The 72,089-nt window shown below is 34.4% G+C and overlaps 5 protein-coding genes across 5 annotated transcripts; 4 read left to right on the top strand and 1 right to left on the bottom strand.

Moving 5' to 3' along the window:
• Positions 1 to 979: 979 nt before the first annotated feature.
• Positions 980 to 3,517, top strand: LOC116136292 (disease resistance RPP13-like protein 4). Its single transcript, XM_031422011.1, has one exon. The coding sequence runs from the start codon at positions 980 to 982 to the stop codon at positions 3,515 to 3,517; it is 2,538 nt and encodes an 845-aa protein (XP_031277871.1).
• A 13,021-nt stretch (positions 3,518 to 16,538) lies between these two features.
• Positions 16,539 to 17,020, top strand: LOC116136291 (probable LRR receptor-like serine/threonine-protein kinase At1g07650). Its single transcript, XM_031422009.1, has 2 exons — positions 16,539 to 16,682; positions 16,772 to 17,020. The coding sequence occupies exons 1-2, from the start codon at positions 16,539 to 16,541 to the stop codon at positions 17,018 to 17,020; spliced, it is 393 nt and encodes a 130-aa protein (XP_031277869.1).
• Positions 17,021 to 34,785: 17,765 nt separating this feature from the next.
• Positions 34,786 to 35,930, top strand: LOC116136290 (receptor-like protein 46). Its single transcript, XM_031422008.1, has 5 exons — positions 34,786 to 34,915; positions 34,998 to 35,148; positions 35,258 to 35,329; positions 35,675 to 35,746; positions 35,855 to 35,930. Exons 1-5 carry the CDS (start codon positions 34,786 to 34,788, stop codon positions 35,928 to 35,930), a joined length of 501 nt encoding a protein of 166 aa, XP_031277868.1.
• A 3,879-nt stretch (positions 35,931 to 39,809) lies between these two features.
• On the top strand, positions 39,810 to 41,839 carry LOC116136258 (probable LRR receptor-like serine/threonine-protein kinase At1g53440). The gene is made up of 8 exons (XM_031421980.1): positions 39,810 to 39,926; positions 39,992 to 40,190; positions 40,295 to 40,417; positions 40,506 to 40,621; positions 40,709 to 40,910; positions 41,028 to 41,268; positions 41,349 to 41,499; positions 41,595 to 41,839. The coding sequence occupies exons 2-8, from the start codon at positions 40,028 to 40,030 to the stop codon at positions 41,799 to 41,801; spliced, it is 1,203 nt and encodes a 400-aa protein (XP_031277840.1). The 5' UTR covers positions 39,810 to 39,926; positions 39,992 to 40,027; the 3' UTR covers positions 41,802 to 41,839.
• Positions 41,840 to 47,879: 6,040 nt separating this feature from the next.
• On the bottom strand, positions 47,880 to 50,205 carry LOC116136281 (probable nucleoredoxin 1). Its single transcript, XM_031421997.1, has 4 exons — positions 50,086 to 50,205; positions 49,343 to 49,822; positions 48,751 to 49,230; positions 47,880 to 48,557 (listed from the first exon to the last, which is right to left on the bottom strand). The coding sequence occupies exons 1-4, from the start codon at positions 50,188 to 50,190 to the stop codon at positions 47,895 to 47,897; spliced, it is 1,728 nt and encodes a 575-aa protein (XP_031277857.1). The 5' UTR covers positions 50,191 to 50,205; the 3' UTR covers positions 47,880 to 47,894.
• Between the last annotated feature and the right edge of the window lie 21,884 nt (positions 50,206 to 72,089).

Raw genomic sequence — 72,089 nt, 5'->3', positions numbered from 1 at the left:
TATAGAAATCTGTGAGCAAATATAATCTGGAGTTTCTAAATTTCATGACATTATCACCTGAAATTTTTCTAAGATATTGGAAGAGTAATCATGTGTTGTCAAGTAAAACTCAAATCAAGAAATGATTCAATTCCACTTTAATATGTAGAGTTTCTCTTGATTTCTTGTGGTAATGAAACGATGCATCATATTTATGTATATTTGTTGTCAAAGATGTTGAAACTGCATGTTGCAAAAAATATAGTAAGTGTATTAATCGCTATGTTTTTAACATTTCTATTATCTCTTTGCAAGAAATAAGCTGGTTCGTAAAAGTTTTCGATTTTGGGAAGCTCTCTTGCGTACTCTCCATCAAGTTCTTGCAAACTTCAGGTATGTTGTGAATGCCCTTTTAAATATAGCTAAGCTCCTTGTTTGTGTGACCTGAAAAACTTTTCAAACTTGAGTAATTTAAGCCATTTATCCATCTACATGTAGCACAAATCACATTTGTGGTTGATAGACACTACAGAAATAACATAAATAAACAAAACTTATCAATCATTATCTTAGGCAAACATCCTGATCTTTTAAATCTGAACCAAGATTTTTTATGCGAAGAACTGTTAAATGACAACTATGTAGTTATCTAGGAAACTAGGATAAGAAATTTAATTGAGATTCTGCGTTTGAGTAGTTTTTCTATGCGAGAAAAATTAGTCTAGATTTTAAAATTTTCAAGATTTCTGCAGTCAAATAAAGAAAATAAAATGATTCAGTTGCACTCTATCATGGAGAGTTTCTCTTGATTTCCTATGGTAATCGAATACATATTTCTAGCCAACAAAGTTCAGTGCGCATATCCATTCATAATTTTTTTTTTTTTTTTTTTTTTTTAAATAAAAATATGTAAAAGGATTTCTCTCAGTAAGGTCATCATAGTTAATTTACTGTCACGATTTTGATCATGAATATACAGATAAGATTCAAAAGGGAAGCGATGGCGACAATTAGCATGATTCAAGGCCTGGCAGACAAACTGTTCACTACTTTAATTAATCAAGCTCAAATTGCACTTGATTTTAAAGATCAGTTTGAAATAATGAGGACAAAGCTTGAGCTTATGACGGCCTTCCTCTCCTCCACTGACAATCTCAAGACTCAACATAAGGAAATGGTCCAGACGATTTTGCCTAATATCAGAAATCTTATTTATGAAGCTGACGATATACTCACAGATTGCCTACTTACATATGAGTATCGGAAACACGGGTCAGTTTGCTCGAGTTTATGGCCTCATCAACTCGCATTTCAGTATCGAACAGGCAAAAAATTGAACCATATTAATTCACGGTTTCAAGAGATGGAGAAAACAATGGGCTCGTTTTTGAGACCGGAATTGACAACAAACAGGGGAAATAATGCGCATCAAATGGTAAAGTATTCCTCACAGTATTATGACCCTTCTGAGATCATCGGTTTGGAGGATGACATTGAAAAGATAAAAGGGTGGATGTTAAGAAGTAATAAGGAATTTCACCATGTTGGAATTGTGGGGATGGGGGGTTTGGGAAAAACCACCATTGCCCAGAAAATTTTCAATGATAGAGAAGTGGTTGCTTACTTTGAGAAGATGATTTGGGTGCCAGTTTCTCAGAGTTTCAGCGAAGAACGGATTACGACGATCATGATGAAACAGTTAGGTATGGAAGGAACTGGATTAGATGAAAGTAGTAAGTTGCCCCAAATTCGCCGTATACTTCGTCAGAAGAAGTGTCTTGTTGTTATGGACGATGTCTGGAGAAAGGATCTTGATTGGTGGAAGAATTTTTGTGGTGAAAGCAGTTTCTCTATCATCACATCAAGAAATGAAGATGTCGTAAAGCGTATGGGGGTTGACAACTCGCGGATTCATCGGCCAAGAACTTTGAATGAGAAGGAAAGTTGGTTATTGTTCTGCAAGTTTGCATTTTCCAGGAGCAGGGGACAATGCTCCAATGATCAATTAGAAAGAGTGGGCAGGGACATCTTGGAGAGATGTGGCGGGCTTCCACTGGCAATAAAGACAATAGCAGCCTTACTTGCGCCAAAAGTTGATTCCTTGAAAGAGTGGAAAAAGATTTATCAAGATTTTCATGGATTGACAACCACAGGACAAAATAGTTCTGTTATGGCTTCTCTGCAAATGAGCTATGATGAACTGCCCACTCATCTAAAGCCGTGTCTACTGTGTTTCTCTATTTATCCTGAAGACTTTAAGGTACATGGTGAACAAATAGTGCATTGGTGGGTTGCGGAGGGTATTGTCCAGGGCAAGAACCCATGGACTGCAACCGAATTGGGATATGAATATCTTTCCGAGCTAGCGAATAGATGCCTGCTTGATGTTGTGAATCGAAGAAATTATGATGGGAGAGTCTACAGTTGCAAGGTGCACGATCTGACCCGAGACATGGTAATTAAGATTGCAAACGATGAGGCATTTTGTAGCTTTGATGGACAAGGCAAACAGAAACAGGCAGAAGATTCTCGATGGTTAGGTTTCACCACTGACATGAATCCAAAATTGTTGAAAAACTGTTCAAAGTTGAGGGCATTGTTACTGATGTCAAACCATCATGTTTCCTATGACATGAATTTGAAGTTGCTCAAGTCGCTACGGGTGTTGGATTTCTCTAACAATAAGCTGGATACAATTGAAGTAGAGCGTCTCTGGAGTTGGATCTGTTCCCTTAAACGCCTTGCACATCTGAACTTAAGTGGAGTTCAAAGCCTTAAGGAAGTACCGTATTCAGTTCAAAAGCTTCGTAATCTCCAAATTTTGGTTTTGAGGAAATGCAAGAATTTAGCCAAACTAGATCCATCGGTTACAAATTTGAAGAAATTGATTGTCTTGGATCTAAGTTTCTGTAATCTGAAGTGCCTACCTAATGGACTAGAGAAGCTAGTTCATCTCCAGGAACTGTCAGGATTTCGGGTTGAGAGTCGAGCTAACTCAAGAAGAAGTCAGCTTCGTGAGCTACGGTCCCTGACAGAGCTAAGAGTTCTACGATTGAGTATAAATTTCTTGAGTGAAATGGCAAACGATGAATGGAATGTCTTCTCAAACCTGACAAATCTTAAGGTTTTAGCTATTGATGCAGAAAATTGTAAGAACAAAAGTATACAAAAAATGCTGGATCATCTTTCAGCTCCTCCAAGCCTTGAGCATCTTTTTCTGGAGCATTATCGTCATGAAATTTTGCCGAAATGGATAAATCCCAAGCAACTTCCAAATCTGCAATATCTTTGTCTTGAGGACGGAGACATCAACCACTTACCAATGAGTGTCAATGATGAAACTGAAGATAGTAGCATCTCCAAATGGACCCTGGAGGGTCTCCGTTTAATGTTCCTGCCAAATTTAGTCCTGGACTGGCAGAACTTGGGGAAGGATATGCCTTTTCTACATCATGCAGAGGTGAGCCATTGTTTTAATTTGGAAAACTTTCCCTTTGACCCTGACAAGCTAGCTGTCTGGACGAAGAATCAAGATTGAGAAATCCATAATGGTAAGAAAGATGGAAGCAAATAACTTTTTGTGTTCAAAATAAAAATAGTGCATGTATTGGTGTTAGTTGGTTGAGTTGTGTGGGATTGTGCATGGTTTCAATGTTATTAGATCTGCTTGAGATATGTTCTGTGTTAATATGCTTTGCTTGTTGGATAAATGTGCTGTATATATATATATATTAAGTTGTACAATTTGTATAGACTAGCCGTGCTCTTGTGCCATAAAACTCTCTACAAGATTGGATTTGGTTGTTGATTGAGTTTGTTTATGACTTGAAAATTATTGTAAGGGTGTATCTATTGGAGTTGTATTCTCTCATGGATTAAACATCTTATGTCATGTGTTAATTAAAAATTTTAATAGCTCAATTTGTGAGTGGTTTTTTTCCTTTTTTATGATCTAAGGTGTCTGGACTAGCTTATACACACCTCAGTATAAATAACTAGATTTACTATTTACTATTTCTCCACGTAAATGACTAGAATTTAGGGACAAATTGAGAATTGTCATGTTTTAAAAGCCCTAAATCTGTCTCTCCTACCTCTTTCATCTAATTGAAAGATATGCGTTTATTATTATTTTCAATATAAGATTTTTTTTTTTCCCACTTTGTTTTCTAATCTGTTTTTGAATTTGGTGTAAATGCTTCTCATTATTTCTTAATAAAGATTTTTAAAAAATAATAATGGAAAAACTAAAATGAGAAATAAAAAATAAATCATCTTGTGATAGTTAGTAGTTTTATTCTGAGGAAAGGGAGATAAAAACTGTAAATTTTAAATCTTAACTACTGAATTTTTCAATCGCCATATGCTATTAGATTATTTTAGAGTCAAGTCCTTACGTTGTAACTCTTGTTTGATCAGCCAATACTGTAAAACCAACGTCATTACTCATGAACAAATGTAATTTGATCAAACCACATTTATCGTCGCATCTTTGTAATAATGTAATATTTTTTATATTGCAGTTTAATTTACTGATTAGTCATCGTTATTTATTATATATTATTATTTATTTTTACAGCTGCTCACAGAACACTTAAATCCTTTAACACTTAAGTGATGATGTCATACAATAAATTGATTTAAAAAATCTGCTCAAATAGAGTCTAGATTTGGGAGAATCCCAATGAGGAAGCTCTTGAAGTCTAAACCCTTTTGATTATTTATACGATTATAGCTTATTGGTGAGGACCAAAAAGGAAAAGAGAAAAGCCCCCGCCTAGAAAGCATAGAAGCCTCCCTTCTTTGATAATTACAGTACATATAATTTTTTAATTACCCATGTCGCGAACAAAGCACAATTTAATAAATTAGTTTTTTAGATGTAAAACTCCTAATTCGTGACACATGGCCATCTCAGGGCTAAATGTGGCTCCGCCATTGGTTAACATTTTATATACATGCATTTCTTCATTGTAATAGTTCCCCGTATAGCCTATTACATTCATTTTAATTCTTAAAACAATAATACTATACTTACAAAGAACTCTTACAAAGATTTTCATGCAAAGTAAGATGATAAAAAATGAATAGAAAAATGAAACAAAAAGTCAAACTCATTATACTCACTCACTTTATAGGAAAATCTTCGTAAAATTTATTCGTAAGTGTAACATTATATAAATATTAAGATTTTGTTTAAAAGACAAAAATAACCTTAAAATCATATAGGCTAACCAAATTGTCCTCAATAAAAATTCTGAAAAACAAAAAAGTTAAATGCTAGACTAACATGGTTTAGACTAAACCTTCCCGAAAGCTAAACCAATAAATTAAGAGACAAAAGTACTGGTAAGAAAATTAGTAAATTTGTTTTGGTAAAATGTGTATATTTTCAAAAGTGATTTAGTAAAAAAGTCTTCAACTTTTGCAAGAACAATCCAAGCTTCTCAACCTGTTTGTGGGGAAACGAACTTCTCTTGTCGTATTAATCTATTTTGAATAATTTCCGATTCAGAGTATTATATATATATTTATTTTTATTTCAGGATGGTTAGTAACCTGACGAATAACGGTTTTGAGTTTCCAAAATCAGCCAAGTTTGAAAAAAAAAATATCCGGTAAGTAGTCTAATTCTTGCGTTATACCTAATATATTACTCTTTGTAAGTTCTAGAAAATTTTGAGTTTTTGAGACTTAATTTTGTTGGAAATTAGCTCCTTTGTGAGCTTTTGTAAAAGTTTCACATGGTTTGTAAAACCATATAGAGGCTCACCTTAGTCCTATATATAGGACCCCCCTCCATCCTTCATTAAAATAACCCAAAAATTCTTCTCTGTCTCTTTTATTTGGGAGATTGAAAAATCTTGCCCAAATTGTAGGAGTATCTTTTCTTAAAGATCTCTAATCTATGGGTATTTGCAAATTTTCCCAAAATTGTAATTTTTTGGAGTTTCCTCTTTTTGAAATTAGTGGAAGAGATCAAAGGCGCTCTTTGATGAAGGTAACATTTATACCGAACCTTATTAAATTTCTGATGTTCTTTATTTCTGCATTAGTACTTGTATTTCTTAGTATTCTACTTTATTATATTCCAATAGCATTAGTATGTGGGGTTTGTATATGATGCTATTCATTTATACGGAATAAGTAGTATAGGTGAATAGATCCACTTTGAATAGGGAAAATATACCTGATTTACCCAACAATTGGTATTAGAACCAAAGCTTCAACCTACACATTTGTTTGTATTCCATTTTATTTGCTATTGGAATATAGTAGTTGAAGTAATGACATAATTTGAGTTAAGTACGCTAGTTGTTACTATAACGACATCGCCTGCTTCTTCGTCCATGCCGAGTGCACTAACTAGGACGATGGTGACTAATGTAAAATTCGAGGTGGAGAAGTTTGATGGCAGCAATAACTTTGGAATGTGGCAATGTGAGGTGCCAGACTGAACAAACTGCATTTGAGAGAAGAGAAATTTTATTCAGCTTAAAAGGATTCATTTACAAGCAGAACAGTATATATATATATATATATATATATATAAATATATATATATATATATAGATCTAGAGAGAGACGAGAGGAGAGGGGAGAGAGAGAGAGAGACACACACACACACACACACACACAAGTAACCATAGTTAGTCAACCACAGTTAATTAACCAAAACAACTAACTAACAATTTAACCAATTAACTAAACCACTTAACTAACTAACTGACATATTAATTAGCTAACTAAACTAATTAATTGATTATACTAATAATCCAATATCCCCCCTCAAGTTGGTGGGTGATTAAGGTCAAGCACCCCAACTCGGACAATAAATGATGATGAAGAGTTGAGGGAACAACTTCAGTGTACAAATCAGTTGGCTGAACCTTAGTAGGGACATGAACAGGTTGCACTAGGCCATCCTTAAGCTTGTTACGAACTATATGACAGTTTAGTTCGTTCATGGAAGATAGGGTTGGAAGCAATGTGTAAGGCAGACTTGTTGTCACAACCGAGACGAAAAGGTAGCTGAGGGGAAAAACCAAGGTCCTGAAGAAGTTGAGTAAGCCAAATCAGCTCACAAACAGTAGATGCCATAGCTCGGTACTCAGCTTCAGAAGGGGACTTAGAGACTGTAGCTTGACATTTTGATTTCCAAGATATCAAAGAATGCCCCAAGAAGATGCAAAAGCCAATGACTAATTTACGGCTCATCAAGCAAGATGCCCAACCAAAATCACAAAAAGCTTGGAGATGAAAGGAACCATGAGCAGGAAATAATAACCCTAAGCCTGGAGAACCTTTAACATATCTGACAATGCGTAAGGCATCATTGAGATGAGAGTGTTTAAGCCTATGCATAAACTGGCTAAGCAAGTGGACAGCAAAGGTAATATCTGGACGTGTGAGACATAAGTAGAGTAATTTGCCAACCAATTTCTGATAAATTGTAAGATCATCTAAGGGAAGATCTTGCTGATGTGAAGCTGGTGCTATTGGGAAAGCTTTATCAAAGTCCACAATAGTGAATTTGAATTGTGGATCAATAAGGATAGAAGCTGGTTTGGCAGCAGCTAATCCAAAATCCACAAGTAACTCCAAAGCATACTTTTGTTGGCAAAGACAAATTCCCTTGGAAGAACGAACAAGTTCAAAGCCTAAAAAATACCTGAGAGAACCTAGATCTTTACGCTTAAAGTTAGAATGTAGGAGAGCTTTAGTTTTTGCAATCAACACACTATCACTGCCAATGATGACCAAGTTATCAACATACACAAGAAGGAGTACAATCTGACTGTGATGTTGCTTATAGAAGAATGAATGATCTGCTAGAGATTGATGGAAACCACCATATAGCAAAGCATTGGTGAGCTTAGTGTTCCAGACCCTGGAAGCCTGTTTCAAGCCATACAACGACTTATGGAGTTTGCACACTAAGGACTTATCATGATGATTAGAGAAGCCTTGTGGCACCTGCATGTAAATGTCCTCTTGGAGGTCTCCTTGTAGGAATGCGTTGTCAACATCTAAATGAAATAATGGCCAATTTTTCATAGAAGCAACGGCCAAAACCAGCCTTACAGTCACCATCTTCACCGCTAGAGAAAATGTCTCTTTATAGTCAATTCCAACCTGCTGTGTGAAACCTTTGGCCACCAACCTAGCCTTATATCTCTCTAAAGTGCCATCAGCATGATATTTGAGTTTATAAACCCATTTGCACCTTATTGGAGTCTTTCCCAAAGGCAGATGAACAAGGGACCAAGTACCATTTCTCTCCAAGGCCTAAAGTTCTTGTTGCATGGCTACAACCCAGTTAGGATCCTTGGAAGCTTGAGTAAAAGAGGTAGGCTAAAAAAGAGCTAAAATACTCGACAAACAGGTTTGATATGCTGGTGACAGATTGGCATATGTGAGATAGTTGTGAATAGGGTACTTTAAGTGGCTAATCTGATTAGAGTTGGGTAAGGTAGGGCACACAAAGTTAGTGGTCCAAATGAGATGCCTAGTAGGTCTGCTAGATCTCTAAAATTGAGTGTGAGATAATGGAAGTGTAGGAGATATATTCTAAATAGAGGAAGGCGCAGGAGGTGCAGGGGAAGCTGAGGAGGTAGGTAGAGTTGAATCTATTTCAGGAATATGGGGAGTAGAGTATGAAGAAGGCTCTTCTTCCATAAAGGTGGCAGCATAAATGTTAGCAGGAAAGGCAGGTTTAGGCAGTTGCTGTAATGAGAAAGGAAAAATATGTTCATAAAATAAAGCATATCTATTAATACAAATGGTTTGAGAAGCCAAATCATATAGAATATAACCTTTTTTTGTGGATGAATACCCGAGGAAAACACAAGGTACTGGTCTGGGAGCAAACCTGTCCTGAATAGGCAGATTGGAAGCAAAGGCTAGACAGCCAAAGACTCTCAAATGATCCAAATTTGGCTTATGGCCATAAAACTTCTCAAAAGGAGATAATCCATGTAAAACTTTGGTAGGTAACTGATTGATTATATACACAGCAACTTTGACAGCATATCCCCACAAGTAATCAGGGATTTGTGATTGGAATTTGAAGGCCCTAGCCATGTCAAGAACGTGTCTGTGCTTGCATTCTACCACTCCATTTTGCCGTGGAGTGTAGACACAAGTGCTTTGGTGTATAATCCCTAAGCTAGATAGCAAATCACAACACTGATTATTGAAAAATTCTTTGCCATTGTTAGTTCTAACATACTGAGGAGTATGATGATATTGGTTCTGAACCATTTGTAAAAAAATCTTCAAAGTCTGGAATACATCAGACTTGAACTGCAGTAAAAAAAACCCATGTTGTCCTAGTGAAATGATCTACCACAGTGAGAAAGAATCGTGCATTACCTTGAGTGGCAACCTTATAAGGGCCCCAAACATCCAAATGCAGTAGTTCAAATGCATGAGATGTGGTTGTGTTACTGGTAGGAAAGGTAATCTGGTATGTTTGGCTAAAGGACAAGTTTCACAATAGAACTTGTGATGATTATTAAAAGTATGATGTAAGTCCTGCAAAATTGATAAAGGAGCATGTCCTAATCTCTTATGCCAAAGAACAACATCCTTACTTTGAGACTATGTGTTTGTTGAAGAACTAGTACCTACATTGAGAGATTTGCAAGTTGTTTCTTTATTACAATCAAAAACTTTGATTCCCAAATGTTTACTCAAAGCTGAAACAAAACCAAGAACAAATGAGCTGATTTTCGAGATTGGCATGAAGTGATATAGCCCCTGGTATTGCTTACCAATCCCCTTCAGTTTGCTACTCCAAAGATCCTGGATCACACAAAAATCTGGATAAAAAGTCACAGAACACTGACCATCAGAGGCTAACTTAGAAATTGATAGTAGATTGTACTTAAAATCTGGTATGTATAGAACATTATCCAATGACAAATTTTCTTGTAGGCTGACAGGACCAACATGTTGAATTGATGTTTTTGTTGCATTTGGGAGACTAACATAACCAAGTATAGATGGTTTATTACCAATAGATGATGCAAAATTTCAAACATTATGAGTCATATAGTCAGTGGCTCCCGAGTCAAGAATCCAATCATCAATAATACCACAATTTGAATATAGGGAAACAATCTTACCTGCCAGGTTAGGTAATGGTGTTCCCAAGTTCTCCTTGCCCAGCAACAGAATCAATTGAGCATACTACTCTGGAGTCAAAACATTGCCTAAGCTAACTCCTTCTTTGCTGATTCAATATGTGAAGCTGACTCTTGACTTGAGTGAACTTGATTGACTTTACCTTTTGATCCTGACTTGTTCTTGGTAAACTAAAAGTCTGCCAGATATCCATGCAATTTGTAACAATTATCCTTCTTGTGTCCTGTTATGTAACAGTAATCACCTTCAACATAAGGCTTCTTCCCTTTATATTTTGAACTCTGAGTCTGATTCTCTGATTCCCTTGTGAGTAAAGTACCATAATAACTTCAGTGTTCTGATTAAATCCAGTTAAGACCTTTTGGCTTTCATCTTGACTTACTATTGAGTAAGCCTGTTTGATAGAAAGTAGGGGAACCATTAACAGGATTTGACTTCGGACCAATGCATATGAGTCATTAAGTCCTATAAGGAACTATAGAAATTTTTGTTGGTTAAGATGTGCCAAATAGGCTTTAGCTGATTCACTATCAGGTGGTGGCAAACTCACCAATGAGCTGAGTTCATCCTATAGAGTTTCCAGTTTTTTGTAATATACTGCAACCGAGTGAGTTCCTTGCACCATGATAACTATCTATCTGTGGATACCAAAGACTCTTGTGCCATTGACCTTGTGGTATTGTTGTTGAAGATCTTGCCAGACTTGTCGCGCACTGCTAGAGTATACAATACTGTTAAATATTTCTTTTGAAATAGTGTTGAAAATCCAAGCTAATACCAAGGAATTACAACGTTCCCACTGTGCATGCAAGCTTGATTGAAAGTTGCCTTCTCACAAGATTCATCAACAAACCCTAATTTGTTTTTTGCTCTTAAAGAAATAGTCATTGCACGGCACCAAATTCCATAATTTTCCATTCCCGTAAGTTGCTCTGACACAAGAATTGAACCAAGTGTATCTGATGGATGTATGTAGAGTGGTGAACTCGAGTCAGTAACGTTTGACATTCTGAGATGAATTAATTTCAACTTTGTGCAGCTGAAGAACAGCTAGATGAAATTACTCTGTTGATTTTGACATTTAGAGAGATGAAGAAGAAACGAGAAACAAAGTTGACTCTAACTTAAATCTTCAATTGAAGCTACTCATTTTGCAGTTGAAAAAACACTGCTCTAATACCATGAACAAATTGCATTTGAGAGAAGAGAAATTTTTATTCAGCTTAAAGGGATTCATTTACAAGTAGAACAGTTTATATATATATACAAGTAACCATAGTTAGTCAATCACAGTTAATTAACCGTAATAACTAACTAACTATTTAACCAATTAACTAAACCACTTAACTAAATAACTGATAGATTAATTAGCTAACTAAACTAATTAACTGATTATACTACTAATCCAATATAGACATTCTTTTCCAACAGGAGTTGAATATTGCTCTTGAAGAAAAGAAACCACAATAGATGAATGACAAACAATGGGTGAGAATCAACCATTTTGCATGAGGGGTAATCTGCAAGGATGTGTGTTTTCCCCGACCCAAAGGGGATCCGGCCCGCCCCACCCCAAATGGGGCGAGAAATAAGGGACAAGATCGAGGATGGTCCTCATAAAATTCCTCGACGTTGGGGACGAGCCGGGGAAGGGGATTGGGCAATCCCTAACTTGTCTCGCCTCGACGATCCCGCCCCATGTAGCCCAGCCACGCCCTACCCCATTGTTCATTTATTAAGAATTTTATGTTTTTTTTTTCCTTACTAGATTGTACATAAAGTCAGGGTCCCATGATTCTTAGTTTTAAGTACTGTATCTTAATTTATAATATTTATTTTTATAATACTTTTTAATATTTATATTAAATTTAGGGGATCTTAGAGTGTGGAGGAGAATTGTGAGAGTTGGTCTCGTGTCGAACCAAAACCGTAGCGGCAACGTTTTTATTATAAAGTCTTAAATAGTTTTAATTTCAAGCTTTTATTATTTGCATTTAGTTTGTTTAGTTTAATTAATCAATTTGCCAATTTCATTATTGTTACTCAAATTTACACTAGGTTGCTAGCAATTGCTCCCTGTGGATTCGACTCTGCTTCCTGCTAACTACGATAATTAGGATTAATTTTGCGATCGTGATGACCGGTTCGACAATTTCCCAACAGGAAGTGGTTCTCAACTTTGAAGAACTAAATGGTGGAGCTGTTTTCATGGGCAACAACAACTCATGTAAAACATTCAAGATAGGTATAGTCCACTTGAAGAATCACAATGGATCAATCAAAGTCTTGACAGATGTTCGGTATGTACCGAGTTTGAAGAAGAATCTTATCTCAGTGGGAGCTTTGGAATCTAAAGCTTCTTTGTAACTATACGAGATGGAATTCTAAAAGTAACTTCAAGCATACTCATGGCAATCAAGGGCATCCGAAGGAATAATTTGTACTACTAGTAAGGTAGTACGATTGTTGGACCAGCAATAGTTGTTTATGAGGAAGACAGAGATTTTGATGTCACTAGGTTGTGGCATATGCGTTTGGGACTCTGGTGAAGCAAGGCTTATGGAAAGGTACAAAGACCTGCACTTTTGATTTTTGTAAGCACTGTGTTCTAGGAAAGCAGACAAGAGTGATGTTTGGCATTGGTATCCATAATACTTGAATCTATTTTGGACTGCATTCACTTTGATGTGTGGGGAATTATCAAGAAAGCTTCCTTGAAGGGTATGCACTATTTTTTTTTTTACTTTTGTTGAAGACTTTTCTGGAAGAGTTCGGGTGTACGTTATGAAAACTAAGGATGAAGTGTTGGGAATTTTCCTTAAATGGAAAAAGATGAGATAATGTGAATGATATTAGAGTGATCCATTTTTCAAACTATGTCGAGATGAACGTATTGTTTGACACTTTATAGTTAGAGATACACCACAATAGAATGGGGTGGCTGAATGCATGAATCAAATTTTGCTGGAGAAAGTTCGATGTATGTTTTCCAATGTTGGGTGATAAGAGCTTGAAAATACATGTTTAGTTAGTGATTCAATTAGATTATTTGTGGGAAAATTAGTTTAAATTGCAAAATTTGAGTTAATTATTTCATAAATACCTTTTATGGGATCATTGGTGTATTTTGAGTATTTTTCAGGTCATAAATGATATTCGAATGAAGCACAATGTTGGTGACTTAATTGGTGATGGCTAGGAACAAACGGATCAAGAATCGGAGTTGAAACGAGAAAGTTATGGTGCTTTGAATATGAGATTCGAATCTTGGAATTTCTTCAAAGATGAACATGCTTCAATGTTTTGATCATAACTTGAGCTGTAGGAATCAGAATTGGATGATTCTTGTGGCGTTGGAAAGCTTATTCAGAGATATAAAATTTTTGTTCTGACGACTTTGAAAAATTCTGAATATTTCGGACTCGTTGGATGGAAAGCACGACCACTGTAGTGACCATTTCTGTTACTGCAACAATGGAGTGTGGGCTTGCATAGGCTGTTAAAGCCTGGTCCGAATTTGACTTTTTAAGGGCATTAAACTTTTTCCTATTTAACCAAAAAGCCCTAGCACTATAAATAAAGGTCTTTAGTTAGTTTTAGAGGAGATTGGAAGGTAAGAGAAACTAGAGAAAGAAGAAGAGCTGCAATAGGGAAGATCAAAGCATCCATTCTTGGAGTTTTGGATCATCAATTAGAGAAGTTTTCTTTTACTCTTTTCTTTATCTCATGTTTATTATTCAATACAAGGGTTGTTTTCAGTACTCAAAGTATGAATTAAATTTATTTTTAAGGGCTAAGATGTAGCCCAATTTTATGAATATGAATTGAATTATTTGTTGTTAATTTTTATTAAGTTTTGGTCTAAGTTTTATTATTGCGCTTAATGCTTTCAATTCTTAAGGGCCCAAGAGTTGAATAATTTTATGGGTTAGGGTGAGATCAAGAGATGAAACATAATTAGTCTAAGGTAATAAAACCATAGATTAAGTGAACGTTAGAGATAGGTTACTACGATCTGTAAGGCTCTGGTAAATTCCATAAAACTTAATGATCTCTTAGCTTCTAAATCCACTTTAGAGCTATTTTAGGTTGTTGATTAAGGGTTAATCTGGTAATTGTTTGAGAGAAAATTATTGGAATATTAGGGAATTTGACTTTTAGAATAAGTTTAATTAGGTTACCAATAATTGTCAATGCATATGATTAAATTGGTGTAAAATCTATGCCCTAGGTTTAGTCATATTGATTTTTTACCAAAGTATTAATAAAATTCTGCTTTTGTTTAGTTTTTAGTTTGTTTTATTTTTCATTAAATCATTCTTAAAATTTGATTAATCAAATAGAAATAAGATAGGTTAGTTTGGTACTTGGTAGTAGTAGTTCTCTCGGGATTCGACACTCATTACTTGAGCTTTATTACTTGCGTGATTTCGTACACTTGCGAATAGCCTGTCATTGGGTTGGGCAAGCAATTTTAGGTTGAGGTGATGATGTATGCATGTAATCTTATTAACCGTTTGCCTTCAGCTACGATTGAGGCAAAACGCCTAGGTATGGTCTGGGAACCCTACCAATGATTATGGTTCCTTAAATGTATTTGATTCCACTACATATTATCATGTAAAGGAATCTAAGTTGGATCTGAGAGCCAAGAAAACCATTTTTATAGGGATCAGCTCTGGTATGGATATTGCATCTGGTGTCTAGAGATGAAAATTTTAATTTTTAGCAAAGATGTTACCTTTGATGAATCTACCATGCTAAAGAAGGTAACACATGAAGATTCCCAAGAAAAGAGGAGCAACACGTAGCAGGTGGTACTTCGCAACAAGTGAAGCATGAGATAACTTCAGTTAACATAGTTGGTGATCCTCCAATGGCAGAATTGGATGCACATGAAGAGGTGGTTCCAACCCAAGCTTCTCTACAACAACAAGAATCAATTTCAATTAGAAGGCCAAGACGAGAGATTCGTAAACCTGTCAATTTGATGATATGGTGGCCTTTACACTTCCAATTACACATGATGATGTTCCTTTCACTTACAGAGATGCAGTTAGAAGTTCAAAAATCTTGAAATGGAAGACAGCCATGGATGAAGAAATTAAGTCTTAGATCATATCAAATAATGGTGGAGGATACCAAACCTCGTAAAATTTCTGGTGTTCTTTATTTCTACATTAGTACTTGTATCTCTTAGTATTCTATGTTATTATATTCCAATAGCATTAGTATGTGTCAAGTTTGTATACGGTACTATTTATTTATACGGAATAGGTAGTATAGGTGAACAGTATCCACTTTGAATAGGGAAATTATATCCGGTTTACCTAGCAAATTTGTATACCTATTATCTGACTCATCTCACTAATTTTCTTCAGAGTACTAAGAAATTGCAACATTAATGGTCAAATCCCGTCATATATTGGAAAATAGTTTAAAGCTTTAGACGAATTGTATGTCAATTTCCTTCTCTCTCTCTCTCTCTCTCTCTCTCTCTCTCTCTCTTTTCTAATAATATCAAAAGCTTTTGTTTTGAATTTCCTATGTTGTTTCTATTGGTCTAATATATGTTGAGCCATCACCTATAAGCTTAAGCTTTTAGGTGGGATGGCAACTTAACATGGTCTTAGAGCCAAAGGTCTCAAGTTCGAATCCCCACATACAAATTGGATAAAGAAAAATGAAAAAAAATCCAAGTTTGATGTGAGGGGGACTATTGGTCTAATATATGTTGAGCCCTTTACCTACAAGCTTAAGCTTTTAGGTGGGATGGCAACTTAACAATTTCATATGATCACTTTTTTCAATGTGACAAAATAAGTTTTACATCTATTCGATCCATATGAAACCCTCAAATCATGAGAACGAATTTTAATTCATCTTTTATTTGAGTACCTTAATTCGATGATTAAAATTGTCAAGATCTTATTTATATGCATTGCAGCGACTTGACCTTCAACAATTTAATAGGTAAAATACTAATGTCTTTTTAGAATGTGTGATTAAGTAAGATGTATGTGATAACTTTATTGAGCACAGTCAATTTATCTTCTCATAAATTGTTCTTTCTAAAACATGGAAAATCAGAGTGTGTTCTTGTTCATACTATTGTTCTTCAATGAGTAAATGAGCTTTACTAACTCATGGTATTTATAGTTTTTAGGTTTTTTTTACTGGAAATGCACACATGGAGACAAATCCCAGTTGGATTAATAAAATAGTGGGGGTAACTTTCTATTTCTATCTATTAAAAATAATAATTAATAATACTATTTGCATCAACTTGCATTTACTAGTTCATCGAAGAAATAAGATTAGTGTAAGAATCATCTATCATTTCTTTTGAATCAAACGAATAAGTTGTTTGTCCTATTTGTATGATTACTTATTATTGCTTCAGAGTATATATGGCACTTAAGTATGCAATGCGGAAAGCAATAACAAACAAAGCTGATGTTTATAGTTATGGAGTACTTCTGCTTAAAATATGTAGTGGAAAGAGTAATTCAAAGACCAAAGAAAACCAAGGGAACGATTATATTTTAAATAAGGTGAGGGAAATAGACCAAATTTTATACTGAGCCAAGCAGTTGAGTTTTCAGATTCCATTGTACATTTAAGGGCTTACACATTAATGCAGGCTTGTGTTTTACATTCAGAGCAAATGCTTTTGAACTTGGTGGATACAAATATGTCTGGAGATTGCGATAAAAAGCAAGCTCTTAAAATGTTGGATTTGGCTGTAAAGTGTATTAATCTGTCACCTACTTTGAGACCTACAACGTTCGAAATTTTGAGTGAGCTTGAGCAAATTTCTAATTTCAGCACTCCCTCTCCCTCAGCTTGGTTTTTGAGCAGTTTAGTTTTATCAAAATGGTTTATGAAATAGGCTTCTAACTTTGTCCTTGTCTCATTTTTTGAGGTTCATGTCATCATTTCTTTTATTGTGTTCTGGTTCCTCTGTTTTCTGATGGTTTTCATGTTAGTATGTTAAAGTGATAATAGTGAGGTTGTGTTTGGTTAAGGCTGTAGGTAGATAACTCTTATTATCTATCTTTGATTCTAGACATTCCTTTGTTTGGTTTGACAGTAATATAAGATTATGGGAATGTTTCTTTCCTAATAGTGAATATTGTTGGTCATTTTAGGGGTTATCAGATTACCTAGTCTAAGGCTGTTAATCTTTTTTTACCAAGGTTATCTCTTTTTTATACCAAATTTGCCCTTAAATAAAAGCCTTTTCGAATTGAATTGTCCTCAAATGTCTACCAAATAACAATTAGCCTAGACTCCCTACATTTGAGAATTTAGCTGAAACAGCCTAGCCACCAAAGACCACTGTTGGCTGCCAACCACCATTGCCTGCCACTAGCAATAGTCGCTAGATTGACATACGATCACCAGGATTTGGCCGGCCATGCACCAATCTACTGTTTTTGGCCATATCAAAGGCCAAAAATGGCTACATCGTTGTGGATCTGGTTGAAAATGGCCAGAATAAAACTGGTCATTTTTGGACAAATCCATAACAATCTGGTTGTTCTTAGCCTTCAAGCTGGCTGGAAACAGCCAGATTGGCATGGATCTAGCCATTTCCAGATAGATCCACGACGATCAAGCTGTTTTAAACCTTTGATCTGGCCAAAAATAGCCAAAAGGTGCATGGTCGACCAACTCTAGCCAGTCGTGCACTGTTTCGGTGACTGTTGCTAGTAGCTGATGGTGGTGGCCAGCAGTTGGCGGTGGTCTTGGGTGGCTGGGGGTATTTTCTTAAAATTTAAACTTGTAGTTAGGTGTTTTAGCTAAATACTCAAATATACGAGGTTAAAAGTAATTTAATAATAATATTATTATGATGATATTAAAAAGGAAGGGTAATTCAGTAAAAGCTTATGTCGATAATATTTATTCTTCCCAACCAAACATCATAATTATTTATACCCACTAATCTAACTAGACATATTGACATAGCATTCCCCTATAATCTTCAAGGCAATATGTCTTACTAGTAATCCTACCTTTTCAGCAATAAAACATTCCCCAAACCAAATGCACCTTAAGTATGATTGTCAATAGTAGTTGTTCTAAAGGAAAGATATATTTTTCCTTAGAAGAAGTACCACAGATTTTCTATTTTTAGGTTCCTTTGCATGCCATTCAAAGCTGAAATGCAATTTGTCACATCCAATCACAAATGTTGATACAAGATCTAACTAAATGTACACAAATTTAAATTGATAGCTAAAAGATCTAACAATTTGTCACCCTATGATTAATGTAAATTGAAAAATAAAAATATAAAGGAAAAATAAGAGATAATAATCAGAAGATTAATGTAAATTGTAAAGTTGCTATTGTGCGGTAAATCCGGAAAGGATAATTCCTAATCATGGAATGATATCTAAATAAATATTGATAGGTGAACTAATTTCACCTTATACTTCATTTTTCAACCTAAGAAGAAATGTTGAAGGGCTAAAAATTGGCTACATAGTTCAGGCGTTCTCTAGATGACAATGTTGCCTTTCCTAAGTACATATTAACTAACTATCACCAAAACACACTGACAGTTCTTCTCCAACAATTTCACCCTATAGTTTCTTAGCTCTTTCAAAGTAATGAGTCCATTTGATTGGACTGGAATTAAAAATTCTGCATTATGTGATATCCAAATCTTAGATTATTTTACGAAAATTCTTCTCTTCTCTAGAAGGAAGCTTCAAGCTTGATACAAAAGGAAAGCTATATTTTTACTCTCTATGTATCTTTTTCTTTGAACAGAAATATAATTTAAAAACCTATCAGCCCCGCCATTAAAGTTATAGCATCGTCAAACTTATTTCCTTTCTACTGTCAGTCAGGTTCTTTGCTTCCTCTTAGAGTATGCCTGTTTTGTGCCTTTAAATTTTTAATTGAATTGTTGAGTCTTTACAACTTAGTGTAGAAAGAAAAGTAATGTGTAAGTTACTTGTCAACTTATGAACCTAGAGTGGTCACTCTTAATCTTGGTATGATTATCTTACTTTGTCCTAGCATAATATATTTTATATAAACTTCCAATTTTATCACCTTGTACTTAAGGTGGCCACCTTCCCTTATGTTGATTATTTGTAGTTTCAAGCAAGCACCTCAGTGATCACCTCACATCTAGCAGTTTTATTTGAGTTACACATTTTATGCTTCTAGTATGCATGAGCTGTAATATTCTCTTTTGAGATATTTGCATGGTTCGTAACACCTGTCAAAATTATATTCAATATGCTGGAAGATTGTTATTCTTTTTGATAGGCGGCATCTTGACATTTGATTGAACTTTTATAAAGGTAAATTCAATAAAGAGATGCTTACCACCTGTCCTTGCAATGGCCAGTTGTCTTCCTATATAAACTCTTCTCCATTGCACTTTTTCTCAAGCCTGATATTTCTCTGAATAGTACACTGAAAATTCTTTGAATTTTTCTTTGCTATTGTCAGGTTTCTATGCTTAGGTAAAGCTTATAAATACCTTCTCTCAAGTACCTAAAATATGTCCTTGCCTTCTACGTGTTGTTTGTAGCTGATGTGAGAAGCTTGTTGAGCTTCTTCAACCAAAGCGTGCCTTCATTCTGATCCTTAAGAGGAGGTCAAGATCAACTAGTTGTTTGAGTGTTTTTGCAGCTAGCTATGGTTGTACGTTGTTTAACCAAAGGGTAGAGATTAAAGCATTGCAAAACAAGGGTGTTTTGGCAACTGAGGCTTAATCTTTAACTTTGTAATTAAACTGTAAAGTAAACCTAGTGGATTAGCTTCATTCTAGACTTGGTCCCATGGACATAGGCATTTTGCCGAACCATGTTAAAATCTTGTGTGTTTTACTTTGGTTTATGTTTGTTGCTTTATGTTTGTGTATAATGGACTCTTAAAATCGACATAGCAACCATTTTCACTTAAGTTTTAAATCACTTGATAAATTTAAAACTTTTAGTTGGTATCAGAGCTTGTTTAGGAAAGTTATTTCAATTGATCCTTGCTTGTTGATTTATCTTTTTGATCTACTTATTCTGGTTTATTTTTCGCATTTTTCTGCATTTTTTTGCTTCAGACCTTAGATGACCACCTTGGAGATGGTGTGATCACCCCGTGTTGTTTTTGCTATGTTGTTCCTATTCTTTTTGGCTTTCGTTTCTACAAATGACCTTCGCCGTCCTGTGTGTGATCACTGACAGTTTGTTCATCATGGGTTCTTTTGGTGATGGAGGGTTTATCACTAGACCACCCTTGTTAGAGGGAACCAACTATATGTTTTGGAAGCCTAGGATGTGTGCCTTCCTAAAATCTATTGATGAGAGGGCTTGGCGTGCGTGTTTGGTTGAATGGGAAGAACCTAAAACTGATGAAGCTAGTGGGAGTCAAGGGAAGTTAATTGATAAATAGACCAAGGAGGAGTTAGAAGCACCTAATTTTAACTCTAAGGCACTTCATGCCGTCCTTAATGCTGTTAGCATAAGACAAATTAAAAACATTGGAAATTGTGCAAGGGCTAAGATGCATGGGATAGACTCCAAATTACAAATCATGGAACTAACATTGTGAAAAAGACCAGACTAAGAAAGATTAATCATGGATTATGAAAATCTTATTATGCATGATAATGAAACCATTACTAATTTTCATGGCAGATTGTGTGATATCACTAATGAGTGTTTTGTTTTAGGAAAAATCTTTTCTAATGCTAAACTTGTTAGGAAGGTGCTATGCTCCTTACCTCAAAGATTTATGTCCAAAGCAACCTCTATTGAAGAATGTTGCAACCTGGATGAAATGCAACTTGATGAACTGATTGGATCTCTGTAGACCTTTGAACTCAACCTGAATTGATGGGATAAGAAATCAGGTAAATGGCTTGCTTTAAAGCATGAGGCAACTTATGATTCTCCAGTTATTTGTGATGTTAGTGATAATCAAGATGACAAACTTGCTTTAATCACTAAATTTTTTTTGAAATTCTTGAAAAAGAACATGAGAAAACTGAATGTGGCTAAAAAGGGAAAACAACCTTTTGTCAAAAGATTTTATGACCAATCTGGTCAAGGAGGATTTATTAAAAGATTTTCGAAGGAAAATGAAAAGAAAAATAAAGGGATGTTTTGAGTGTGAAAGCTATGGCCATATTCAATATGAGTGTGCAAACACTCTTAAGAAAAAAGGAAAAGCCATGGCTGCCATCCTGAGCGAAAATGACAACTCTGAAAGTGAAGGTGACGACACACTAGAAAATGAACAATTCTAAGCTTTACAGCTAATCAAGAGGACAGTAACAGTGCGCCCTTGGATGACTCTAGTGATGTTTATAAAAAGCAATTGGAAGCATATGACAAGATGTATGAAGCTTAGTTAAAAGGCATCAAGGGAATTAAATCTCTTGAATCTGAAAAAACTCACTTGTTAGAAGATAAGCCAAGGTCGTTGTTGAAAGGTTAAATGAAGGTTCATACAAGCTTGATGAAGTTCTTGGACAAGAGAAGATGTTTGGTGATAAAACAGGGTTGGGATTCTCTCTTGATGTTAGCACTTCCAAACCTAGGGTGACCACCTTTGTGAAAGCCATTGAATCAGTTGCTACCCTACATGATCAAACCTTGATGGTAAAACGTTTCACTCTTATCTATCATTTTTGCCAAAAGAAAGGTCATATCAAAACAAACTATTTTAAACTCATTTTATATTTAAAAAGATGCATTGGAAATAATGATTTTAATATAGTAAGGTTTCCACCTCAGTTTCTTAGGTCATCACATAAAAAAAGTTTCGTTCAAAACCATAAAATGTGGAAACCTAAGCACAGTGCTAATTGTCTTGTTGCCCATACCTCGTTGCTTGCTTTTCAAAATGATTTGTGGTACTTTGACAGTGGATGCTCAAGACACATGACAAGTAACAAAGCCTCATTAATCAATCGTGAATTTGTCGAAGAAGGTTATGTCACATATGGTGATGGGAAAAAGGGTAAGATCCTTGGAAAAGGTTCTATTGTTTTTCCTAGTTTCCAAATGTTAAATGATGTGTTTTATGTTGAAGGCTTAAAGGCAAATCTTATTAGCATTAGTCAAATTTGTGACAAAAACTATGTGGTCCAATTTTCAAAAAACAAGTGTCAAGTTTTGAATGCTAATGGTTCTTCTTTGCTTGAGGGAAGGAGATCAAACAATAATTGTTATCTTTTGTCCAATAATGTTTCTTGTTTTAGCACCAAATCAGAGTGTGTCGATCTTCGACAGAGGAAACTTGGACATATGAACTTCAAAGATCTTGTAAAACTTTCCAAGAAAGATGCTATGAAAGGATTGCCAAAGCTTGTGTTTGCCAAAGGTAAAGTATGTGGACCTTGTCAACAAGGTAAGCAAACTACAAGCTCTCACAAACCCTTGTCTTGTTTGACTACCTCATGTCTTCTTGAACTTCTCTATATGGATCTCATGGGTCCAATGCAAAGTGAAAGTTTAGATGGTAAGAGATATGTGTATGTGTGTGTTGACGATTTTTAGAGATTTTCTTGGGTGGATTTCTTAATAGAAAAATTTGATGCCTTTGAAGCTTTTAAGTGTCTTGTAAAAGGTTGAAAGTTGAGCAAAATTGTCATGTTAAGAAAGTAATAAGGATAAGAAGTGATCATGGGAGGGAATTTGAAAATTCTAATATTTCTAACTTCTGTGATACGCAGAGCATTTGGCATGAAATTTCTGCCCCTAAGACACCACAACAAAACGGTGTTGTGGAAAGGAAGAATAGTCCTCCAAGAGATGGCAAGAGTTATGTTAAATGCAAAGAAGTTTCCCCCAAGACTCTGGGCAGAGGCAATTAACACTGTGTGCCATATCTCAAATAGAATTTTAAGGAAAGGTACATCTCAAACTCCATACAAATTATGGAAAGGTAAGAAGCCAAATGTCTCGTATTTTCATGTTTTTGGTTGCAAGTGTTATATGTTGAATGATAGAGATCATCTAGGGAAGTTTGATGCTAAGAGTGATGAAGGAATCTTCCTCGGGTATTCATCTAACAGTAGGGCTTAAAGAATTTTTAACATTAGAACGAATTGTATCATTGAATCTTTTAATGTGGTGTTTTCTGATTCAGAAGATTTCTCACAGTTTTCACAGGATGATGAAAATGATGATATGGTTACTCCTGCTAAAGTGACCACTGATCAGGATGAAGTGCCCACCATGCCTCTTTCTAGAACAAATTCCAAAGATGAAGTGACTACCCTAGAACCTGAAGTGAGCACCACTACCGCTCAACAAGGGTTTGCTCCTCAAAGACAATGAATTGACTTGGTTGTTATTCTATTAGACGAAATAACTCAAAGAAGAACTCCCAAGACTAAACATCCTTCCACTTGGATCAAGAAAGCTCATCCACCATCCTCTGTCTTCGAAAATCCGGAAGAGGTAATGGTTACAAGGAGAAAGAAGTTTAATGAAATTAATCATCTTTGCTATGTTTCTCTTTCAGAACCAAAAAACGCAAAACAAGCTCTGGAAGACGAGTGCTGGATTGTTGCCATGCATGAGGAGCTTGAACAATTCAAGAGAAATAATGTGTGGAGTTTGGTTCCTAGACCTGAAGGGATCAATATCATAGGAACAAAGTGGATCTTTAAGAACAAGACTAACGAATTTGGAAATATTGTTCAAAACAAAGCAAGACATGTTGCTCAATGGTACACATAGGTTGAGAGGATTGATTTTGATGAGACTTTCACTCCGGTGGCAAGGTTGGAATCAATCCGATTAGGAATTGCTTGTTGCTTAAAGCTGAAACTCTACCAAATGGATATGAAAAGTACTTTTTGAATGGCTTGCTTATGGAAGAAGTTTATGTGGAGCAACCTACTGGGTTTTAGGATCCATACAAGTTGGATCATGTGTTCAAACTAAAGAAAGTGTTGTATGGACTGAAATAGGCTCTAAGAGCTTGGTACGATAGACTCACATCGTTCTTACTTGATGACAAATTTGGAAGAGGTAATGCTGATAAAACTCTTTTTATCAAGCATAATAATGGTGAGTTTCTTTGTGCTCAAATTTATGTTGATGACATAATTTTTTGTTCCACTTCTCACAGTAAATTGCAAGATTTCATAAACTTAATGAATGAAGAATCTGAAATGAGCATGGTAGGAGAATTAAACATGTTCTTAGGTCTTCAAATTAAGCAATTTGATAGTGGTTTGTTTATATCACAATCAAAATATGCAAAGAACATGCTTAAGTGTTTTAATCTTGATAGTGCAAAACTTGCTAAAACACCTATGAGTTCTACCTTAAAATTGTCCAAGGGTATGCATGGGATAAAGGTAGACAACAAATTGTTTAGAAGCATGATAGGTAGCCTATTGTATTTAACTGTAAGTTGGCCTGACTTATGTTTCAGTGTAGGTGTTTATGCAAGATTTCAAGCTAATCCTACTAAGCTTCATCTTACTACAGTGAAGAGAATCATGAAATATGTTGTGGGAACAATTGACTCTGGATTATGGTTTGCATATGACACTAACTCTAGCTTGGTTGGTTTTAGTGTTGCAAATTGGGCTGGTAGCTTGGACGACAGGAAAAGTACTTCAGGAGGATGTTTTTCCCTTGGAAACAACGTGGTAACTTGGTACAGTAAGAAAAAGAACTCCATCTCTCTCTCAACAGCCAAGGAAGAATACATTGTTGTAGGAAGCTACTGTACATAGGTTTTGTGGATTAAACGAATGTTGAGTGACTATGGTTTTGATCAAGAATATGTTACTATTTTCTGTGATAATATAAGTGCTATTAACATTTCAAAAAATCCAATTCAACACTCTAGAACTTAGCACATTGATATTAGGCATCATTTCATTAGAGACTTAGTTGAAGATAAGGTGATCACCCTAGCTCATGTGAACACTGAATTTCAACTTGTTGATTTATTTTCAAAGGCCTTTGACTTTCAAACTTTTGCGAATTTGAGAAAGTCCGTTGGACTAACTCAACTTGATTAGAATTTTTCTTTAAATAAGTCATGAGAGCATTTTTTTTCTTTGTGTTTAAAAATACAACTCTATATAATCTATGATGTTTCATAAAAGAATTGATTCTATCTTTGAAATGGGTTTGGTGAGTGATGTGTCTACCTTGATTTTCACCTCAAGAAGTGTAATGACTTTCTTTCTTTTTTTGAGTGCTTAATGTATATTTATTGTCACCATGTGAAAGAGCTACCTTGTGTGTAGTGTGAAAGTCATACTTGAGTAATTTTTCATATTGTAGAGACCCCTATGTCCTTGGAAAATCTACCATGTAGAGGGCTACCAAACTGCAAGTGTGAAAGCTACACTTGGTTACCTCTTGAGAGTTATACTCATTAATCTCCTTTATATGAAAAAGAAGCCAAAATTGAGATTAAGTTCAAAAGAAAAAGAATTATTCGAATGAAAAAGGACATGAAGGAAGGGGGAGTTGTTTTTCTCTTCAATTGACCAATGAGTCAAACTCACCCCTTGAGAACACTTCACACACGTATGATTAAGAATGCTTGCCTTTATTGCTCAATTTTTGAATTAAAGTAGCGATCACTTTAAGTTGTGATTTTTTTCTTTGATGAAATACTCCTTGTGCATTACTTTCATAAGATTAAGAAATGATTCTTGTGATTTCTGAATTAGATCAATATGAGTTGTCTTCTTAAATCTTGTGAAAATTTGTATTGAACTCATGACTATGTTGTTTTTAATGTTTCTTGTCAGCTGCCTTTGCTCATAAGTCACCATCTTAAGGTTTCATGTGCTAACCTGCTAGTTCACGGTGATCACTTTACCATCTTCAGTCTTTAATTTGGTCAAGTTGTTTCTAAAAAGACTCATTCTGACTTGTGTGTCACCACCTGCTGATTGTCTTCATTTTCTTTTCATGTGGTCATCACCCTAACGCTGGTGATGCTAAAGTGTTCACGTTGCACTCAAGGTGCTCACCTCATTTTTAAGTGGTCTAGTTAAAATTCCTAATTTTTCTAGGGTTAACCTTTAAAAGGTCACAACTTTCAAGGTTTCTCATTTTGAATCATTTTGTGCCACCTCTCAAAACTTCTCTCATTTTTCTAATTATTTTTCTTTCCAAAAGCCTTGCTCTTCACTTGACCAGGATTCATGGAGCATCTTGAAGCTTCAATCATGGACTTTAGGAGTGCATCAAAATCAAAGAAAAGAGCCAGTGTAAGTTAGACTAATGATCATGCAGACCCTTCTCCGGTTTCATCTAACAAGCTTTCCTCTCCACCTACTTCACCTGCGAAGATGTCCTATGATGAACATCTGATTGAGCAAGTAAAGCATAAGAAGAAAAAGAAGAAGGCGAAACACACAAAAGAGGCATCAAAATTGCCCTCGCCCGAGAAAAAAAAGTAGAAGGTGAAAACTGATTCTTTTGAACCACTGGAGTTGGGTAAACGACTTTTCTTTTTCTCACCTACTGCTGAATCAAAATTCCATGATTTTATTGTGCATAGACCTATTCTGTGTGAATCGCATGCTCAACTTGATGATTTCCTTGATATAAAATCAATTGTGGTTGATAGAAAATGGGTTAAGAGAGTTTATAGTCCTCATTTGCCTTATCGGGCATTTGTTCAGGAATTTTATTCAAATTTTAGGTCTGACATTGATAAAGTGAAGTTTAACAGAAACCATGTTTCCTTTAGAAGACAATGGATTGAGTTTACTGATAAGGTTATCAAGAATTTTTTGGATTTACCCTTTGTTGAGGACCTTGATGATTTGACAAATTTTTTTGAAGACCAAAATCAGTTAACCGTTGATCTCACTGGAGGCTCGGTACAATCTTGGCCTAAGAATGGTCAGATTTCTGCTGACTTTTTTTTACAAAATCCTGTCTAGGATAACCTTGACAAATTGGTCACCTTCACTTCAAATTCCTTTATGAGATTAGACAAAGCCCAATTAATGTATGGAATAGCGAATCATAAGAAGATTGACTTGAGGAGTTTGATTTTTTCATGCATTAAGTCAGCTGCCAAAGCTCAAGGAAAGTCCCTTGCCTTTCCTTTTGCCTCCCTTATTCATAGGATTGTTTCCTCATCTAATCCCAAGATGTACCCAAATAGCACTCGACTAAAAATCAAACTTATTACTGCTAAAACCTTTAAGATCACTTAAGATGTGCCCTCATTGTCTTTTGCTGCCTTTGGCAAAACTTACTCTAGCTAGCCCAGAATTATTGATCTTATGCAGGTTCTCGACAACAAAATGGATGAGAAATTTTCTCACCTTGCTGAGCAACTATCTCATATTTTCTCCACCTTTCATGCTCAAATTGACACTTTGGAAGACACCATGAAACAAATCCTTAGTGTTCTTCCCTCATCCTCAGCTGCTGGTCCTTCATCATCTATTCCTCCACCACAGGAACCTCCTGTTGACACTCAACATGAAGCGGTTGTCTCTAAAGAGGATCATGATACCCCTCATGTTCTTGACAAGAATGTTCACCTTGGTGCAACAGAAAAGACAGATCTTGCCGCCCAAATAAAGATTTCCACTTCTGTCGATGACACCAAGGATGATGTTGTTGCTACTGGTTCTCTTGTCAAGGATGCTGATAACATTGCTGCCTCTGATCATATTGTGTAGCCCACTGACAAAGAAGTGCCCACTGATGCGATCATCCAAGAAGGGCCAATTGATGAAAGCATACGAGAGGTGCCAACCAAAGTGGTCACCCTAGTTGCTCCTTCTCCTATTGATTCCACCCCTTCACCTCAGCCTCAAGTCACATCCCTAGCAAAAAGACGCATATAATCAACTATTGGCCAATTTTTCTATGTCAAAATATCAAACAGTCACAAAGGCTGAAGAATTATGAACAAAGAGGGGGAGTAAAAAACCTGAACATTTGTCTCAAAAAACTCCCTTCCTCTACGTATGATGTGGTGGTCACTCTGAGTCAGTCTTGAAGTGATCACTTGCCTGCTCTCCTGAAAATAAACTAATGTGTTTTGTTTTATGTCTGTTTTGTTTTTGTGAACCTCTTAAATTTCAGTTGTTAATATAATATACATTTTTTTAATCACAGTTTCTTTGATTTCTCTAATGATTGTTCATTCGTGTGCAGAGAATATTTTTTTCCTAACAATCTTTTGTGTTTGTTGATTGCCTATGTTTTATCTTTAACCTTGTCTTGGTTAGTTACTTAGGGGGAGTATACTAATTGAGGGGGAGTAGTTGTTTTCTTTTTCATATCTCAGTTTTGATCGTTCATACTTTTTAAGTGAGATATTTTTTTTTTGTTGCTCTTTTGATGATTGATGATTTTTTTAGATAGGTTCATGTTTGATTTGTTTGTGCTTTGTTCATAAGTTTGACAAAGGGGCAGATTGTAAGTTATTTGTCAACTTATGAACCTAAAGTGGTCACTCTCAATCCTAGTATGATTGTCTTACTTTGTCGTGGCACAATATATTTTATATAAACTTCTAGCTTGATCACCTTGTGCTTAAGGTGGCCACCTTCCCTTATGTTGATTATCTGCAATTTTAGGTGAGCACCTCAGTGATCACCTCATATCTGGTAGTTTTGTTTGAGTTACACATTTTATGCTTCTAGAATGCATGAGCTGTAATATTTTCTTTTGAGATATTTGTGTGGTCCATAACACCTATCAAAATTATATTCAATATGCTGGAAGATTGTTATTCTTTTTTATAGGTGGCATCTTGATATTGGATTGAACTTTTATAATGGTAAATTCAATAAAGAGATACTTGCCACCTGTCCTTGCAATGGCCGACTATTTTCCTATATAAACTCTTCTCCATTGTACTTTTTCTCAAGCCTGATATTTCTCTTAATAATACACTAAAAATTCTCTAAATTTTTCTTTGCTTTTTTCAAGTTTCTATGCTTAGATAAAGCTTATAAATATCTTCTCTCAACTACCTAAAATATGTCCTTGCTTTCTACATATTGTTCGTAGTTGATGTAAGAAGCTTGTTGAGCTTCTTCAACTGAAGTGCGCCTTTGTTCTGATCCTTGAGAGGAGGTCAAGATCAACAAGTTGTTTGGGTGTTTTTGTAGCTAGCTATGATTGTACATTGTTTAACGAAAGGGTGGAGATTGAAGTGTTGCAAAACAAGAGTGTTTTGGCAACTGAGGCTTAATGTTTGACTTTGTAATTAAACTGTAAAGTAAACCCAGTGGATTAGCTTCATTCTTGACTTGGTCCCATGGATATAGGCATTTTACTGAACCACATTAAAATCTTATGTGTTTTACTTTGGTTTATGTTTGTTGCTTTATGTTTGTGTTTAATGGACTCTTAAAATCAAAATAGCAATCATTTCCGCTTAAGTTTTAAATCACTTGGTAAATTTAAAACTTTCATAATGCTCTCACATTAGCTAGAGAATCAAGTTCAAACCTGTTTCTTAAGGTATGTTCGGACGTTTAATGAGATTTATTATTTATAATTTAAAGTAAGATGACCCTACTTCTTTGGAATTTATCTTCTCTTATATGTATAAAGAACAGAGAAATTAAGTAAAAGCCAGAAGTTTAAGAGGAAAGGCAAATTAGAAAATCTCGAAAGACGAGTAAATTGATTCAAACACTTCTGCTTCAATGCCCTCGAGAACAAACTAAATGAAAATGATAAAGAACAGGTCTTAATGAACCATTTATGTCAAAAAGTAAAGTAAAAAATAAATTAATTAAATAAATCAGTGTGTTTATCTTCTTTTTCTTGAATGGACATTGAGGTCATGCTCATGACGTTTGATGAGATTTATTATTTCTCTTTAAACCAAGGCGACCCTACTTCTTTGGAATTTATTTGCTCTTATTTGTATAAACAACAAAGGGAATAAGTAAAAGCTAGAAGTTTTAGCGGAAAGACAAATTAAAAAAATGGTTAAACAACCTCTCCTATTGATGTCTTTTGTCGGAGCTTATCGCTAATATATCTTTCTTTTGTAAAACTCACTAAAGGCAAAAATAGCCGGAATGTACTAGACTATCAAATCTAGCATGATCTAGTATGGTCTAGCATTATATATTAGTAATATATCATACTATTAAATGCTAAACTCGAGCTAGACTATCGAGTCTAACATAGTCGATCTAGCATTATATATTAGTAATATATCATTTATTGTTTCATTAAGGGTATAATTGGTAAGTCATTGGATTTTATGGTTGATTTGTACTTTAAATAAAACCTGTTGCACATTTTGGGAAAGTATGATTATTGAGTTGACTATATGTATCTCCAAACCATAGACGTATTATCTTATATTATTTCATTACTTTAAAATATTATCAATTATTATAAGCAAACAATGATAATTACTTGAACTCATGGTCTAACGTAAAACAGATTATGGTGCTTGCATGGATGTACTTATTATTACTTACTACATATTTTAGAGTTCCAATGTATATTTTGTGTAGTTGACATGGCCAAAGCTAGCAGAACTCATTAATTATTTAACTATTTTTCTTTATTATTGGGAGAATAACATAGACTATCTCCAAGGTTTTTGAATTTATCATGCGGTTGGCAGTGGTCTTGGGTGTTTGAGGGTATTTTGTTAAAATTTAAACTTTATTGTTTGGTGTTTTAGCTAAATTTTCAAATATAGGGGGTTAAAAGAATTTATTTAAATAATATTATTATTATTATTTTTATTAATATAATGATATTAAAAATGAAGGGTAATTTAGCAAAAGCTTCTGTCGATAATATTTTATTCTTCTCAACCAAACATCTTAATTATTTATACTCACTAATCTAACCAAACATATTAATATAACATTCTCTCATAATCTTCAAGGTAGTCTATCTCACTAGTAATCCCATATTTTCTGTAATAAAATATTTCTCGAACCAAACGCACCTTGAGTGTAATTTTCAACAATAGTTTTTCTAAAGGAAAACACATATTTTTCTCAGAAGAAGTTCCACAGATTTTCTGTTTTTAAGTTCCTTTGCATGCCATTCAAAAGCTGAAATGCAATTTGTCACATCCAATCAAAAATGTTAATACAAGACCTAATAAGATGTACACAAATTTAAATTGATAGCTAAAAGATCAAACAATTTGTCACCCTAAGATTAATGAAAATTGTCAAATAAAAATATAGGAAAATAACAGATAATAATCAAAAGATTAATGTAAATTGTAAAGTTGTTATTTTGCGGTAAATCCAGAAAGGATAATTCCCAATTAGAAAATGATATTTAAATAAATATTGATAGGTGGACTAATCTCAGCCTATAATTCGTTTTTCAACCTAAGAAGAAATGTGGAAGGGCAAAAAGTTGGCTACATAGTTTAGAGGTTCTCTAGATGACAATGTTGCCTTTCCCAAGTACGTATTAACTTAACTATCATCAAAACACACTGATAGCTCTTCTCCTACAATTTCACCCTATAATTTCTTGGTCCTTTCAAAGTAATTGAACGAAATAGAGACAACAACAGGAACAAAATAATAATAGTAAAACAAAACAAACAGTAAACAAAGAAAATAATACGCGCGATTTACCCTGGTTCACCCAATATGGGCTACGTCCAGCTGAGTCAATATTATTGCAATATGTCTCACCTCTCTCGTTTACAATGAATGAATTATTCTATCGCACATAACAAGAGAAAAGTATATTTATATACTAGGTTTAAGAGATTAAACCTAGTTTTACAAGGATTCTTATTCCCGAGTGCGTCTCCGTTACCCATTAATGCTGAAGTAGTCGATAACTCCAACAGTAATGAGTCCATTTGATTGGACAGGAATTAAAAATTCTTCATGATGTGATATCCAAATCTGAGATTATTTTACGAAAATTCTTCTCTTCTCTGGAAGGAAGCTTCAAACTTGATGCAAAAGGAAAGCCATATTTTTACTCTCTATGTATCTTTTTCTTTGAACACATATATAATTTAAAAACCTGTCAGTCCCGCCATTAAAGTTATAGCATCGTCAAACTTATTTCCTTTCTACTGTCAGTCAGGTTCTTTGCTTCCTCTTAGAGTCTGTCCGTTTTGTGCCTTTAATTTTTTAATTGCATTGTTAAGTCTTTACCACTTAGTGCGGGAAGAAAAGTAATGCTCTCACATTAGCTAGAGAATCAAGTTCAAACCTGTTTCTTAAGGTATGTTCATGACGTTTAATGAGATTTATTATTTATAATTTAAAGTAAGATGACCCTACTTCTTTGGAATTTATTTACTCTTATATGTATAAAGAACAGATAAATTAAGTAAAAGCTAGAAGTTTAAGAGAAAAGACAAATTAGAAAATCTCGAAAGAAGAGTAAATTGATTCATACACTTCTGTTTCAATGCCCTCACGAAAAAACTAAATGAAAATGATAAAGAAAACGTCTCACTGAACCATTTCTGTCAAAAAGTAAAGTAAAAAATAAATTAATTAAATAAATCAGTGTGTATCTTCTTTTTCTTTAATGGACGCTGAGGTCATGCTCATGACGTTTGATGAGATTTATTATTTCTCTTTAAGCCAAGGTGACCCTACTTCTATGGAATTTATTTGCTCTTATATGCATAAACCACAAACAGAATAAGCAAAAGCCAGAAGTTTTAGAGTAAAGACAAATTAAAAAATGGTTAAACAACTTCTCTTATTGACGTCTTTTGTCGGATCTTATCGCTAATATATCTTTTTTTTGTAAAACTCATTAAAGGCAAAAATAGCCTGAATGCATTAGACTACCAAATCTAGCATGATCTAGTATGATCTTGCATGCTTTAATTAGACTATCATACCATACTGTTAAATGCTAAACTTGAGTTACACTATCGAGTCTAGCATAGACTAGCATTATATATTAGTAATATATTATTTGTTGTCTCATTAAGGATATAATTGATAAGTCATTAGATTTTATAGCTGGATTTGTACTTTAAACAGAACATGCTGCACATTTTGAGAAAGTATAATTATTGAATTGACCATATATGTCCAAACCCATAGATATATAATCTTATATTATGTCAGCACTTTAAAATGTAAGAAAACAATGATAATTACTTGAACTCGTGGTCTAAGTAAAACAGATTATTTTTATTACTTACTACCTATTTTAGAGTTCCAATGTATAATTTGTTTAGTTGACACGGCCAAAGCCAGCAAGACTTACCAATTATTTAAAGATTTTCTTTATTATCGGGAGAATTGTTATGCAACGGTAATACCATTTGTTATGCAGCGGAAACATAAACTCTAATGCTAGCTATTTAAATATAATAACAACAACTGCTAAAGCAGAAATAAATAGTCAAAATAAATGCAAAAATAAAGAATACCAAAAATGAAAGAGGTTCGGTATTATAACTTACGTCTTCGGGTGCTGTAAAAGAAAACTTCACTATCTCTAAAGAATATTTCAAACTTTTGGACAATACTACAAGTACTCAAACTATATAGGCATAAAAATAAATACTCAAAACAATAGGAAGATACAACAAAACTTTTCAACTAAAAGATTGTTAATGAAAGAACCTTATACAAGAGAGGTATAATGGAAATACAATTTAGGATGCTAATAACTATGGCTTAGGTCTTTATATATAGGCCCCAAAAGTTCCACAACTATCATTCCTAATCAATATGGGACATACTAACCTTTGGCCTGTTTAATATAGATCCCTAAACTTTTCTCCATTTTCACTCCTACCCCATGTAGGATTTTGCTAATAAGTCATTTTTCCAACAAGAATAACATAGACTGTCTCTAAGGTTTTTGAATTTATTATGTGGATGACAATTTTCGCACTTTTTATTGAATGGACCTTTAAAGTGTAAAAATTGTATCACTCATACCCCAATTTTCTTATTTTGTTATGTTGTGGTTAGTGTTGGTGGGATAAATGGTAACTTCAATCTTATAAGAAATTGTTTTGAAAAATTTTAAAGAAAGGTAGTTATGTAACATGTTTAAGGCGCATTTGTATTAATTTAAATAGAAAGATTAGATTGATCAATTCATAAACATTTTTTTATTTTCTAAAAATTGAATAAAAGGGGTAATAGAATAATTTACTCTTATAAACCTAACAGCAATGTTACTGAGTTAGGGTAAAGGGGTATCAATGATAAAGTTTTCAAACCTTGGAGCTTGAAGTAAAACGCCTAAATTTCATAGCATTACTAAGAACTATTATAAAGATCTCCATATAAAGTGATATGTCAAAAAATGAATAGAAGAGTGAATATAATGAGTTTGACTTTTTATTTTATTCTTCTATTAATTTTTTGTCATTTCATTTTATATGAAAATCTTTGTAAAATTTCTTTAAAAGTATAGTATTATTGATTTCATAATCCATTATTCATTTTATATATTTTGCCTAATAATTTTTATCCGCGATTGTAAAAACAACACTGACTTTTTTTTTTAAATTACTATAATATCCATAGCAAACATTAAATCTCTCCATGATAGTTTAATATTAAGGGTGTGGGACATTCTAGATTACTTTCCTCGAGTGGCGACTTTACAGTTAGTTTTCTACTACACTTTCTTCTCATAAATAGATCCAGGTGAACCAAGCTCAGTAGCTTAATAGCAGAGAATACGAGACTGAGTGAGCTGGAAAAAAAAAAAAATCATGAATAGAAGTTGTCTGATGCTTCTTACCAAGTCTGTTATTCCTTTAATTATTTTCTTTGTCCTTTGTGAAATTGCAGAGCCAGCAACGGATAGTTCAGCAGGGCCAGCAATAATGCCTTCTGCTGAATGTATTATCTAATCTCTCTTCCTTAATAAATATTTTCAGTAAATTAACATTTATTAAATAGTTTATGTCAAAATATTTGGCAGCTCGGGCTCTTTCCACATTCATACTCAACTTAGAGTTTCCGTCACAATATAATCCAGATCAATATTCCTATTGTAACGAGGAGCAGGATCTTGGTTATGGCAATGTCATCAACTGCACCATTATCGACAATACTTGGCACGTCACTAAAATGTAAGTTCTAAAGAGCATATCATTGCAATGTAAGCTTGACTCTGATACAGTACAGTCAAATTGATCCAAGATCCTTATCATGTTAAATTCAATCATTCTTGTGGAACAGAGTGTTGAGGGATGTACCTTTAGATGGATATATCAATGCTGCTGTGAAAAATCTTACATACCTGGAGATACTGTAAGTATAATTGCTTTTCATCATTTCTTTTCCCCTGACTGTACTCCCCAGTAACGTAGCTGGGCTCTCTCACATTTGCCACAGAAAGAGTAATTCCCTTTGTAGGCAATAAGAGGTACCAGCCCGGTATCATAGAAATACCCTTTGGCTGAATCTTTGGTTATTTTTATGTCCAAACTCAACAGTGATCTAGCCAACAACAACATTCAAGGTCACATTCCTTCCGCACTGGGGAATTTATATAATCTTACTTACCTGTAAGATTTTTTTCTTTGAGTGAGATTAGAGTGAATTCTATGTTTCAAACATTGCTATAATAAACCAGTGGGTTTGAATAATGATCAGAGACCTCTCAGTCAATAAGTTGACTGGGTCAATACCTTCGAGTTTGGGGAATTTGCGGTACCTAATCGATCTGTAAGTCATGAAATAAATTTTTTTTTAGTTCCATTTAGTTTTCTTATATAAAGAGAGAGATATGGTTCTATCCATTGTCTTCTATTAATTTCTGCTTTGCCATCACAGCTACCTGTATAAGAACTTTCTCAATCACAGCATCCCACCATCTTTTGGTGATCTATCATCTCTGGAGCAAACGTAAGCATCTTCACAATCCAAGGATTGTCCTCATTTACTTCATTGAATTTGCGTGATCTCATGTTTATGGGTTTATTATGCAGGGACTTATCGTTTAATAGGTTATCAGGCTCAATTCCGGGTGAACTTGGCAAACTTGGCAAACTCGAGAGATTGTATGAAATCTTCTTTCGGTCTCTCTCTACTTCAAGTCATAACCAAATGATTCCCACAATCATTAACCCCATTATTTCTCAATTTTATTCATAGGGAATTGAGTGAGAATGAACTAAACGGTTCACTTCCAAAAGAACTTGGAAAATTAAGCCATCTTCGGACTCTGTAAGTATATCTAGGGGGACGTACAAGACCCAAAAGGAAGGATAGGAATGATTATTTAGTATAAGTTTTTTACTCCTGGAACAATGAATATGGGTCATGACCTTTCGGGAGTGATTATACTGTTGTTGCAGCTCTTAGTGATTATACTGTTGTTGCAGCTCTTTGTCATCCAACTATTTCACTGGGAATTTATCCGACGAGTATCAAAATATTGCGCCCATGGAGAATTTGTAAGAGAGCCATCCTTTAAATTGTTTTTGTTCTTTTCAGCTTGCAATAGTTTTCTATATTTTCATCTTTGCTTCTTCTTACTGGGCAACTTGTAGCTAATTAATTTCTTTTACAGTTACGTCGCCGGGAACAATTTGACGGGTCCGTTTCCCAAATTCGTTACTAAATGGGTCAATCTCTCTGCCCTGTAAGCCTTTTTTACTGTATTATATATCTAAATGTTAATCAATATTTCAGTCATTCCAATTTTTGACCCTAATAATATAAATTGAAAAATTATAACCATAATGAATCCTGATCTCGATCATTAAAGTTATTAATCTTTTATTTTAAGGAAATTTTCAATTAGGGTACAAAATTTTTACACAAGGATTTAAAACTTCAAAAAAATAAAATAAAATAATTAACAGTAATTTACCTTTAACTTTAATTATCAATTAGGAAACTATCTTGCATAATGGATGGAATAGCCCCGATGCTGGTAAGCTGCATCGGTGCTCTTCGGCGACACAGTGCACCTCGTCAGGGCTGAACCCCGATGCAGCCTGCACTGGTGTAAGCCTTTTGGCATTCCAGCGCAGGCTTGCTGGCTAGTCCGATGCATTGTCGGCGTTGAGAGAGGCCAAGGGTTGGCCATATGACAATGATCAAACTCAACGCCATGCTATGCGTCAGAGTTAAAACATGGTTCGATAGAACGGCGTGACTATGTGTTTTACAATAGTATGTCTTTTAGGACGATTAATTACAGAAGAATAGTCAGCTTATTGAATTATGGTTATTCTCTGTTGCTCACAGAAATCTTGTGGGAAACAATTTTGAAGACGAACTGCCTCCAGCAATTTTTACCATGACAAAACTTAGGATTTTGTAAGAAAAATTCAATCTCGTGTGGTTTGTTGTTGCAGAAATGAACTTCTCTTAGTTATTGTGATACTTTCTGGCATGTCTTTGTTTTACCAGGAGGGTTAGTGATCTGAAGCACACCGGTTTTCCGTTACCAATGTCAGGTAACTTGACAACCATGTATACTCTGTAAGTAGTCCAATTCATTTTTTACGCATCATGTATCTATTCCCGTTAATTATAGGAAATTTTTTTAATTTTTAGATCCTTAATTTGTATATATTATGTTATTTGACGGATCCTGAACTCTAATTGATTTGACTAATTTTTTCAAGGGTACTGCGAAACTGCAATATTATCGGTCAAATCCCCTCATTTATATCTGATCAAAATACATATCTGAGTCGACTGTACGTCTCTTTCCTAATAAAATCCAAAGATTTCATCTGTCTTTCAATAATAACTGCGTTAATTAAGTCACTAATAATTTATCCGAGAACCTTCAATGACTAGTTATTCCAAGATATTATTTATGTGCATTGCAGCGACTTGAGCTTCAACAACTTTAACGGTGTGATCCCAGATTCTATTCTGAATCTGAAATCAAGTAGTAGCATGTATGTGAACCTTTCTTGATCACCATCAATCTCACTGTTCTTCTTCATCACTAGATTCGCTGACGTTAATTGGCATCTCTGCTTTCAGGTTTCTCTCCGAAGATGTGATAAATCCAACAATTCTCAGCCGGATTAATAACACAGTGAAATCTAAGGGGTATATATATATATATGTTACTAAGAAAATTTAATTACACTTTATTGCATCAGGTTGCGTGAACTTTTCAATCATTAACTTTAATTTCACCGCAGATCATATTGCTTATAATACAGACAGCTATATATGGTTACACATCGTTGATGAATCACCTTGTCATCTGTATAGAATTTGTTTGACTGTATATGTAAGTTTTAAGAGTGTTAAATATCTTACTTGACAAAAAGTTTTTAACTATTTAGTAAAAGTCCAGCATTAATATTTGGCAACTAAATACATAGAACTTGACCGTCGGAAACCTTCAGTTTACAGGTAAATTACAGGTGCAAGCTCAATAATATTTAATTCTCCAAGACACCCTTTCTATTAAATTGTCATTATCATTCCACCTAAAATCTTAAGCTAGTGAGATGGCATTTAATATATATTAATATTTAGTCATGTGAGCAAACATAAAATACATTTCTGCTTATAGTATGAAGGTGCATGTCTGTGACCATATATACTTGTTACACATTATACAAAAGTAAAGAGATATTTCCACTCTTTTGTGAAATTATTGATTATTATCTTGCAGGGGTATTTCATTCAATATTTTTACAAATGAAGGAGCAGAAAGCAAGTATGTGCAAGGAAATAGAAATACAAATATCACTGCTATTTCTTTCTTCTACCTTTTTTTTTTTTTTTCTTCTTTTCTTATCCATAAATTCTTTTTGCCTTTCAAATATCACTTAATTATAAAAGATTCACTCTTCTATGAAATGGCCGATTATTCTGTTACAGGGGTATTTCACACAATAATTTGACTGAAGCGGTAAACAGAAATGTGTAAGGAAATAGAAATACAGAATCAATCTCAACTGTTCTTTATTTTCAATTACTTTTTTTTTCTATTTTTTATCATCAAAATTCTTTTTTTATATCAACCATCACTCATAAAAGATTCGCTTTATATTTCATGGACTTGTTTGCATGTTGCTTCTGCTCAACCATTGGACCAATTATAGGTACACTATATCTTCGTTATTAAATTAAAAGATATATCATATCAATAGAGGAAATATATCATAAAATCTGTAAATTGTTATCTTGCAGGAATCTTTCAAAAATAAATATGTAAGGAAATTGCATCATTCTCCCATTCTTTTGAGCTTTAAATTTTACTTCTGGATGTGTCTCTCTTTTTAACCTTTGCGTGGACTTGTCTGCATGTGCTGCTGCAACCAGTGAACCGAGTAACAGGTAAGTCCATATCTTCAATATTCTGCAATTAATATAACCCTGAATTTTTCTCACCAATTGAATTGTGTTCTTTAGGGAATCCCTCCGTCCGATCATGGAAAATCGTTGTGGTAGAAAAAAATCCAAATGTACGTTTACTCTTCAGCAAGCACACAATTTGAGGCTTGATATGACAACAATAATTTTAATTATACTGACATTCTTGTTTCTTTCAGACAATTCATTGTTTATAAATGCTGGTGGCGAGCGAATAAACTCTGGAAAAAACGTCTTTGATGAAGATAATTCCACACTGTTAACTACTTTGTATGAAAATTCAAAAAAGCCCTGGGCTTATAGTTGTTTGGGAGAGTTCTTATCGTCAACGGATTCCACAAATTACATACAAAACATTACATGTGGAGTTTCTGTTCGTGATCAGTTATATGTTAAAGCTCGTCTTTGCCCTCAATCTCTAACATATTATGGTTTCTGCTTACACAATGGCCTTTACACTGTGAATCTTCACTTCGCCGAAACTGTATTTGCAAAAGATGAAGACTACAGCAGTTTAGGGAAGCGAGTTTTTGATATATATATTCAGGTAATGCTTTAACTCATTATGCTAATTTTCAGTTTTGCCATCTACTAAGGAATTCTCCATTACAGGGGGAGCGACTACGAAGAGATTTCAACATAAAAAAAATGACTGGCAATACTCCAAATATGGAGTGGATTGAAAATTTTACAGATGTTTATGTTCATGATAATCTACTGGAGATTCGCTTATTCTGGGCTGGAAAAGGATCTATTTATTATCCGCTTGATCTGAATGGACCTCTCATATCAGCTATTTCGGTCAATCGAAGTACAAAATTTCACACTTGCCCTTCTGTTTAATTTTGTTCAAATTCCCATTTTTACGACTATGCTGACAGTATGGTTCTTGTTGCAATCAACTATTGTATTCAGAAATCAAACCATTACCGATAGTATGGATTGTGGTTGCTTCTGTATTAGCTGCACTTCTTCTATTGGTTCTTGTTTTGGCTTTGATGTGGAGAATGGGATATCTGGGAGACAGAGAGTTGCGTGGTAATATGCAATAAATTTAAATGACTCTAATTTAAATTCTTTTGTTAAGATAATTTTAGTTATGCTTTTACTTTTTTAATCTGTGTAGTGACAAAGGTGGTACTCCGAGGCCAGTCTTACACTATAAAACAAGTGAAAGATGCTACTGGAAATTTCAGCCCAACGAATAAGATTGGCAATGGGCGTTTTGGGATGATATACAAGGTTATACTTTACATATTGTTTTATGTTGGGATGAATAATTCATACATTTGGGCACTTTATTTATTACTAGTCTTTGTTTTGCATAAGGCTCAACTGCCAGATCAGACGGTAGCTGTGACCAAGCTTTCTTTTGAATCAAACAAGGATCAAATAGGAACCGAAGTCTATGCCTTGAAACAGTTAAAGCATGACAATCTTGTCGAATTGTTGGATGTCTATTCCAAAAAAGATCTACACTTGCTGATTTATGAATATATGGAAAAAGGCTCACTTAAACAAGTATTGTTTGGTAAATTTTGATTTCATTTTCTTTAATCACTTTGGAACATACAATTATATCTTTATATATATCTCCATGTTATTATCCTTCTTTAAATTAACAACATTAATGTTATGAATTGTGCAGATGAGTCGGATTCTAAAGTGATACTTGATTGGCCAAAGAGAGTTAGCATATGTCTTGGAATAGCAAGGGGGCTGAAGTATCTACATCAAGATCATACAAGTGGTAAAGTTGTTCACAGAAATGTTAAAACAAGTAATATTTTACTTGATGGAAATCTTAACCCTAAGGTTTCGAACTTTGGACTGGCAAAGATTTATGACGAAGAAAATCCATACCAGTTCATCAAAGAAATAGGAACAGTGTAAGAATCGTTTGTCATTTCTTTGAGTCAAATGAACAAGTTATTTATGCTATTTGTATGATTACTTGTTATTGTTTCAGGGTATATATGGCACCAGAGTGTGCAACACGGAAAGCCATAACAGACAAAGCTGATGTTTATAGTTATGGAGTACTTTTGCTTGAAATAGTTAGTGGAAAGAGTAATTCAAAGACCGAAGAAAACCAAGGGAACGATTATCTTTTAAATAAGGTGAGGGAAATAGACCAAATTTTATGCAGAGCCAAGCAGCTCAGTTTTCTGATCCCATTGTACATTTAAAGGCTTACACTGTTGCAATTATGCAGGCTTGTGTTTTAAACTCAGAGCAAATGCTTTTGAACTTGGTGGATACAAATCTGTCTGGAGATTATGATAAAAAGCAAGCTCTTAAAATGTTGGATATGGCTATACAGTGCATTAATCTGTCACCTACTCTCAGGCCTACAATGCTCGAAATTGTGAGTGAGCTTGAGCAAATTTCTAATGTCAACGCTCCCTCTCCCTCAGCTTGATTTTTAAGCAGTTTGGTTTTATCAAAATGATTTATGGAATAGGCTCCCTACATTTGTCCTTGTGTTTTTTTTTTTTTTTTTTTTTTTTTTTTTTTTTTTTTTTTTTTTTTTTTTTTTTTTTTTTTTTTTTTTTGGTTCATGTTATCATTTCTTTTATTTTCTTCTGGTTTCTCTGTTTTCTTAAAGAAGTTTCACAGAAGTCATATCATTCTGCGGAACCTCAAATTAAAGTGATAATAGTGAGTGTTATATTTCTCGTAAGAAGTTCCACAGATTTGGTGTTTTTAAGTTCCTTTGCATGCCAGTCAAAGCTGAAGTGCAATTTGTCACATCCAATCACAAATGCTAACACAAAGATCTAACAAGATGTACACAAATTTAAACTGATAGCTAAAAAGAATTGTGTCAATGATATTTAAATGAATATTGATAGGTGGGCTAATCTCACCCTATGATTCGTTTTTCAACCTAAGAAGAAATGCTGAAGGGCTAAAAATTGGCTACATAGTTCAGAGGTTCTCTATATGAGACAATGTTGCCTTTCGTAAGTACGTATTAACTTGAACATATATCCTTAATAATTTAGTAATGATCTCATACAATTATTTGATTTAAATAGTTTGATCAAATAGAGTCTAGATCTAGGAGATCCCAATCATAGGATGCTCTTGAAGTCTATCCCTTTTGATTAATTACGTGATCAGAGCTTATTGGTGAGAACAAAAAAAGAAAAGAGAAAAGCAGTACCCCACTTAGAAAGCATATTGGCCTCACTTATTTGATAATTATAATTTGTTAATTAGGACACATGAGGCTTTAAACGAAGAAAACAAAATGCCATTTTTCTTCTCTCTAATATAAAAAATTTAAGTTCGCATGCAGCTTTACCTTTGATGTCATATATTTTTTAGGTCGCATTTCACTTCTTTATAAGTTTTAATATTCATAAATTGTATGAACAAGTAATAGTGAGCTTGAATTTTCAAAAGAGGAAAAGGGTACTTCTTGCTGACTCATTCATTTTTACCTTATTACACTACTACTTTACGTGAGAACAAAGCTGAAAGCACCACTATAACTTCTTTAATTTAAATTTTCATGAAAAAGAAAAGAGGCGAATTAAATATAATTGTGTAAAGGGAAAACGGAGAGAATAAAGCATTCTTGCATTGCTACGATGGTGTTAGTCTTGTGTGTGCATATATATACATTGAAAAATTAGATGAACAGAAATAAGGGAGCTATAATTTTCAGCACAAAGACAAATCAGCTTCTTTATTTGACCACAATTGCGAAAGAACAATTTATCGTCATTTGGATGTGGAAACACATAATGTTACCTGCAACCTTAGTCTTCATGCCTTCATCCCTCTAAATCCCGGATTAACGTTGACCCATTTTGACTATTGAAACCAATTTTATCTTTAAAATTTGTTAAGAGTTAATTTAACCCCCCTGATTAATAGAAAAGAAAACCCTAAAGTTTTTGAAATAATAAAAACCCTTCTACAAGTATTAATATAAATGGTACGATGATAATTTGATAAACATTCATTTAACCCATTTCAAAAATCTCCTGAGATTTTTGTTATTATATTAAACATCATTGGTTATAGTTTTAACTCAACTTTTAATAAAAGAATAATCAATTTTTTTAAAGAGGATTCATCAACCTCTTTGAACACTTGAACATAAATACTTTTAACAATTTAGCAAAGATATGACACATTGAACTGATTTAAATAATTTATCTTTATCTGAGACATATGTAAGTGGTTCATATACACATGTAATTAGCTTATTTGGTGTATTAGAAAATTCGTTTAGCTTTATAGTGATCCCAAGAAAGCTTGGTGAAAACTTTCCTAAAATGACTAAACATGAAAAGTACTTCCCTTTGCACTGGTGTGCAAATTTCTTTGTATTCGTCTTCAACAATGCATTTTAGTTTAAGCCTAAATACACCTCTAAAAGTTCTCTGTATATTCTTTGAGATATCTTTTGTTTTCAATTAAGTTTCATATGCTTTGGTAGGCTTACAAATATTGTTGTTAAACTTCGTTTATTTGAGTATGTTTGGAACGTAAGTTTCCATTGGTGATGCTTGATGAGATTTCAAGATATTGGAGCCAAAGTACGTTTTCGGTGTTGATCCTTGAGAGAAGCTCAAGGTTGTCTAGGAGGTCTCTTAGCATGAAGCTTGTTGTGGTAGTTCGAAGTTTAACCAAAGTGTGAAGTTTGAAGTGGTGTGAAATCAGGGAATATTCTTGCAATTGATGCTTAGCATTGGCTTTGTAACTGAATTATAAGTGTTTATTATAGTAGATTAGCTTTATTTGGACTTAGTCCCATGGATATAGGCAGGTTGCCGAATCATATAAAAAGTTTATAATAAATTTAGGCCTTTTTGACTACTTTTTTTGAGTCCCTTGGATTGGCCTAGATAAGAAATTATACACTATTTTTATTTTTGTAATATATTAAAAAAAAAAAAAAAATTTAGACCTTTTATGGCCTTATTTTTTGGGGGCCCTAGGCACCTGCCTACCCCTTGGGCTGGCCCTGGTGGGAAGAGTAATTCAAAGAATGAAGAGAACGAGTATCTGCTAAATAAGGCAAGGGAAATTGACAAATCATTATACTTCTTTAACAGAGTCAAGCAGTGTATATTTAAGGGCTAAAACTGTCGCAATATTGCAGGCTTGTGGGTTACATTCAGAGGAAATGCTTTCAGACATGGTGGATACAAATTTGTCTGGTGGCTACGACAAATACCAAGCTGTTAGAATCTTGGATTTGGCCATAAAAGTGCATTAATCTGACACCAACTCTGAGGCCTACAATGTCTGACATTTTGAGTGAACTTGAGCAGATTTCTAATCTCAATACTGCCTCTTCCTCAGCTTGCGTACTTTTTCCATTGCTTTTCATCATCTTTTCTCTTTCTTTTTTATGGTTTCCTCTGTTTTCTGATTGTTTTCATTTTGCTCAACTGGAGAAGCTTGTTTCTTTCAGACGATTCATTGTTTATAAATGCTGGTGGCGAGCGAATAAAATTTGATCAAAATGACTTTGATCAAGATAATTCTACACTGTTAACTACTTTGTATGAAAATTCAACAAAGCACTGGGCTTATAGTTGTTTTGGAGACTTCTTATGGTCGCCCGATTCCACAAATTACATACAGAACGTTAAACCTGGTGAAGCTTATGTTCCCGAGATATATTTTAAAGCTCGTGTTTGCCCTCAATCTCTTAACATATTATGGTTTCTGCTTACACAATGGCAATTACAATGTGAAACTTCACTTTCAAAGATAAAAAAGAACACTGGGAATACTCCAAATATGGAGCGGATTGACAATTTCAAAGATATTTATGTTCATGATAATCTACTGGAGATCCGTTTTTTTGGGCCGGAAAGAGATCTATTTATGATCCGCTTGATCTGAATGGACCTCTCATATCAGCTATTTCTGTCACTCGAAGTACAAATTTTCACACTTGCCCTTCTGTTTAATCTTGTTCAAATTCCCATTTTTATGACTATGCTGACAGTATGGTTCTTGTTGCAATCTACTATTGTATTCAGATATCAAACCATTACCGATAGCATGGATTGTGGTTGCTTCTGTATTAACTGGACTTCTTCTATTGGTTCTTGTATTGGCTTTTTATGTGGAGAATGGGATATCTGGGAGACGCAGAGCTGCGTGGTAATGTGCAATAAATTCAAATGACTAATTTAAATTCTTTTGTTAAGATAATTTTAGTTATGCTTTTATTTTTTGAATCTGTGTAGTGACAAAGGTGGAACTCCGAGGCAAGTCTTACACTATTAAACAAGTGAAAGATGCTACTCGAAATTTCAGCCCTAAGAATAAGATTGGCAAAGGGCGTTTTGGGTTGATATACAAGGTTATACTTTAATTATGTTGGGATGAATGTTTAGTATGTAAATAATTTTTACATTTGGGCACTTTATTTATTACTAGTCTTTGTTTTGTACAAGGCTCAACTATCAGATCAGACGATAGCTGTGCAGAAGCTTTCTTTTCAATCAGAAATTAATCAGATAGGAACTGAAGTCTATGCTTTGAAACAGTTAAGCATGACAATCTTGTCAAATTGTTGGATGTCTATTCCAAAAATGATCTGCACTTGCTGATTTATGAATATATGGAAAAAGGCTCACTTAAACGAGTATTGTTTGGTAAGTTTTCTTTTAGTCATAAGTTCGATTAACAACATTCATGTTACTTTCTAGTTTGATTTCATTTTCTTTAATCATTTTGGCACATAAATTTTATTTTTATCTTCCTATCACTTTGAGGTTAAGTTTGTGCGAAAATTAACAACATAAATGTTGTGAATTATGCAGATGAGTTGAATTCTAAAGTGATACTTGATTGGCCAAAAAGAGTTAACATATGCCTTGGAATAGCAAGGGGTCTGAAGTATCTGCATCAAAGATCATGCAAGAGGTAAAGTTGTTCACATAAATGTTAAAGTAAGTAATATTCTACTTGATGGAAATCTTAACCCTAAGGTTTTTGGACTTTGGACTGGCAAAACTTTATGACGAGGAAAATCCATACAACTTCATTGAAGAAATAGGAACAGGTTAAGATTCATCTGTCAAATATTTTGAATCAAACGAACAAGTTATTTGTGTTATTTGTGAGATTTTTTGTTATTGTTTCAGAGTAAATATGGCACCTGAGTATGCAATACGAAAAGCTATAACAGACAAAGTTGATGTTTATAGTTATGGAGTATCTGCTTGAAATAGTTAGTGGAAAGAGTAATTCAAAGAGCGAAGAAAACCAAGGGAACGATTATCTTTTAAATAAGGTGAGGGAAATAGACCAAATTTTATGCAGATCCCAAGCAGTTGAGTTTTCAGATTCCGTTGTACATTTAACGGCCTTACACTCTCGCAATTGTGCATGTGTTTTACATTCAGAGCAAATGCTTTTGAACTTCGTGGATACAAATCTGTCTGGAGATTATGATAAAAAGCAAGCTCTTAAAATGTTGGATTTGGCTATAAAATGCATTAATCTGTCACCTTCTCTGAGGCCTACAGTGTTCGAAATTGTGAGTGAGCTTGAGCAAATTTCTAATGTCAACGCTTCCTCTCCCTCAGCTTGATTTGGTTTCTGGAATAGGCTTTTTTTTTTTTTTTTTTTTTTTTTTTTTTTTTGAGGTTCATGTTATCATTTCTTTTATTTTCTTCTGGTTCCTCTGTTTTCTGATAGTTTTCATGTCACTCTGTTAAAGAAGTTCAGCTAAACATTGGGGTAATCTTCTAATTGAAAGCCATTAATTCAAGGAAGACTTGATCCAATTTCCAATTGTTAACTGTTATTACTTGCGAGTAAGTCTAAATACCGTGTTATAATATGAAACTCTGGATCTGTGGCTAATATATCTCCATTATTTAGTCCCAATTGTCCAGTTCCCACTCCCCACCCTCCACAGCCATCATTTTTGGATATGGGTCAATCTCCAGATCCACTCTCTTTTCACTGTACCAAACCATAACCCAAGTAAAAACAAAGTAAGAAATTTATCTGAAACCAAACAGAACTCTTTTAATTGGTTTTGCTGATTTGATTTACTGAATACTAATGTGAACATTTTACCTCGCACATCGAATTGTTGATTACCTTTTATAAGAAATTGTTCATTCGATTCAAATGTATTGAAACTTTTACCATACAGAGCCAGAGGCTTCACGAAATTCGCTTTAATAATTCTAAGTTGGACATCATTTACTTATTAAGTCATTCACTAGAGTTACGATTGAATAAAAACAAATCTTTGCGCAGGGTTTCTGATGAATCATAAACTTAGTACAACTTGATAATTCAGTTTATATGATTACGATTTGATACCAGGAGAAAATACATCAAGCTTTAACACAAGCTGATAGCCATATAGATATATATATATATATATAACAACGATGTACTTATCATGAAGTTTATTAATGGACATACATCACTCTTTAATAAAAAGACATACACAACAAAGAGAATCCATGGGCAAAAAGACCCATATACTTGTCAGCACAAAAAGACAAATATCTCAAGCCCTGTGACAGACATCCCCATCACAGATCCATCCTTCTTTGCTGGGTTTTTCTTCCTTGGCATCATCATCTTTGGTTTCTTTATCCTCTTCCAAAGCACACTTGGGATGGAGATCGAAGTCACACTCTTCACAGTAGAATGACCACATATGTCCTTCTTCATCACATCCATCGCAGTTATAAATAGTACGACGAGTCCGCACAAGCTCATGCTCATGGAGTGCATGCTTCACCTTCTCAGGCCACCCCTTTGCAATCTCCTCATATTTTGCTTCAATATTCTTCAAATGCTCTTCAGCAAAAGGATAAGCATCGGCTCCATGGACTGAAATCAAATTCCTGGCTTCTTTTGTGACAGTTCGGCCAGTTGGTCCAAGAGCAACTAGCATAGGAATGCCATAGACCTTGAATTTCCTACTCAGAGATGCCTTCCTTGGATCACCAAAGGGAAGCGCTAGCCATGGCATTCCTGAAAAAAATTCATCAAAGGAAGCTTGGTCCCTGTCACTAGATATAAAAATCACTTCAAATGGTTCATTCTTTGCCTTGATTTTGTGGTATGCTTCTGTGAGTTTTGGCAAAAATGCACGGCAGGGAGGGCACCAATGTGCCGAAAAGTACAGGAGAATGGTCTTCCCAACTAAATCAGACAGTGGGATCTGAAACAGGAGATAGAAGTCATCATATGTAAAGAGGTCGAAACTAGCTTGCATTGCTAAGTAGAACATGATTACAACAGTAAGATCTCACTGATGAGGAACATGCATGATCACATCAATTGGAACAAAAGTGTAATAAGGCTAATAGGCTATTAAAGAAGTAGTAGCACTAAATAACTCAAAAGTATCATACCTTGCTTCCATCTTTCCCGATGACAAAATCTCGATCCCCAGAAACCAGAACTGACTCCAGGGTTTGAGCTGCTTCTTTTGCTTTTTCTATTTCAGCAAGTTCTGCAAACTTTTCTGGGGTGAAAGGGAATGCCTCAACTCCATGTTCTTCAACAGCTTCGGCAACATTGGAATTGAGAGTTTTCCCATCTGGGCCAATGATCACTAGAGTAGGAAGGGTGGAGAGCTCAAAGTACCGAGCCAGCTTCTGGCAGCTCTTATCATTGAAGGGCAATGCTAGCCAAGGCACGCTACCTAAGCTCTCCTTGAAAGATTCCTCGTTGTCATCGAGTGATATCAACACAATCTCAAAGTTTTCCCTGTTTTCTTTCAGCTTCTCATAGACCTTGATCAGCTGTGGAGTAAATTCAGCACAGTACTTGTTTAATTGCAACGAAAAGTACAGACCAACTGTCTTCCCTTCAAGTTCCGAGACAGGTATCTTGTATACAAATTAAGACTAAATTCAGATTAGATGAGGAACAACACATTTCAAAAAGATGATATGAGCTTTAAAATTTTCACAAGAAATTATCATTGTCATCAAAAGTTACCTTTTTTCCATCAGATGAAACTACATAATCACGTGATTTGGTGACCAAGATAGATTTTAAGGACTGTTCCCTTTTGGCTCTTTCTTCTTCCTCTTTCATTTCCTTGATCTTTTCTTCAGTAAAAGGGTACCCTTCCACTCCATACTCTCGAATGATCTCCACTCCACTATCAGTCAAAACTTTCCCATTTTCATCAAGAATCACCAGGTAAGGGATCCCCCTAACCTTGAACAACTCGTCCAAGCCATCACGTGTCTCCGAGTCAGAGAATGGGATTGCAAGCCAAGGCATCTTTGAGAAGTAGCCCTTGAATGCCTCATCATCCTTATCAGCCGAAACAAAAACCACCTCAAAATCACCCTTTGATGAGATTTCATTGTACACCTCCACTAAAACAGGCGTAAATCGCTTACACGGACCACACCATGATGCTGAGAAATACAACCCAACCTTCTTTCCCTTCAAGCTCTCAATTTTAACCTGTAAAATCAAAATTCTTTTGAAAATATATATGTATATATATATATTCCCTTGTCAATCACACTCCTAAAAAAAACAATAATCAATTACTAAATCAATAAAAACTTCCAATACTTAAAACTTGAAAACTTAAAGCCCCTTATTCATCACCGATGCTAATTAAACTACTCATGTTTGATAAAATCAACTGAAAATCTAATAAGAAAGTAGAACCATATATTTACTTCCAGAAGCAAAAGTGAAAGAATTAAAGATATCATTACCTGTTCACCGTCGTTGCGAATAAGAAAGTCTCTCTCTGAAGAAGAAAGGATGTTGTGAATATCGTGAGAAACTGTTTGGGTATCAGTAGTTTGAGCGTCAGCCATGGCTACTTGTAGTGTTGTTTGTTTTAAACTAGTGAGTTCTGTTATTGATTGTGTTTAGTAAGATTAAAGGGAAGAGAAAATTTATAGCAGAGCCGGTCAAGTCGTCGAGAACGACAAAATTAATAATGGTGATATTAATCTTAGCTGTAAAGCTTGACTATAAGCATAAACCTGACGTGTATACCATTACCTCATGCTTTACGTTATCTATTCTGCCTTTTTTTAATTTTGTTGGATAAAATTATATTCTTATGAAAAACATTTTTCAGATTTTTATATTTATTTTATTTAATTATTGTTTTGTTTATTTTATTTATAATCACATAAAGCAAAAAGATTTTTTTTTTTTTGGTCAAATTTTATTTATTAGATAACAGATTATGTTAACAATGGTTATCTTTTGAATAAAAATTTCACTATATTATAATGTTTGAGTTTATAATATACTGTAACTTGTTTAAACTTTTGAGTTTCATTGCCTGTTTGGCTACATTAAACTTTAAGGGGTTTATGTTTTATTGCTGATTTTTTTTTTCCTTAGAATTCTTGCACGACCTAGGCTACATTTTTTCAATTATTATTAGGGTGTAAAAGCTGGTTAACTTAATTGGTTCACCCAAACTTGAACTGACTGGTTTTTTAAAAAAAAATAAAACCGAACCGTCCGTTTTCTTTGTAAACCAGTTGCTAATCAAATTGAAAATTCGGTCAATTAACCGGTTTTAAACCCGTTAACTCAATGACTGGATAATTCGGCCCAATTCAACAAACCCACCACTTTGGCCCAATTTTTTTTTTTTTTTTTTATTACAAGTTTATTGAAATGGGTCTGGATCATTTTAACCCAATTACATTCATCCTTCCACCTTAGCCCATTTTTTAACTTGAATTAAAATCATATTTTTTGTAATTGAATTATTTAAATTCATATTTTTTAATGTACAAAGATATTCATAATTTAAAATTATTGTGATGATGATGTGGCTTGTGTATGCCACGGTGAGTCAGCATCATTCAAAGGTCAGCCTCAAATTAAACCAATACGCAGCGTTTCAGCCATCAGTTTTAAGTGCCTTATCTGGCACACGAATTTCATTCTGTTGCAACAGAATGCGCAGCTCCTTTACGCCTTCTCTAGTTCATTCTTAGCCCTAACAACAGAAGATTCTAGTGCTCCTTTGCTCTAACAAACTGTAGATTTTTCTGGACAGCTGAATGATCAATGGAGTCCTGATCTGTATAAAATCAGATCTTTTGTGCTGAAGAAAACAGAGTTTTCAGAGGGATATTTCGGGTGTGTTCTTTCTTGTTTTTCCGGTTGTTACCTTGTAATCTTGGTTTCCTTGAGTAATAAAATACCCTATAGTGTGCCTTGAAGAGTGGAGGTGCTACCTTAGCCGAACCACTATAAATCCCCTGTGTCAATTGTTTTTTCTGTTATTTCATGGTTTTCTTAATCTCTACTTTGATTGCTTGTTGATTGATAAGATTGTGTTAGCTCATTGATTGATTTGATATGCATAACTGAAAGCCCTAATTAGTCACTACAATTATAATCAAAGATTGTAAAACAAAGATGTTTGGTTTAACACTGGATGGAAAATGCCATAAGTGAGACTAAACCAGGATAAATTTTTTTAATTGAAAATAATAAAATATAAATTATTTTTTATTCATTAAATCGGTTCAAAAATTCGGTTCCAATAACCGTTTTATTATTTCAAAAAGGGGAAATGAACCGAAATTCGTTTACAAAATATAGCGAATCGAAACCAGGAAAAGCTAAATTTTCAGACCGGTTTCGATCCATTTTTCGTTTCGGTCTGTTTCCCCTTTTTATTTCCACCCCTAATTATTATGCGTGTCAACGTGTTTGATTAATTATCACTTGATTTATTTAAAAAAAGTTATCAAAAACTGCCTATTTTCCTAATGCCTCAGAAACCCTGCCGACAATATTTTAAATAATTGGAATTTAGATTCAACTACTGCCCTATGGGATCAACTTAATCATTACTCACACTATCTACTAGTTAATAATTCGGATTAAGGTTTATTAATTATGTAGTGTTGACGACACGTTGTCATCTGTGTTCTCATATTCTCTCATAACCTTAAATTGGTTTTCACCCCCATATTTATAGGTAGTATATAGGATATTCTTTTTCAAATAGGATTCATATTTCAATTTCTATTCGAACTCCTAAATTATATTTATATTTATAATTTTATTCTTTACTATATAACTTTCCTAAAGACATACAAGTTTACATAAGAGCAAATAGGAGAGCGAGTCATAAATGTCCCAACACTAGTTGGGGAGAACCAACGCAGAAAAGAGAAAAGCATCCAAAGCATAGCAGCCTCACTTTTTTTTTTAATAATTATCATTTGTTAATCAAGACACGGTTACTTGAAGCCAACCTATCACAGTGTCTTTTTCTTCTCTCTAGTATAAACAATTTCGGTTGGTAGCTTTGTCTTTGATGATATATTTTTTTTAAAGTCGCCTTTCTCTTCTTTCTAAGTTTTAATATTAAAAAATTCTTGGGAATGTCCAGGAGGCATAAACTCTTGTAAAGACTCTTTTTTGGGGTCTCATTCTTTCATTCTTTAAACTCTATCGCACAAATAAACAAATAAGATGTTTACGGGGTTTGGCACTTGCCTATATCCACAAATGGGAAAAATCCACTATAATTTCATGAACACGATATATAAGAGTACATAATACCATAAATTCGGTATATAAAACAAAGCAGAAACAATCCTAATTTCTAACCACGTTCAACCCAGTGTTTAGAGTAGAAACAATCCCAATTTCTAAGATACTGTCCCCATGGTATGTAATAACTCTTACATCAAATACCATGTTGATAAGTATTCAATAACTGATATTTTCAATCCCTTTATATCAATCTTTGTGATATATTCTATGATTAATTGAGTTTATTAATATATTTTGTGAATTAGGAAAGGAATGGAGGCGTGCGAATGAAGTTGAGCATAATGTGCAGTTTTTAGACATTTTCAAATTCGACCTCTGAAGGTTTAGTGGAGACTTTGACGATCTTAAAGTTCCAGAATGAGAAAGAGGTCCTCTTGAGGTTTGAATTAGATATTTTGAGCTTTTTAAATTGGGTTACGCATTTTAATCCTAGTAGAATTGGGTACTCAAAATTTACATCAAAGTTAGAAGATCTAATCCTGTCACAGCTTGGGCACAGGTCAGTAATTGGGCTATAACTTGAGTTAAAGAAGTCCAATTGAAATGATTGAAGATGTGTTCAAAAGCTTATAACTAGGGCTACAACTTTCACGAGAGCCCTGGCCCGAATTCAGGTCTTTTCCAGACCCAAAATCAGCTCACATGTTCAAGCAAAAAATTACTCAACTTGTTTTGGAAAGAGTAGGACTCAATGCCTACAATTTAGGAATTTGAATTGTAAACCGTTTGGGAGGCTATACACACATTTTTAGGATTATTCGAAGGGGCTATAAATAGAACATAAGGTTTCTAAGAAGAATCACATATACAAAGAGATTCATTCAGAAACACTTGTTGTTCTCAGTTTAAGATGTTTGGCTAGACTTTTTCAATTTAGTTCAAGGGGATTTCAATTCCTACACATTCTGATAAAGTAATGTAATTTCTTAACTTTCTATGGATTTGATTAATGTTATTCTATTTTAATGGAATATGATATTTGATTTGTTTAATTTACTTTAGGCTTGGTGGATTAATTGAATTGATATCAATTGCTAGATTAATTAGGAATTGTATTACGTAATCGATTCGTTCCTAATCTTGCAATAGCGATTAGTAATAAAAGATTGTGAATAAATTTTCAATTTTATTACTTGAATAACAAAACCTAAGTTTAATAATCCTAGCTTGTGAGATTGTTGCTTAGACTAACCTATTTCATTGGAACTTAAAGTAACAATTACATTAAATCTGTAGAGCTTGTTCTAGGTTGTCTAATGGTTAGAGACTATTGAAGAACATGTTTCATTTGTCAGAATTAACGGGAATTTCGAGTACTAGAGCTTATTATTGCCTAGTGTTGATACTTCCGTGAAAGGGTAGGATTGCGTTGCAATTGAGAGTATATATTGATTGTGAGGGTGAGATTGAACCGAGAACTAAAGTTGTTATTTTATTGATTTTCATTCATAATTTTGTTTTGATAATTAATTAGTTTCCTTGATTTTACAAACCCCCCGTTTATATTTTGATTATTTATGTCAATTTAATTTAGGAATTTATTTTTTATGAAAGTTCTAGGATTTAATTTTAAACAATTAGAATTTACATTCAACTACTTCTTTGACTCAACCCTTACTTACACTATCTACTGATTAATAATTAGGAGTAAGGTTTATTAATTTTGCAGTGTTAACGACACGTTGTCACCTATGTATCTCACATTCTCTCATGACCTTGAATTGGTTCTTACTCCTTGTTGATAGTAGTATATGGGATATCATTTTTCTAATATGATTCATATTTTAATTAGAGATGGCAATGGGCCCGACATTTTTCGGGTACCCGGCCCGGCCCGGCCCGAAAGGCGGGCTTTACCGAGGTTGGCGGGCTTGGGCTTGGGCTTGGCTTGATTTTAAGGCCCGACCTCGGGTACGGGCCGGGCATGGGTATATCTTTAGGCCCGGCCAGTCCCGAAAATTTTAGTATTATTTACTAATTTACCCTTATACTATATATTTAATTACAATATTATCCTATATATATATATATATCCATTTTTCCCAAACCCTAACCTCAATTTTCATCCCATATTAAAGGTTTAACATGTTAAAATTACCTTTAAATGAGTTAGATGGGTTTAGTTCAACTTATTAAAGTGGATTTCACCATAACATATTAGCATAGGAAAGTTAGTATAATCAACTATTATGGAGTTTTAATTGCTCACTTATTGCTTAAATTATTTGTGGAAATAGCTTCAATTAATATTTAAAAACCATTTCTAAAATTAAAAATATAAAAAAATTTGAAATTTATTAATATTTAAAAATAAACATTATTAAAAAAGGCTGGCTTGGTCCGGGCTTGCGGTTATAAAAAACCCGTCGGGCCGGGTTTGGGCTTTGCCTATCATACCCGTAGCGGGCTCGGGCCGGGCTTGGGCCTGTGTCATGAGGTCGGGCTTGGGCCTGGGCCAAGGGGTACCTAGTCCCGGCCCGGCCCATTGCCATCACTAATTTTAATTTCTATTAGAACTCCTAAATTCTATTTCTATTTAATATTTTATTATTTACTATATAGTTTTCTTAAAGATATATAATTTCACATAAAAACAAATAGGGAAGCGAGCCACAAATATCCCAACCGCTAATTGGGGAGCCAGCGGTGGAAAAGAAAAACGCACCTCAAGCATAGTGGCCTCACTTTTTTTAATAAATATCATTTGTTAATCAAGACACAGTTACTTTAAGCCAACCTAACACAATGTTATTTTCTTCCCTCTAGTATAAACAATTTAGGTTTGTAGCTTTATCTTTTATGGTATATTCTTTTAAGGTCGCATTTCACTTCTTTCTAAGTTTTAATATTAAAAAATTCTTGGGAATGTCCAGCAGTCCAGGACGCATAAAACTCTTGTAGAGACGAGGGGTCTTATTCTTCAATTCTTTATACTATTTCCATTTATGAAAAAAAAAAATTCTAAAATATTTATGAACAACAAGTAGTGTAGAAAACAATCATTGAGTGATCTGATGATAAAAGAGCAAAAGAGAATCTAACATAATTGCCTATCAAATTCGAGTCTCTTTGATAGTAAAAGAGTAACAAGAAGATCTAACACAATTTCTTAAATTCGAGTTTCCATAACCCCTACTACAGGTGTCTACTAGATTTCTCACATGGCCAATAATTCTAGATTCCGAAGAATTAATTGAAGTACATATGAATTGGTTCAAACACCTCAATAATAAATAAATATATATATATAAAAAGAAAAAGTAGCATACTTGAACTGAGAGGAAAGCACTAAAGTAACTTTGATTTGTCCGCACAAATGTTCATGAAAAAGAAAAGGGACAAATTAAATATAATTGTGTAAGGGGAAACGGAGAGAGAAAAGTTTTCTTGCATCGCGTTCTAGATTTTTCCATGGTGGTGTGTTTCCTTTATACTTGGGCAAGGGACTGGTCCCTTGCGGGCCTAGGCCTGGGCCCGTTTGGGACTGGTCTCTTGGGACTAGTCCCAAATGGGACCAGTCACTCATGGGCCTGGGACCGGATCCAGGCCCATGAGAAAAATCAGGACCTGGATCAGGCCTTAGGCCTGGTCGGGACTGGTCCCATGGGCCTTGGACAATTTCATTTTCCCCTCTTAAATTTTTTTATATTTTAGGGGTAAAACGAAATTTTATAGGGGTTTTTAGTATTTTTTAGGGGTAAAATTTATAAATTTTATAAATTTTTTAGGCTTAGAAGATTTTTTTTTTTAATAAATTTTATAAAATTTCATTTCAACCCTCGTAATTTATATCTATTTAAAATTAACAGGGAGTTTTATGTACTTATGCAGGGGAGCTGAACATAAAAAATAACAAATTTTTTTGGGCCCAGGCCCGGGCCTTGGAGGAGGGCCCATGTGCCCCGGGCCCTCCTCCTAAGCCTGGTCTCGTTTTGGGACCAGACCTCCTAGGACCGTTTCTCCCAAAGACCGGTCCTAGACTGGTTTTTGGAACTGGGCTTTTGGGCCCGGTCCCAATGCCCCTCTGTTTTCCTTAATTATTGCAGCCTTCTCTTCTCATTATAAAATTTAGGAGACGAGCTTACTAGCAGAGCTAAAGTTTGGCGGAAATCTAAAACATGCATAACCCTCTCTGGGGTTTCTTACCAATTTGTCCGTTGCTTATTTTGTTTCTTGTTTTCTCATTTCAACTGGACAGTGCACCTATGTCAAAGTGTGGTCCAGAACTCTTATAATGTAACAAACCCTAATGATGGACGGCTGCAAGTAATCTACTTTCCAATAAAACCAGAAAAAAACTGATTTTCGAACCGGTTTCAATCCCTTTTTCGGTTCGTCTGGTTTCCCCCTTTTTATTTCCACCCTAATGTTATGCGTGTCAATTTTTCATTATTACCACTTGATTTATTTAAAAAAAGTATTAAAAACCCCTGCCGGCAATAGTTTACCATTCCATTACCACTGAAGTCCTTGACACTTGTGCACAAAGTCAGTTTCGATTAGCGTGAAGATGTAATGGTAATAAGTACCATAAAACTAAATTATGATTGATCAAATAAAAGATCCTGGCTTTGTAATTATTAAATCAGTGTTTTAATAACCGCCGGGTTGAAACCCGGCAAAGCGATGGTTTGACTGTTTTAACAAAAAAAACCTTTGATAAATACTCATCAGTCTCTATAGGTTTAAAATCTAACAAAAAGACCCATGTGATCTAGGCAAATGCAAATCGGATTTGATGACGTGGACGATACACCAATGCAATCTGACTCATCCTTTGAGCCATTCATTAGAAATATGTACAAGATCTAGTCGAAACGCACAATTTTCCCCAAAACACCTTGTCACGACTGCCAACCCAGACAAATAGGCATATTCTGGCATCGACAATCGTCCCCATCACCACTAAAACAATCCCTCAGTCTCCTAACCAAAACTCATCTCAACCCTCTCTCATTCACTTCCAATTGCCACAATAGCTCACTTTGTGGCCGCACGATTTTCCTCTTCAATCGTTTCACTCACCGGTAATCACCTATTTGATATGATACTTTTTGTTTCGAGTAAATATGGCACCTGGATGCATGCGGAGAGCCATAACAGACAAAGCTGATATATATGTTATAAGTACTTTTGCTTGAAATAGTTAGTGGAAAGAGTATAAAGAGCGAAAAAACCAAGGGAACGATTATCTTTTAAATAAGGTGAGGGAATAGAACAAATTTTACACAAAGCCAAGCAGTTGATTTTTCAGATTCCATTGTACATTTAAGGGCTTCCACTGTTGCAATTTTGCAGGCTTGTGTTTTACATTCAAAGCATGATTTTGAACTTGGTGATATAAATCTGCCTGGAGATTATGATAAAAGCAAGCTCGTTTACACTTGTTTTAAAGATCAGTTTGAAATAATGAATACAAAGCTTGAGCTTTGAAGCCTTCCTCTCCTCCATTGACAACCTAACATCATCAGGAAGTTCAAGAATATTGCCTAATCTCAAGATATTTGATACTTGACTCCATGTGTTTACTTTTGGAACGCGTGAAATTGATTATTTGTTTTAAAATTTGTGATTGAATTTAAAAAATGGACTTAAAACTTAAAACAATTATTAAATATAAAATATCTATAGATCTAGATGATAAATTAGACTTCGTTATTTGATTTCAATTAAGCAAACATTATTATCTAAATCATGGTCATGATTTGTATTAAAAATTTGGGTTACAATAGATTCACCCTTAAAAATAATAAATAAGGTTTTTATAGTAAACCGGCCTTGGAATTGTGATCCTAACCCTGTATTGTGTTCTTTTTGTATAAGCATTAGTTGTTTCAAATTGCAATCCTAATTCCCATTTTTTACACTTTAAGGGAATGAATGTTTTTACTAAATCTGTCAAAGTATTGAAAGGTTAATATATTTTTAGAGGTTAAATTGATAAAATAATCATATTTGAAAGTTGATTGAGGACATTTTTAAACCAGCGGGTATTTACTACGAAAAATGTTAACACGAGGGGCTAGGCCCTCTGTCATTTTCGAAACCAATAAGTATGGATCACATTTAAACTATGGTGTGTTCACTATAAAAGGGTCAACACACGGATTTACAAACACCCTATACGTATTAAGGTTATTACAACCAGGGACACTTTAATTAAAAAATAATATAATAAAAATAAATAAAATAATAAAAAACTCTTACACTCATCAAACATAAATATTAGAAGACAATGAGGACACTAATGGTGTAAAACCCTTTACTTTAATTGAAATTTTTTAAATAACTGAAATATCCATATGTGGGTGCTTTTATTGTTAAAAAAAAAAAAAAAAAAAAAACAATATATTACATAAAGTATTCTCTCATGGTCTTTTCCAACATAAATTTTCTATAACTATAAGTTCTAGATAAAAATGTCCTCTAATTGATACTGACTGTAAATATTATTTAATTATAACATTGAACTTAAAATCTTTAACAAGAAAGGAGACGTAAATTAAATAAAATTTGAAATAAAAAAAATAAACTTAAAAGTCATAACATAAAACATTATTAACTTAAAATCTAAAGGACTTGAGCTTTTGTTAATTAAAATATAAGTTTGAGATTGCTGTATCTTTCTCTTAATCTTTTGGTCCAATTATTTGAATAATCAGCTTTTACTTTTAGAAAATGACATGTGACAAATGTAAAATGAACAAAATATGTTTATTTATTTTAAAAAGTTTTTATAATGAAATTATATTTAGATTTTTTTTTTTAAAATATAAATATATATAATTAAAAAAAAAACAACTGGTCGATGGGTTTGTTCGATGACAGTCAATAAAAACATCATATTAGTCATAACCTAAAGCATTTTGCTCCATAATCCTACTAATCTTTTGGCTTCATTGGGTAGATCCACTGGCGATCTGCATAATGAAGTTGGTGGTGTCATTGGACACACCTTTGACCACCGCTTTCCAATTTCCTATTTTCCAAAATGTTAATATTATATTTATTAACTTATTAATTTAACTAAATAATTAATCTATAAAAAAATAATTATAATAATATATGCTAATAGTGATGACATTTGTGTAATTAATATTTCATAAGTAGTTTTTTATTTTCAAAAGCAACTTAAACCTACTTTGAGAATCCTTTAATAAAATAGATTATTTCATAATCAAAATTGTTGGATAATTACTTTTTAAATTAGTTTATCAAACACGCTTTAGATTGTTGATTAAGAAATAAATGATTTGGTGGCAAGAAAAGAGGGAAAACAAAGGAAAGGAGGCCAGGAGAAAGGCTGATATGAGACAGGTGGCAATCCATAAGTTCATACTAAGACTGATTTGGGTGTTCCCCTTTTTATTTGGGCTTGTTAGTTAGGCCCATTCTGGATTTTGGGTCATTTGTTAGGAAGTGGGCCTCATGTTTTGGATTGATTTTTCAGTGGATTTATTAGGATCACATTAATAGACGAAAGAAAGCCCAACTTTTTAACAAGTTTTCAAATAAAAAATAGTTTAATGATTGAAGAAGATTTGCAATAAGATTTTATTAAGATACAAACAATACAAAATTTTAAGTTTTTAATTGTTTTATATATAATTCAAAGTATTGATAGTTATTTTAATCTATATATTTTTGTTGTTGTTTAATTTTATTATATTCTTGGATTGTTTGTAAAGATTTTTTTTATCTATAATTTTTTAAGAACTTTCAATTTAATTATCTATAATTTTATTTAAGGAATAATTATGNCAACCAACCAGCCGAAGTAGCACAGCAGCCCTCTCCTCTTTACTTTACTTTACGTGTTTCAGTTCCTTCGTTATAGTTCCCTTGTTTTTTCGAGATTCGAGAAAAGGTCCCATTCTTCAATATCATGATTGGGTCGACCAGGCCAGATCATGTAACAATTTAAAATGGAATGATTTCGTGCAAATCTTTGCGTTTGCGTCTTCGACCGATTCACAAGCGAGTAGAGGATGCTTTTTTTTATTTTTGTATGTCGGGCTATTTTATTTATTTAAGAAAAAAATGGATTAGGAATCTAGTTTGGTTTTTTTAGATTCTCTTTCTCACTTATTTACTTTTTATAAGACTCGTAGTTCCCTCTCTCACCTTATTTAAACTTCTCCTTTGCCCGTGCTTCTTAATAGAATTGCCGGGGGCTCCGTGGATCGTCGGTAGCCTCCCAAGTGCACGCGCTTTCCACCCTCAATTATTATCTTTCTCTGAACGAACAAGACCCGGAATGGGTCAATTGGGTGCAACGGGAGCTGAGTGAGAGGACTCCGGACGCCGAGCTCGCTCAGAGAATTTATGGATTTATCAGCCTGGAGGAACGCTCGTTGACACGTAACGCTGTAATAGAAACCTTCAAGCATTTTTATTACAGCAGCGGGGCCTATCCTCCAGTGAAAGCATATATTCTCGATAGCTGCGTTCGGTCGACACTGGAGCAGCTAAATATAGAGTTTGACGGCCCAGCTCTCGAGAGCGCGCTCCGTAGTATGAGAATCGATCAGGAAAACTCGACCTTTTTTAGGTCGGTGATCGATGGAAGCCAATTGCAAATCAAACTAAACCCGAGGAAAACACTTCACCGGTTGGTAAGCCAAAGACTTTTATACTTACCCTTGCCACTGTCCTATATGATAGGTGGCTGAGAACTACCACTGGACCGACATCAACTGAAATTTCAACTGGTAATGCAACTCTCTCGAAGAGAAAAGCAAGGGAACCTGAGATGCCCGCAGGGGAAGGCCCAATAGATTCATTTCTCCCAACTGGCTTTGGCTAGAATCATATTGGATCGGCTGGATCGTCATGGAAAGCTACTAAAACTTGCCTTGGATCGCATGGACCCACACTTTGTGATAACCTTAAGATCCTCTGAGACTGTCCTCGTCTGGATCGCTTTCCCCCTTTCTTAAACAAACAATTTCCCCTCGATAGTGAAAGATTATGAAATGGATAATATCGGAGATTGAAAACTTGATCCAGTATGCTCACTCGCTGTAACTACTAGACTATCACTGTATTGCTAGCTAGCCCTTGATGCTTTTGCCCTTCCCCATCTAACCTTTCCTCCGCTATCAGTCCTAGCAATCGAATAATCATAGCCTCGCTCCAACCTTAGAAGACCCACCTTAACTCAATCTTCCCTTGGCTTTCACTGGAATAGAATACCTGCACCAGCAGCATAAAGCCAAGTTCTGGAGCCTCTAGCTTAATAGGTGGTGGGGCAGCACGGTCTCATTCCTGCCATTCCGGGCGAGCCAGACGGTTGGTAGCACGGTTGAAAACGCTTGTTAGCACGAATGGAATGGTACAACTTGGCTTAGAATATCTATCCTTCCCAACGGTCTCAGTCCTACGATTGAAAATTTGTATATAAGTGGTGTTCGAAAAATGCTCAACCAAAGGAATGAATCACAAGGTGAATTTTAAGCCATAAAAGAGACCTTACAATAAGAATAAGTTCAATTTCCATACTGACAAATGTGTGTTTCTGGGATATAGTCTCTTTCATAAACATGAAGGCTATAAATGTTTAAGTGCAGATCTCTACATTTCAGCCAGTGTTAAATTGGATGAGTCCTCTTTTCCTTTTTCACAAGAGCTCAAGTTTCCTAAGGTTGCCCAATTCATCAAGAATTTCACCGGTAAGTGAATTGGCATCAAGATACCTTCAAAAGCAGGAAAAGATTTATAAATATTATGAATTAAATAGGTATATATGGACTTATAAATGTTGATCAATAGCAAAAAGTTCTTCAAATGATCATTGTGAAAATACTCATAAAGTGTTGAAAGACAAAAGTTGCCCTAAAGATTCTTCTTCTTATTATTATATTCACTAACTTTGCCTAGTTCTCTGTTTTGAGCCTACTATACTTGGTTTGGTATATTTTTAGATTTGTATTGAAATATTCTTTAACTTCACTCCACTCAGTTTTCTAATTTTTTATTTAAATTACACTTCACTCCACTAAACTTCAAATCCTAGTTGGGATGTCCATGGGGTATTAGGTATGAATGCAAGGCTTAATTGTGTCTTCCAATGGTCCAGGCCTTGGCTCAAACTGAGCAATTATCATAGTCTTTGGTAACGCCCATTCTGCGCTGCATTTACCGCTCAGTTGTAACACTCCCTAGAGTCTTTTCTGCAACTCCTGACTACTCTGATTCCATCCGGAGTTGAGAATTTCATTGTCAAGCACTGCATCGAGGTAACTGCATTCAGGTCATCTAACAATGGCCTTCCTAAGATGACACTATGAGTGGTCAGGCAATCAACCACTAAAAATTCAGCCATCACCATCATTATTTGAGGCTTTTCCCCAAGGGTCATGGGCAACTCTATTATTCCTTTGGGGACTAAGTTGTCCCCAGTGAATCCGTACAATGGTGATGGACATGGTTTCAAATCTCGCTCGGTGAACCTCATTTCACAGAAGGCTCTTAAAAAGATGATGTTAGTTGCACTGCCATCATCAACCATTACCCTAAAGACCCTAGCATTCCTAATCCTTGCTACGATTACAATCGCATCATGGTTGTGGCAGGGTAGTTGGTCGTTTTCTTCCTTAGTGAAGCCTATCACTTCATTTTTCCTTTTTGGGCTATTTTTGTTAGTGTATTCCCTAGAAACCATTTGTGTTGTTGGTTTTAGAGTATTTTATCTTGTATCAATATTTTATAAATAACAAAAGAAAGAGTTCTTATATATATATATAGTAAATGGATCTATCAAAAGGTTCCCTGCGGAAGCAATATTATTTGGGCAACAATATTGCATAGTAGGATACTAGATGCTTCTGAAAGATATCATGAGTTGATATAAGTACAGGTAACGATGATAGTCATGTCATTAGGGCACTAGTATGAATTATCGGTTCGTAAACTGTTTTTCAAACATGACCGAATAATGACAAATCACTTAGAAAAACATGTAGTTAATGATTTATTGTTTGGTTATATCAGTGCGTGATGTAGTCTTTTAACCTGAGACACGTGGTCGGATCCAATACGAATGCATATGATTCATATAGAGTATAAGTACGAGACTAGTCATGTTTTGTATGATAAAACCTATTTGCTCATGTGTTGTTCATATGCAGAAACGAACAATGGTCAAGACGGGATCCGTTGACTTAAAAATATAGGTCAAGAGTATCGCTGACTCCATACGGATCCGGGTTCTTGAGTGAACGTCGATAAATGTCGGACACCAAAACCTCTGGCCAAAGTATATCATCAGTCATATGAAAGTAAGTTAGTGATAACAAGTTTTGGACATATTGATCAACGATTTGGAAAAAAATCGAATTTAGGATTTTGACGTTCCATGAATCCGCGCTTAATCATGTTATGTTAATAGAGATACTTTATTTGCATGGCATATATATAATTTGAAAAAGGGCTGGATGAAGTTCTTCTTCATCGTGGTTTAGGGACTATTGCACATTGCTAGATATTTACTATAGTCATTGGGCCTCCGAACAAGTTTTCGGAAAGATCTGAAACCGGCTCATAGCTAATCCACAGTGGACCTACATGGTCACACCAATGACCTTTTGCGGTTAGAGAAGAAAGAGGATAGAGAAAATATTTTCTGAAGAAGGCTAGCACCTTTTGGGGGTACTAAAGGAATTTCTATGTAAATCGTTATATAGAATTATTCATGCATTTTAAAGGTTAAAATGGTTAGGTTATAATTAATTAGATTTAATTATAATATCTTAAAGTGTTAAGATAAAATAAAATAAGACATGGGCCAAATTACTAAATGCTTGGGCTCATTTAAAAACAAGATTTTTATAAGGGCCAGTGAAAAGTGGTAATTAAATTTTGCCTTATCTATATAAGTGAAAGGAAAATGGATTTTAGAGATAGTTTTATTTTCTCTCATTTTTCTACCTCTCGGTTCTCTCTCTTTCTTGCCTTGGTGGTTTTAAAGTGTCGAGGATTCATCATTTTGATCCTGGCTTCATCAAACCTTGGCACTAGGAGAAGGTATAACCCATTACTTGTTCCATGTATGTGGTTTTTCATTCCTAAGTTTATAACTATGCTTGCATGCTTGTTTTTCATGCTTCCCTATATTTCCACCACAACTTCATATTTTTTAGCTTTGGCGGCTTCACTTCGCAATTCATAATCCAGGAATTGAGTCTGTCGTGGCCTCTTGCGCAATTGCTTGCGAGCATGTCTGGAACATCTTGCAACATCAGGTCCCCCATAGATCATCCCCACTATTACTCGTTGATTGGCTAAACTTTGGGGTCTGATTATTCTCGATGCTCTACTTGTCGTGACTTTGGTTCCTCTCACAAACTCTTTCATTTGACCTCTCTTATTAGGTTCTCAATCGCATCTTTTAACGCCCAGCACTCATTTGTGTTGTGCCCTATGTCTTTATGGAACTACAATATTTCTAACAGTTGCTTTTGCTTGGTGCTAGGGGTGGAAAAAAAAAGAAACCAACCGAACCAAAAAAAAGATCAAAACCATCCGAAAATTCGATTTTTTTTCTAGTTTTTGTTCGTTTTCAATTTGCCATATTTTGTAAACCAAATATTCGGTTCGGCTTTGGTTTTTTGAAATAAAAAACGGTTAACCAGAATTGATTTGAACTGGTTTAATGAATAAAAATAAATTTATATTTTATAATTTTTCAATTTAACAAAAAAAAAATTATCCTACGTTCAGTCTTCACTTATGCATTTTTCCATATAACTTTACACAAACATCTTTGTTTTTGCAATCTTTGATTTGTAATTTTAAATTTTAATACTTATTTACATTAAAAAATATGACTTTAATTATTCAATTACAAAAAATATGACTTTAATTCAAGTAAAAAATGGGATAAGGTGATGGGATGAATGTAATTGGTTTAAAGGGTCCAGGCCCATTTGAATAAACTTGTAAAAAAAAAAAAAAAAAGAGCCAAAGTGGTGGTTTGATTGATTTGGTCTAATTATCCAGCCCATTTGGTTAACGGTTTAAAACCAGTTAACTGGACTGAATTTTTGGGTCGGTTAGCAACCAGTTTTTGGTCTGGGTGTAACTACTCCCTAGCCTTACGAGAGCCTTCGTAGATGTGAGCTACATCCTTTGTCATGTGGATAACTCCACATATTAAGGAAATGTTGCCTTTCCCTACGAGAATCTGTTCTTTGCCTTTTCTGAAACCTATTTCGATCCCTATCACCTCGATCCCGACTTTCCTTTTTTTTGTTGGGCGATCATGTCGCCTGTTGGAGACTATCCTTAGGGAGTTGCTTGCTAAGGCTACTAGCGAGCTTTCAACTCGTTGGTTTTTGGCAGCCATTTGGTAAAATTTGGCCAAGTTACATGATCTTTGCTCTAAAGCTCCTTCCATAGCTTTGTTTGCAGCCTTATCCCCGTGATCAACAAGGTTCGATTGACTTTTCTAGTGCATCCCCCCTGGCTTGTTCATTCTGGAACCTCACTAGGTACAGGTTAAGTTTCGTCCTTCTCCTACAAATATTGCTTAATAACTGATTAGCATGGCAAATAGTCTCCCACTTGGAATTGTTGTAGTATAGCGAGAACACTGCTACCACAATTGAATTGAGTTTGCCTTGAGCCTCTTATACCATCTCTTGGCGTCTCCTACCAAGGTCATTACAAAGTCGACACTTTGCCAAATCTGAAACTTATGGCTGTTCTATCAGGTTGTTGTAATTGTCTAGGTGGTCTCTTGGATCCCCATTTCCATCAAACTTATTCTCAGCGCCCTAAATCCCTGTGGGAGCAACGCTTCTTATACTTCCTCCGTGAATGGAAAACTTACTATTTCTTTTGCCAAATTATTTTGGCGGGCTTTCAGATCATCGAGCATTCTCTGAACTTGATCTAGATCTGCATTAGGTAGGGGACCTTGTTCGCAAGTCTGTTTAACCTTACCTCGAGTAATGAGTTATGAGATTGGTTGCTTATGAACCTACCCTACTTGTGCACCTACATGCAATGTGGAATCCTGATGGTTAGGGTGGTATGTGTTGTCATATTCCTTGATTTGTTGCTCACAACATTGGTTAAATCGAAACGTCGATTGTTGCTAGATTGACAGGCTTGCTGACCTTGTGTGCCTATGGGGTCTGGGCTTGCCTTTAATATGGGTTAAAACTAGTAGCCAACATTGGAGATTTCGTTGTTGAATGCGAGAATCTCCCCTACGACCATTGTTAACTTGTTCCCCCATGGGCCTTCCTAGGTCCCTGTTGGGATCAATTTGTCTTCAGCCTCATGCCCATGAGTCTCATTCACTATTTCTCGTCAAGGATGGCGTTCACTCCTTGCTATCAATGAGCCATAATGCTTACCTTCCTTCCCATTTTGCCCGCTAGGAGTGCGGTTTGTGGGAATTGGTTGAACAAGGTCTCGGTCAGTCCGTTCTCATCTCAACCTAGCCACGTTTTACTGCACAACTTCCACCATACACACCTTATTAAGTCCACCACTAGCTGTTTTCTGTGTTAGATGTCCTGCCCCCATTAATTGGCAACCTGTTGCGATGGAATTGGTGGCAAAAGAGCTAGGGCAATAGCCTGATTTACCTCTTGTGGCAAGATCCACGTTTTCGTGGTCTTCAATGGTTGTTTTGAGTACTATGTTTGATTTGGTACGGGCCATGGTGGCTTTTCTGATGATCAAATTCATTGAGATCGTTTGTTCTTGGTGGGAATTGGAGAGCTAGTTGGAGGCCCTCTTTCTACGCCAAAATGTTAATACAAATTCACACCAACTGAGAGAACCAACGATCTTGTCGGGATCGAACAGATATGTGCATGATCAATGGGGATCAGCGATGAAATGCAAAGATACAATAAAGTAAAAAACAACAGGATTTTTAAAGTGGTTTGACAAGTTAGAACTTGAGCCTACGTCCACCGCTTTTCTTATGCTTATTAGGGAGTACAATAAAATATAATGTGCCTAATGAAATTTGCTAACCCCCTTCTCATATTTGGAAGGGATATTTATACAAGTTAATAGTAAAGGAAAGTAGAGAGAAATTCGGATTGCAATCAGACTTGGTAAGCAATCCGTGATCTTACGTGATGTGCCTTGATCAACAGATATTGGCTCGATCTTATCTCTTCTGATATGTTTGGGATAAGGCTATCCTTAATCTGTTGATGAGCTTGTATGAGTGGTCATGGCGAGCTTATGTTGGGTTGAGCTTCAACATTGTACGACCTTGAGGCCACGTAGTTCTATTGACTTCCGGGCTACCGGAACCCTTGAGCTTGTGGCAAAAATCACACACAACAAATACATTTAACTTAAAATCTAAAGGACTTAATGCCACAACATAAATTTAAAACTTTCACACTTAAGATCTTTAAATTGATTTAGACTTAGTTTGAGATTGCAATAGCTTCTCTCTAATCTGTGGTCCAACCATATGAATAATCAGCTTTTGATATAAGTTTTTCCATGTTTGATTTGTTTAGTTTTTAAATTGCTTTTACTTTTAGAAAATGACCCGTGACAAATGTAAATGATCAAATTATGTTTATTTATTTTAAATAACAATCGAGGGTTCGTTGGATGACAGCAATAAATTCATCATATCAACCATAAGCTATGACGTTTTGCTGTAGATTTATTAATGCCTTGGCTTCATTGGGTAGATCCTCACGATGGTGTTGTCAGATGCACATCTGGCCACCGGTTGTCAATTTCATATTTTCCAAAAATTTAATATTATATATTTAATTAATATTTTTTTTATAAAAAATAATTATAATAATATAAGTAATACTAATTTATAAAGTCTTCATACAAAGATATGTGTACAAAGTGATGTGTCATATCATGATTGAGATAGTAAATTTGATTTTAGTTAAAAAGTTGACTTTACAAATTCACTTCTCATCATAGTATGACACATCACTTTGTACACATATCTTTGTATAAGGATTTGTAAGTATAATATTAGCTAATGATAACATTTGTGTATTAACATTTCATAAGTACTTTTTTTTTTCAAAGTACTTAAATATTCTTCAAGAATCCTTAAATATTATATTATTTCACAATTAATATTATTGGATAATCATTTTTCAAATTAGTTTATATACCAAACCTCTTTAAATTATTGATTAAGAGAAATTATACTCTTAGGGTCCGTTTGGTTCAGAGTCATATAAGATAAAAAGGGTAATCTTCGTTTATTTTTCAAGATTTCGTTGTTTGGTTTGCAAGTAAAAATATTACGAGTATCTTTTATTGCAAATAACATTTACTGTTGGTTAAATTGGGAGTAGTCAGAAACCCTCCTAGGAGGTGTTATTAAAAGATTACCAGGTAATCTGATTTTTATGCCTTTTTTTGCCCTTAATTAAATACCATTTCGACATAGTTGCGCTCGAATGTCTACACATAACCATTAGCCTAGACTTCGTACATTTTAGAATTTAGCTAAAACTCCTAGCCACAAAAGTTCAAAAGTTAACAAAATACCCCCAATAACCCAAGACCACTACTAGTCGCCGACCACCCCCACGCCGATCGTTGGCAGCAGTCGTTGTAATGGTGCATGACCGATGGATCTGCCAGTATTGCATTGATAAGGCCTTTTCTATGGCGATTTATAGTTAGATTTGTGGCTTTTTCATGGCCAAAGATCTGGTTTTTTCATGGTAGATATGTGATCATTTCACGACCATATCTTTGGCCGTGAAACAGCCATAAAACGACCAGAAATGGCCTTATTGGTGCACGACGACCAGATCCTGTTGATCGTGCGCCATTATGAGACTTCTAGCAATTACCAACGGTGGGGTCTGGCTGTCAATTAGTGGCTTGGGGTGGGTGGGGGTGATTTTTCTATAAATTAAAGTTTTATATGGCTAGGGTGTTTCAGAAAAATTACAAATGTAGAGGGTTAAAAGAAATGGTTCAAAAAATAATAATAAAAATAATATTTTGTTAATATTTAAAAAGGAGGGTAATTTAGTAATCTATAAAACATACCCACCCATTTATCCTCTCAATCAAGTATATTAGTATAACATACTCAATAATTTATTCGAACCAATCAAATACATTTCCCTAAACACTCTCAGTAATTTTCAAGATGATCTATTTTTCCATTAAAATAATATCCCCATTATAAAACATTATATGAACCAAATGCACCCTTAAACATACTACTTGAATTAACTTAAAACTAAATCTATGAAACTTAAAACATGGAATATTAATGGAAGAATTTTTAACTGACGACATTAAATTTAATACTTAACGTGACAATTGAAACCTAATTTTAAAACTTAAATATGTATACATGAAACAATCAATTTTTGCATAATAATATTTTAAGAATGTTACAAAAAACTAAACTATAATAAGTTAAAAATATTACAAAAAACTTATAGTATTTATGCGTGGAACCTGAAATCATTCGTAACTATGAATAAGTGTTATGATATACTTAACAATATCATTTTATTACACTTATTGAAAGTTTATTTATAACTAGGAATAAGAGTAACAAAATAATTAGTAATAATATGCAAAAAGTGTTACCAATATCTATTTCTTAATAATATAGGTTATAACAACATGCTTATAAATACTATCTTTTGTCTATGTTAATATTTTTTACATGTTATCGTAAACCATTTTTGTTGTAGTGATGTTTATATTTCAAAGAGCTAATAGCATCTATTCATTAATGGTGCACGAAAAAGGTAAATCAAAGCGAAGAAAAGTAGAAAGATATGTAATCTTTTCATATATTTTATTCACATAACAGCTCACTATTGATATACAATAGTATATCATTGTAACAAAATGACAAATGATTCTAGCCATTCTGATCATCAATGATAGTGGATACAGCTAGCATAACAACCATGAAGATAAGTTGAGTCACACGAGCCGAGCTTTACTGTGTTCGAACTCAACTCGGTTAACGAACCGAGTTCGAGTCGAGTCGAACCGAGCCTTATCGAGCCGAGCTCTAAACGAGCTTTTATCGAGCCGAGCCGAGCCGGCTCGGCTCGTTTACAGTCCTATTGAGGACTTGCATACTAAGCCGCCCTTGTGCAATATTAAACTAAAGTAGCCTTCTTCATAAGAAGATAAACGAAGTCCCCCGCGACACGAACTGAGCTAACTATGCCAATGTTGCTATTGCTTATAGGGGGAGAACGATATTTTCCCACCCAAGGTTTGGCGAAACTACACTTTTCCACCCTTCAAGTTTCAAAATGACACTTTTCCACCGTTCATTAGGTTCTTTTATGTTTTCTGTTAATATTTTATTGAAAAAACAAAAATACCCTTAAATATTTGACTTTATAAATATTTTATTATTTTTTAATTAGCCAAAAAGTTAAATGTTAAAAATTTTTAGCCCTCACCTAAAAAGTTAGGAGTAATACTATGCAATTATTTAAAGTTAATATTTATTTATAATATCATTAATATCCCATCACTATTATTCAATAATTTATGAAATTTATGTTTTTCATAATATAAATGTTTTTCATTTTTACTAATTAACATAGAAAATTAATATTCCTAATCAATTAAATAAACAAAGGAAAAAAAATATCTTTACACTTGAACTAATAAATAATTGAGTAAAGTCTTTGATTTAACTAAATTTTAATTTATAATAAACTAATTAAGAAATAAACTATTTAAGGGTATTATCGTCTTTTTAGTTAAATATTAACAAAAAATACTAACAGAACCTGACGAAGGGTGGGAAAATGTCATTTTGAAACTTGATGGGTGGGAAAGTGTCGTTCGTCAAACCTTGGGTGGGAAAATGTTATTCTCCCTGCTTATGGGAGACACCTTCTTTTTATTAGAATAGCTTTCTTCACAAATTTCAATACCTGAACCGACAATACTTATTAGGTTCGAATTAATCTCTCTATAATTTTTTGCTTCCAACTGCCTTATTGCTGGTAACAACGCTTGTGTGATCAAGCCATGGAGAATCCCTGAGCAAAGGTTGAGTCGTTTAGCTTCTTCACATTCCGGATTCTTGGCTATCAAATTCTGGAGTACATCAGCATTCGCTCTTGACTTATCATCCCCTTTATTTTCACCTCTGCATATACGTATTGTTTTCTCTCTTTGTGTTTCCATTACAAATATGTATCCA

Source organism: Pistacia vera, unplaced genomic scaffold, assembly GCF_008641045.1.
Source record: "Pistacia vera cultivar Batoury unplaced genomic scaffold, PisVer_v2 Contig310, whole genome shotgun sequence".
Classification (NCBI taxonomy): Eukaryota; Viridiplantae; Streptophyta; class Magnoliopsida; order Sapindales; family Anacardiaceae; genus Pistacia; species Pistacia vera.
This window is presented reverse-complemented; position numbering and strand designations above follow the sequence as displayed.

What these genes read in the sequence shown, in the direction of transcription:
- LOC116136292 (XM_031422011.1), top strand. Translation starts at nt 980, where the DNA reads ATGGCGACAATTAGCATGATTCAAGGCCTGGCAGACAAACTGTTCACT.
- LOC116136291 (XM_031422009.1), top strand. Translation starts at nt 16,539, where the DNA reads ATGGCACTTAAGTATGCAATGCGGAAAGCAATAACAAACAAAGCTGAT. An exon ending in ACGATTATATTTTAAATAAG is followed by an intron (nt 16,683 to 16,771) that starts GTGAGGGAAATA and finishes ACATTAATGCAG; the next exon opens with GCTTGTGTTTTACATTCAGA.
- LOC116136290 (XM_031422008.1), top strand. Translation starts at nt 34,786, where the DNA reads ATGAATAGAAGTTGTCTGATGCTTCTTACCAAGTCTGTTATTCCTTTA. An exon ending in AATAATGCCTTCTGCTGAAT is followed by an intron (nt 34,916 to 34,997) that starts GTATTATCTAAT and finishes AATATTTGGCAG; the next exon opens with CTCGGGCTCTTTCCACATTC. An exon ending in TTGCGGTACCTAATCGATCT is followed by an intron (nt 35,747 to 35,854) that starts GTAAGTCATGAA and finishes TTGCCATCACAG; the next exon opens with CTACCTGTATAAGAACTTTC.
- LOC116136258 (XM_031421980.1), top strand. Translation starts at nt 40,028, where the DNA reads ATGACTGGCAATACTCCAAATATGGAGTGGATTGAAAATTTTACAGAT. An exon ending in GGGAGACAGAGAGTTGCGTG is followed by an intron (nt 40,418 to 40,505) that starts GTAATATGCAAT and finishes TAATCTGTGTAG; the next exon opens with TGACAAAGGTGGTACTCCGA. An exon ending in GTTTTGGGATGATATACAAG is followed by an intron (nt 40,622 to 40,708) that starts GTTATACTTTAC and finishes GTTTTGCATAAG; the next exon opens with GCTCAACTGCCAGATCAGAC.
- LOC116136281 (XM_031421997.1), bottom strand. Translation starts at nt 50,190, where the DNA reads ATGGCTGACGCTCAAACTACTGATACCCAAACAGTTTCTCACGATATT. An exon ending in TTCGCAACGACGGTGAACAG is followed by an intron (nt 49,823 to 50,085) that starts GTAATGATATCT and finishes TTGATTTTACAG; the next exon opens with GTTAAAATTGAGAGCTTGAA. An exon ending in TCGGGAAAGATGGAAGCAAG is followed by an intron (nt 48,558 to 48,750) that starts GTATGATACTTT and finishes CTCCTGTTTCAG; the next exon opens with ATCCCACTGTCTGATTTAGT.